This window comes from Oncorhynchus mykiss, chromosome 10 (genome assembly GCF_057628025.1).
Source record: "Oncorhynchus mykiss isolate SJ-2025 chromosome 10, ASM5762802v1, whole genome shotgun sequence".
Classification (NCBI taxonomy): Eukaryota; Metazoa; Chordata; class Actinopteri; order Salmoniformes; family Salmonidae; genus Oncorhynchus; species Oncorhynchus mykiss.
In genome coordinates, this window is record NC_143031.1 from 21,619,888 (window position 1) to 21,680,835 (window position 60,948).

General features: G+C 40.9%; 1 protein-coding gene across 6 annotated transcripts; it reads left to right on the forward strand.

Annotated features, from left to right (window-relative positions):
- The first annotated feature begins 15,652 nt into the window (after window positions 1-15,652).
- On the forward strand, window positions 15,653-59,981 carry LOC110533503 (HMG box transcription factor BBX). Of its 6 annotated transcripts, none has more exons than XM_021617770.3 (17): window positions 15,653-15,825; window positions 17,778-17,859; window positions 37,084-37,246; window positions 38,510-38,758; window positions 47,346-47,547; window positions 47,675-47,742; window positions 48,007-48,087; window positions 48,384-48,464; window positions 48,849-48,929; window positions 49,044-49,124; window positions 50,214-51,000; window positions 51,160-51,292; window positions 52,127-52,278; window positions 52,486-52,575; window positions 53,047-53,262; window positions 53,447-53,639; window positions 55,408-59,981. In XM_021617770.3, exons 3-17 carry the CDS (start codon window positions 37,097-37,099, stop codon window positions 55,484-55,486), a joined length of 2,643 nt encoding a protein of 880 aa, XP_021473445.2. In that variant the 5' UTR covers window positions 15,653-15,825; window positions 17,778-17,859; window positions 37,084-37,096; the 3' UTR covers window positions 55,487-59,981. The 6 variants fall into 6 exon arrangements, with proteins under 6 accessions (XP_021473445.2, XP_021473452.2, XP_090042265.1 ...); XM_021617777.3 differs by having other exon boundaries at window positions 49,047-49,124; XM_090186139.1 differs by lacking the exon at window positions 15,653-15,825 and adding an exon at window positions 15,907-16,398 and having other exon boundaries at window positions 49,047-49,124.
- The last annotated feature ends 967 nt before the right edge of the window (window positions 59,982-60,948 follow it).

The window sequence follows — 60,948 nt, forward strand, 5'->3', positions numbered from 1 at the left end:
GACAGTAAAATGTTCAGCCATGAAGGTCTATTCACAACATTTGTTTTCAATATAGAGATTTTAGTTTTTTTTTTTGTAGGTTTTGGTTTTAGTTTATTCCAAACTTTAGCTAGTAAGAGCAAAATGGAGAGCCAGCAACAATGTGTCTCTACAAGTGTTTTCATGTATGATTGTTGGAGATTGTGATTTTAGTCTGACAATCAGGGTGGGTGGGGTTCATGTTTTTTTTTTTTCTTCTTGTCACAATCTTCGTAATAACATTCGGACCAAAGCGCAGCGTGACATTGGTTCCACATGTTTTTCGAGTGAACCGCACAAAAACAATAAAGAACGAACGAAACGTGAAGAAAATGAAGTGCTCACAGGCAACTACACTTAAACAAGATCCCACAACACACAGTGGGGGAATGGCTTCCTAAATAGGATCCCCAATCAGAGACAACGAGACAACGATAAACAGCTACCTCTGATTGGGAACCATACCAGGCCAACATAGAAATAAACACCCTAGATTACCGACCCTAGTCACACCCCAACCTAACCAAAATAGAGAATAAAAAGGCTCTCTATGGTCAGGGCATGACAGTACCCCCCCCCCCCCCCCCCTCCACATTTTGGAACATTACAGCCTTATTCTAAAATTGAATTTTAACAAATATCCCTCATCAATCTACACACAATACCTCATAATGACTAAGCAACAACAGGTTAAAAAAATACATAAACGGAGTGTCACTGCACAGCTATTTTCAGGTCTCTTCAGAGATTTTCAATCAAGTTCAGGTCCGGCCTCTGGCTGGGCCACTCGATGACATTCAGAGACTTGTCCCAAAGCCACTCCTGCGTTGTCTTGGCTGTGTGCTTAGGGTCATTGTTCTGTTGGAAGTTGAACCTTCGCCCCAGTCTGAGGTCCTGAGCGCTCTGGAGCAGGTTTTCATTAAGGATCTCTCTGTACTTTCTCCGTTCATCTTTCCCTTGATCCTGATTAGTCTCCCAGTCCCTGCCCCTGAAAACCTCCCCACAGCATGATGCTGCCACCACCATGCTCACCTTAGGGATGGTTCCAGGTTTCCACCAGAAGTGATGCTTGGCATTCAGGCCAAAGAGTACAATCTTGGTTTCATCAGACCAGAGAATCTTGTTTCTCATGGTTTAATCAATTTTAGAATAAGGCTGTTATGTAACAAAATTTGGAAAAAGTTAAGGGGTTTGAATACTTTTCAAATGCACTGTACAGTAGGTCACTTCAGTGTCCAAACTAAAGTTGAAACATTAACTGACTATTTACATATGAGTAATTACCATTCGGTTATATATTTGAAACCGAACCCATGCTTAATCCACTAAAATATGTCACATTCAACATTAAAGGCCGTAACAGCCCGGTTCAGAGGAAAAGAGTCTATACATACCTTAAGAAATTAAAGGCTGACATTGTGTTCGTACCAGAAACACATCTTACAGCCAGTGAACACAATAAATTAAAGAGGGAATGGGTGGGAAAACTTTTTCCGTTGTCTTTGAACTCCAATGCAAGAGGAACTGCAATTTTGATAAATAGACACAACTCCTTTTTTATCAGCAACACCATATCTGATCCCTCAGGCAGGTTTGTTTGTTGGTGCAGGGGCATATGTATTCGGAGTCTTGGACCGTATTGAATATGTATGCTCCTAACTTCGATGTCCATACAGTATGTTTATTCATAATATCTTCCTTCAGGTTGCTCAGGCACCACCAGGATGGCTATTAGCTGTTTAGATACAGTTCTTGATCGGTTCTCTGATAAAATCTCCCCTCTTACCAAAGCCGCCAAGGTCACCATGTCATTCATGAAGGATCTCAATTTACTAGACGTCTGGAAACAGATGCACCCACAGGATAGAGACTACTCTTTTCATTAACACCCACACGGTGCTGAACTGAATGTCCTTGAATCTGAAATCTTTGAGCTAGAGAAAACTTACCAGAGGCTTTCTATCAAGCTGAGAGGGCCATTATTAGATCAAAACAGTGTTATTACAAACTTGGAGAGAAAGCACACAAAGTATTGGCATGGCAACTGAAAGCAGAGGAAAATAAGAGGATAATTAAGGCTATAGAAACTCTTACTTATGAGATATAGTTTGACTGTACTGAAATGAATGATGCTTTTAAGAAATACTATGAGGACCTCTAAACTTCCCAATCTAGCGATGATCTATCAGAGATCGACTCTTTTCTCTCCTCTCTCAACCTCTCATGCCTGTCAGAGGAAGACAGAGCACCGGAGCAACCAATTCTCAGTCCCTGAATTGTTGGAGGCCATTAAATCTTTACCTGCTAATAAATCTCCTGAGAAGGATGTCTTCCCCCCCAGAGTTCTATAAAGAATTTAAAGGACCTGTTGGTACCCTACCTTATGGAAGTACTTTAAAAAAGCTGGGGAGGACAACTGCTTTCCAGAGTATCTCTCAAAAGCTGTGATTACAGTAATTCACAAGAAAGGGAAGAACCTGCTAAAGTGCACCTCCTATAGACCACTCAATCTCCTTAATACAGACTGTAAACGGATCGCCATGATGCTATCTAAAAGACTGGAGTCATTGCTCCCTCTGCTGGTCAACCCAGATCAGACCAGCTTCACAACTAATAGGTTGTCCTCCAATAATCTTAAACGGTTCTTTGATATAATTCACCCTGTTAACAAAAATAAATTACCTAGTATCACAGTCTCCCTTGATGCTGAAAAGGCCTTTGATAGGGTCGAATGGCCATATCTCTTTCAAGTTTTGGAAAAGTTTGACACCGTATTTGTGAACTTGCGAAAATCACCCTTCAAATGTCCTAAAGCTAGGATTGCTACCAACAGGATTACTTACTCCTCTTTCCCTCTCTATAGGGGGAACAGACCGCATTGCCATATTAGCCCCCACCTCTTAGCCCTCGTCATCAAACCGTTGGCTGAGGCCATTAGAACGTGCCCTGACATACATGGCTTTCAGGTGGGCCCCCGGGATACTCCTAAATTATCACTTTTTGCAGATTACCTTATCTTATTTCTAATAAACCCAGAACATTCCCTCTCTCACTTACAGAACCTATTACAGCATTATAGTTATTTCTCTTGATATAAGGTCAATTTTGATAAAAGTGGGATCTTATCATACTCTGTCTTTGACCATCATACCATCAAGCATAAGTTTCCTTTTAGATGGTTGCCTATGGGCTTCACAGATTTGGGCATAATGGTGGATGGTAACCTGAAGAACCTTTATAAACTCAATCTGTCCGGTTTGTTGCAAAAGGTAGAGGGTGACCTGTGTAAATGAATGGACTTGCCTGTCACTCTACTGGGTCGGGGCATTCTTTTCCTCCCTCGACAAGCTGACCAGACAGTTTATCTGGCACGGCAAAACTCCTAGGGTAAGTTTGGACAAACTGGTCAAGGGGCCTAAACCTGGTTTGACAATGGTCCTTCCCCCTCATGGTTGAACATTGAAAAGTTTGAGGTATATGAGGAAACTGGGGCAGATTTGTTATACAAATGGGACATCTATAAAATCTATAAAAACCATCACAGACAACCCTTTAACTATACATTCTGTCCTGGCATGGTGCAAACTGCATGAGCTGTTCAGATGAGAGGGATTTATTTTCCCTAAAACCCCTTTATGGAACAATAGATTGATTCCTATGTTTTTCCAGAATGGTAACTTTAGACCATGGTCTGACAAGGGTATCACTCTTCTGGAAAAATTGATTTGAGGAGGGAATGCTGATGTCCGTTGAACAGCTGAAAAATAAATACCACTTTTCTAACAAGGACTTCCTTAGTTACCTTCAACTACGACATTTTATTAGGGTGAATCTCAATGGCCAATGAAACCTTCCTAAAATGTCACCTATTGAACAACTCTGCCATGCAGACCAACCACTAATCAAGACCATTTCTCATATTTATGATGCTCTTATGTCAGGATTACCACTGCCTGAGTTAATGGGGAAAAGATGTGGGTATTAGTCTTGATGAGGAACTATGGAGTGACCCAAAGTATCTTATTTATTTTTTACCTTTATTTAACTCGGCATGTCAGTTAAGAACACATTTTATTTTCAATGACAGCCTCAGAACAGTGGGTTAACTGCCTTGTTCAGGGGCAGAATGACAGATTTCTACCTTGTCAGCGCGGGGATTAAATCTTGCAACCTTTCAGTTACTGGTCCAACACTCTAACCACTAGGCTACCTGACACCCCAAATACAATGCTTTCAGTTTTAGAAATATTTAGGACTAACTTATTCCTTGCCACCCACTCTAAAACTAACTGCAACTCTTTGTTAAGTGTTGCAGTCATTTCAGTCACTGTAGTAGCTGAAATGTATAGTGTTGAGTCATCCACATACATAGACACTCTGGCTTTACTCAATGTCATTAGTAAAGATGGACAGGTTGTTCGACAAGTAACTCTTTATCCATAATATAGCAGGGGGTGTAAAGCAATAACACATAACTTTTTCCAGCATCAGACTATGATCGATAATGTCAAAAGCCACACTGAAGTCTAACAAAACAGCCCCCACAATCTTTTTATCATAAATTTCTCTCAGCCAATCATCAGTCATTTGTGTAAATGCTGTGCTTGTTGATGTCCTTCCCTATAAGCATGCTGAAAGTTTGTTGTCAATTTGTTTACTGTAATATAGCGTTGTATCTGGTCAAACACAATTTTTTCCAAAAGTTTGCTAAGTGTTGGTAACAGGCTGGTTGGTTGGCTATTTGAGCCAGTAAAGGGGACGTTTGCTTCCCTCCAAGCCTGGGGGCACACACATTCTAGTAGGCTTAAATTGAAAATATGGCAAATAAGAGTGTGTAACGGTCTTCTTGTGGTGAAGGAGAGGCGGACCAAAATGCAGCGTGGTGGTTATTCATGTTCTTTAATAAAGGAACTACACATGAATAAACTAACAAAAACAAGAAACGTGAAAACCTAAAACAGCCCTATCTGGTGCAAACACGGAGACACGAACAATCACCCACAAACACACAGTGAAACCCAGGCTACCTAAGTATGATTCTCAATCAGAGACAACTAATGACACTTGCCTCTGATTGAGAACCATACTAGGCCGAAACATAGAAATACCCAAAACCTAGAAAAACAAACATAGACTGCCCACCCAACTCACACCCTGACCATACTAAATAAATACAAAACAAAGGAAATAAAGGTCAGAACGTGACAGAGTGACAATATCATCCACAATTATCCTCAGTAATTTTCCATCCAAGTTATCAGACCCCGTTGGCTTGTCATTGTTGATAGACAACAATATTTTTTTCTTCCACACTCACTTTATGGAATTCAAAATTACAATGCTTGTCTTTCATAATTTGGTCAAATATACTTGGATGTGTAGTGTCAGCATTTGTTGCTGGCATGTCATGCCTAAATTTGCTAATCTTGCCAATGAAAAAATCATTAAAGTAGTTGGAAATATCAGTTGGTTTTGTGATGAATGAGCCATCTGATGTGGCTCAGATGAAGGAACATTCCTACATTCCACTTGGCAGTGTTCAAAACTACACCGTTTCTGGCAAGGAGTATGCAATACCATATCCTCAATTCATGGGGCTGCATTCCCTGTAGACCCGGAGGTCTGTCTACTGGGTAACTTTACTAATTCCAATCTTAGGCAAAGACAGACACACTATAAAGCTAACAGAAATGTTGCTAGCTAGCGATTTTAAAGAAATGTATTGCCTTGAAATGGAAATCCCCTGCCAATTGCCATGTGGCTATCTGAAGTTAATAGTTGTATCCCACTGGAGAAAATTACTTACTGCATGAGAAATAAGTGAGAGAAATTCTACAGAATTTGGCAACCCTTTATTGATTATATGGGGAATCTCCTCTCACATCATATTGATTGCATCTCTGTATAATCTTCATGTAATGTTTCGCACTTAATGTATAATATGTAGCCTACTGCAGGTGATCATATCATCCAATGTCTCTTATTATTACATTTTTTTGTATTTACATTTTTTGGGCCGCCACACACCACACTCATACAATACTCACAGTCAATAAACACATCTGTTGGATTCTGTTAATAATGGTTTGGGTTGGTGGGAAGAGAGCTCATGAGTGCAGGTGTGAGGCATTTAAAGGGATAGTCCTGCCTTTTTCTAGGTGGTTTTGATTTGGTTGATGGTGTTGACTGTGGTGTGTGGTTACCAATAAGGGGCAAGCTGGTCCATGGTGGGGAGGAAGTGTGGATTTTGAACAAGCTGTTATACATATAAATGATTACACTTGGCCATGGCCTAGCTAGCTTGCTAGCAGTAGCCTTGGTAGCAGATTTAATGGAAAAATCAAGATTACAATGTGCATAAGTAATTGTCAGCTACAGAGAAATGTATAACAAACACTGAACAATGCAGACTATTTTAATGGTCACCATATCCTCCTCCCTGAGTGTAACATGCTTGCTGCCTTTGAAAACTGTATGAAGGTCCATTGCATTAGCCCCGCGAGCCAGCCTGATCTTGTGTGCTAACATGAATGGTTTGTGGTAGTGAACCATTTATGTAAGTTCGCGAGATCAGGCTGGCTCGCGAGGCTACACTGTACAGGCTTACAGTATACAGGTATGGCAAAATGACACATTGAACCTAAATGTCCTGTTTCTCATCTTTCGTTTTACCACCCAGAGACGGATAACCAATGATAATTCTACCTGAAAACACGATAAATGAAGACAACTGAGACTTAGCTGCTTTTGAATGGCTTCTTTGTATGAGGAAGATAGTTCACAACCCCTTTTGTTGTAGCGCTGCGAATGTCTCCCCCTAGTGGTAGAGGTAAATATATGGTGCAGTCGGAAAGTATTCAGATGTCACCTATGGACGCTACTAGCACAGCTAACTAGCTTCCTCTTCCACATTGGCTACACAAATACTTTAATTCAAGAGAAGTAGACCAGTCCAGGCTACAACACATGAAAATATATAAATATTTATAGTAGCCTATATGGCTGTGTGCAGGGTTGGGGAGTAACAGATTACATGTAATCCATTACATGTAAGGGATTACAAAAACGTTAACTGTAATCCATTACGTTACCAGCTAAAGTATTGTATTCAGTCGACAGATACTTTTGAAAAACTAGATGATTACTTTGAGGATTACATTTAAATTCAGAAAGGATGTTTGCAAAGATTATCCAATTTGAATAAACGCTTGAGGTCAGGATGACAGCAGTGGTGTAGTCTATGGCGATATGAATATAACTTATTATTGATATCTACATAGCGCATTGATGTGAATAACACTGCTGCTCTCTCATTTAGTTATTTGCACCTTACGGATTGTTGGTTGTTGTGGTTGGCTGCTCACAAATCTAAATGTGTATTTCAACCCAATACTGGTTGAATTCAAGAAGTTTAAGCTGCCTATCAATCATTGTTTTTGAAACCTGTGAACATACAGTGAAAAATGCGCTCTTGCAATAGCTGCATAGTGCGGATCCCAGACTATGGAATAAAAGTGGGGCTTTAATTGCTCAATCTAATTCATGATGATAAAATAAAATCCATAAGCCTAATGGACACAAACTTGCACACTTTTGATAGACTTAAAAGGTGCAATCTCCAGTTGCTACATCAGTTTTTGGACTTATAAATGATATATATCTATATATATTGATTCTAGTTCAACTGTCACACTCCATGAGAACCCAAAATATGAACTTGTTTTACTCCAATGTTTTTTAAACATTGTAAATGTAAACAAACACAGCCTCATGACATGGTTAAAACAATCATTTTTATATCATGGATGGTCAGTCCTTGCATCCATTGCTCTGTCTATTAATCTGAGAGTGGTACATTTCTTCTGGCCCATCCCACAGCTTTTTACCAAAACAGAGGCAGGGTGTCCATTTTGTTATTGTTTCATCTGTGGATTTGGTTATCAAATCCACAGTTATCAAAGTGTCACCAACAAAAAAGGTCAATAATAGGCCTATAGCAAATGCAGCATATGGCATTCATTTTTCACATGTAAATAGGACTTTTCAGGAGTGCTCAAAGCATGCCATTCCATGAGAGCAGCATTTATTTTTCAAGTCGAATAAATGAGCCCAGTCAGTTTTCCATGACAACAAAATCATAAACAACAGTATAGGGCTCGCTAATAAGTCATTAGTTTTGTGGTCTTGCTCAGGTAAAACAATTTGGCTAATCTCTACTTGCATATTTCCAAGTCCTATTCTTGAAGACCAAGGTCTATAACATTTATTGCAATGTCTGGAATTCAGATAGACTTTGGTTTATAATGTAAAGATAGAATTGAATCATATTATTCAAAACCAAATCATATTGTATTGGTCAAATACACATGGTTAGCAGACGTTAATGCGAGTGTAGCGAAATGCTTGTGCTTCTAGTTCCGACAGTGCAGTATTATCTAACAAGTACTCAAACAATTCCGGCAACAACTACCTAATATACACAAATCTAAAGGGATGGAATAAGAATATATACATATAAATATATGGCTGAGCGATGACCGAGCGGCATAGGCAAGATGCAATAGATAATATAAAATATAGTATAGACATATGAGATGAGTATGTAAGATATGTAAACATTATTAAAGTGACTAGTGATCCATTTATTAAAGTGGCCAATGATTTCGAGTCTGTATGTAGTCAGCAGCCTCTCTGTGTTAGTGATGGCTGTTTGACAGTTTGATGGCCTTGAGATAGAAGCTGTTTTTCAGTCTCTCGGTCCCAGCTTTGATGCACCTGTACTGACCTTGCCTTCTGGATTGTAGCGGGGTGAACAGGCAATGGCTCGGTTGGTTTTTGTCCTTGATGGTCTTTTTGGCCTTCCTGTGACATCGGGTGCTGTAGATGTCCTGGAGGTCAGGTAGTTTGCCCCCGGTGATGCATTGTGCAGACCGCACCACCCTCTGGAGAGCCTTGTGGTTGTGGGCAGTGCAGTTGCCATACCAGGCGGTGATACAGCCCGACAGTATGCTCTCAATTGTGCATCTGTAAAAGTTTGTGAGGGTTTTAGGTGACAAGACAAATTTCTTCAGCCTCCTGAGGTTGAAGAGGTGCTGTTGCGCCTTCTTCACCACACTGTCTGTTTGGGTAGACCATTTCAGTTTGTCTGTGATGTGTACCCAGAGGAACTTAAAACTTTCCACCTTCTCCACTGCTGTCCCATCGATGCAGATAGGGGGATCATGAAGAACAAGGAACACACCAGGCAGGTCTGAGATACTGTTGTGAAGAAGTTTAAAGCTGGATTTGGATACAAAAAGATTTCCCAAGCTTTAAACATCCCAAGGAGCACTGTGCAAGCGATAATATTGAAATGGAAGGAGTATCAGACCACTGCAAATCTACCAAGACCTGGCCGTCCCTCTAAACTTTCAGCTCATACAAGGAGAAGACTGATCAGAGATGCAGTCAAGAGGCCCATGATCACTCTGGATGAACTGCAGAGATCTACAGCTGAGGTGGGAGACTCTGTCCATAGGACAACAATCAGTCGTATATTGCACAAATCTGGCCTTTATGGAAGAGTGGCAAGAAGAAAGCCATTTCTTAAAGATATCCATAAAAAGTGTTGTTTAAAGTTTGCCACAAGCCACCTGGGGCACACCAAACATGTGGAAGAAGGTGCTCTGGTCAGATGAAACCAAAATTGAACTTTTTGGCAACAATGCAAAACGTTATGTTTGGGTAAAAGCAACACAGCTGAACACACCATCCCCACCACCCAACATGGTGGTGGCAGCATCATGGTTTGGGCCTGCTTTTCTTCAGCAGGGACAGGGAAGATGGTTAAAATTGATGGGAAGATGGATGGAGCCAAATACAGGACCATTCTGGAAGAAAACCTGATGGAGTCTGCAAAAGACCTGAGACTGGGACGGAGATTTGTCTTCCAACAAGACAATGATCCAAAACATAAAGCAAAATCTACAATGGAATGGTTCAAAAATAAACATATCCAGGTGTTAGAATGGCCAAGTCAAAGTCAGACCTGAATCCAATCGAGAATCTGTGGAAAGAACTGAAAACTGCTGTTCACAAATGCTCTCCATCCAACCTCACTGAGCTCGAGCTGTTTTGCAAGGAGGAATGGGAAAAAATGTCAGTCTCTCGATGTGCAAAACTGATAGAGACATACCCCAAGCGACTTACAGCTGTAATCGCAGCAAAAGGTGGCACTACAAAGTATTAATTTAAGGGGGCTGAATAATTTTGCACGCCCAATTTTTCAGTTTTTGATTTGTTAAAAAAGTTTGAAATATCCAATAAATGTCGTTCCACTTCATGATTGTGTCCCACTTGTTGTTGATTCTTCACAAAAAACTACCGTTTTATATCTTTATGTTTGAAGCCTGAAATGTGGCAAAAGGTCGCAAAGTTCAAGGGGGCCGAATACTTTCGCAAGGCACTGTATATAGTAAAAAGCAATGGGTTAGAAGAAGCCTTCACAACCAACCAATAAAGTAAAATTTTACATCCATATATGGCTAGCTATGTAAACTTTAACATTGATTTATCCTGCAATAGGTGTCGTTCAATTGGTAACATGCATGTTTGTCTTCTTCTAATGCCTCTTAAACTTGTTATGGCTGGGGGCAGTATTGAGTAGCTTGGATGAATAAGGTGCCCAGAGTAGAACTGTCTGCTACTCAGGCCCAGTTGCTAATATACGCATATTATTAGTAGATTTGGATAGAAAACACACCGAAGTTTCTAAAACTGTTTGAATGATGTCTGTGAGTATAACATAACTCATATGGCAGGCAAAAACCTGAGAAGAAATCCAACCAGGAAGTGGGAAATCTAAGGTATGAGCTGACCACGCATATTCACGTGATAGTTAGCTTGCGTTCCATTGCAATTCTACAGACATAGGAATTCTCCGGTTGGAAAATTATTGAAGATTTATGTTAAAAACATCCTAAAGATTGATTCTATACATCGTTTGACATGTTTCTACGGACTGTAACGGAACTTTTTGACTTTTCGTCTGCACCTAGTGATCGAGTGTCATGAATTTGGATTACTGGACTAAACACAACATGGCAGATATCTGTTTGGGTTGTTTTGGTCTCTGAGCGCTGTACTCAGATTATTGCATGGGGTGCTTTTGGGGTAAAACTTTTTTGAAATCTCACACAGCGGTTGCATTAAGGAGAAGTGGATCTATAATTTCATGAATAACAGTTGTATCTTTCATCAATGTTTATTATGAGTATTTCTGTAAATTGATGTGGCTCTCTGCAAAATCACCGGATGTTTTGGAACTACTGAACATAACACGCCAATGTATACTGAGATTTATATATAAATATATAAATACGAACTTTATCGAACAAAACATACATGTATTGTGTAACATGAAGTCCTATGAGTGTCATCTGATGAAGATCATCAAAGGTTAGTGATTAGTTTATCTCTATTTCTGCTTTTTGTGACTCCTCTCTTTGGCTGGAAAAATGGCTGTGTTTTTCTGTGACGAGGCACTCACCTAACATAATCGTTTGATTTGCTTTCGTCGTAAAGCCTTTTTGAAATCAGACACTGTGGTGGGATTAACAAGAAGTGTGTCTTTAAAATAGTGTTAAATACTTGTTTGTTTGAGCAATTTCAATTTTGGGATTTCTGTTGTTTTGAATTTGGCACCCTGCACTTTCACTGGCTGTTGTCATATCGATCCCGTTAGCGGGATCTCAGCCCAAAGAGGTTTTAAGGAGAAAGTAATCTAAAAGTAACGGAATGTAATCAGATTACGTTACTGAGTTTGGGTAATCCAAAAGTTATGTTACTCATTACAATTTTGGACAGGTAATTGTAGTGGATTAGATTTCGAAAGTAACCTACCCAACCCTGGCTGTGTGTGAAAGTTAATGCAGCCCTTGTATTCCGATCATGGAATTCCAAATGCACCAGCGTGTATACACTTTTTTTATGTGCCAGTGAGCATTCTGGAAACCGTGGCAAAGCTAATATTACGATGACTCAAGAACTTATTGCAGTAGCTAACTACTGTAACTAGTTGGCTAACTAGTGTAGCTAGCCAGCAAGGCTGCTAGAAAAGCTAAATGCAATGGATTAGCAGAACCATCTGCATCCTTTTAACCCCCAAAAATGTTGTTCTTCAAAAATTAGCTGGCTAGCATTTTTGAGGCCATGCAAACACTTTCCTCACGTTAGGACGTATGTCTTTAACTCATGGAAAGGAGCCTCTCGCTCCCAAAGCACAGGTGGGTGGAATGGTGATGACGTCAGCCACTGTATATGCTTTTGGTAGCTACTATGTCATTTAAAAGCGAACTCTGTGCTCAGATGTCTCAGCACACGTAACTGTCAAGGGTAGATAGGGTCTATGAATCTCAGTGACCGTGTGGCTAGTGTCTGCCCTGAGATTGGAAGGTTGGGGGTTCAATCCCCAGTTGAGAAATACCAATGACTTCCTCTCTGCTTGGCTACTGCCAGAGTTTTTTGTAAAACAATTTGAGATTGAGACAATGGTTTTGGAAATAATTGTCCATTGGCCTTTGTGTGCATGCAACTCATCCAAAAAAGTTTACTATAGTTCAACTTTTGACAGACAATGATGAATATGTATCTGTTTTCATGAGTCTCTGTATTGCCACAGACTAATGCCCTGCGACAAGCTAGCATCCTGTCTAGGGTGTGTAATTGTACAACAAGCTGCCTCATACTACAGAAACAGGAGATCCTGCCCTATGGGCCATACTGGCTTGGACAAGGTTTAGTTAGGCCATACAAATGCAACAAAAAAAATGTATCTGAAAAGGTTTTACTGGAAAAATGTCACGATTATAGCAAAAATAATGTCCTTAGGTTTCCAGTAAAGAGATACACAACTTCCTCTATGCCTCTTTTAGCCTCCCGAGAGGCTAACATCTCTTGATTTGGTCGCTAGATGTTGAACTAAGGTTGCTACAGTATTTAAACAAAAGGGTCAACTATTTTATTTTTTATTTGCTTGCTTGCCTCACTTTCAAAAATTAAATCTGGGTCCGATTTATTTGTATATTCCATGGCCTGTGACCTAAAAAAAAAAAATCTGGATGGATTTTCCTCTGGGTTTTGCCTGCCGTATCGGATGGGGCCACATATCGAATGGGGCCACAGTGTCTCGTGACCCCTCCTGTCTCAGCCTCCAGTATTTATGCTGCAGTAGTTTATGTGTCGGGGGGCTAGGGTCAGTTTGTTATATCTGGAGTACTTCTCCTGTCCTATCCGGTGTCCTGTGTGAATTTAAGTATGCTCTCTCTAATTCTCTCTTTCTCTCTTTCTTTCTCTCTCTCGGAGGACCTAAGCCCTAGGACCATGCCTCAGGACTACCTGACATGATGACTCCTTGCTGTCCCCAGTCCACCTCCAGTTTCAACTGTTCTGACTGTGATTATTATTATTTGACCATGCTTGTCATTTATGAACATTTGAACATCTTGGCCATGTTCTGTTATAATCTCCACCTGGCACAGCCAGAAGAGGACTGGCCACCCCACATAGCCTGGTTCCTCTCTAGGTTTCTTCCTAGGTTTTGGCCTTTCTAGGGAGTTTTTCCTAGCCACTGTGCTTTTACACCTGCATTGCTTGCTGTTTGGGGTTTTAGGCTGGGTTTCTGTACAGCACTTTGAGATATCAGCTGATGTACGAAGGGCTATATAAATCAAATTGATTTGATTTGATATCTGTTCTGTTATACTCAAAGACATTATTTTAACAGTTTTAGAAACTTCAGAGTGTTTTCTATCCAATGCTATTATATACATATCCTAGCTTCTGGGCCTGAGTAACAGTCAGTTTACTTTGGGCACGTCAGTCATCTGAACTTTCGAACACTGTCCCCTAGCCTTAAGAGGTTTAAATAAAATATGTTTGGCCCTACATACATTATTGCCAAAATCAAATCAAATGTTATTTGTCACATGCACTGAATACAACGGGTGTAAACTTTACCATGCAATGCTTGCTAATGAGCCATTACAAGCAATACAGTATAAAAAAATAATAATAATAAGTAACAAGAGGAATAAAATACATATAATACACATAATAAATCATTTAACTATATACAGGGAGTACCAGTTCCAGATCAATGTGTATGAGCTATTTGAGGTAGATATGTACGTAAAGGCAGGGTAAAGTGACAAGGCATCAGGAAAGATAATAAGAGTAAGAATACAGAACAGTAGCAGCAACATATGATGAGTGTGAAAGTGTGCGCGCCTATGTCTGTGTTGTGTTGGTATGCGTGTATGTGAATGTGTGTGGGTTTTCTGTGAGTGTCAATGTAGTGTGTGTGAGTGAGTGAGTGGGTATATACAGTACAGTGCTGTGAGTATTTGCCCCTTCATGATTAACTCTATTTTTGCATATTTTGGACACTGAATGTTATCAGATCTTCAATTAAACCTAATTTTAGATAAAGGGAACCTGAGTGAACAAATAACACAACATATTGATACTTATTTAATTGATATAATTAACAATGTTATGCAACACAGAATGCCCCTGTGTGAAAAGGTTATTGCCCCCTTACACTCAATAACTGGTTTTGTATTTGTATTGGTGGTGGCTGCATCATGTTATGGGTATGCTTGTCATCGGCATGGACTAGGGATTTTTTTAGGATAAAAATAAACAGAATAGAGCAAAGCAAAGGCAAAATCCTCAAGGAAAACCTGTTTCAATATGCTTTCCAACAGACACTGAGTGAAAAATTCACCTTTTAGCAGGACAATAATCTAAAACATAAGGCCAAATATACACTGGAGTTGCCTACCAAGACAAAATGGAATGTTCCGAGTGGCCTTAGTTACAGTTTTTACTTAAATTGGCTTGAAAATCAAGACTTGAAAATGGCTGTCTAGCAATGATCAACAACCAACTTGACAGAGATTGAAGACTTTTCAAAAGAATAATTTGAAAATATCGTACAATCCAGGTGTGTAAAGCTCAGAGAGACTCACAGCTGTAATCGCTGCCAAAGGTCATTCTAACATGTATTGGCTCGGGGGTTGAATATTTATCTAATCAAGATATAGTGTTTTATTTTTCATTACTTTTCTACAAATTATAGAATTTTTCATCCACTTAGACATTACAGAGTATTTTGTGTAGATTTTTTACAAAAAAATAATTGAATCCATGTTAAGACCATCTTGTAATACAAAATGTGTAAAAAGTAAATGGGTGTGAATTCTTTCTGAAAGCACTGCATGGAGAATTCATGTCTGAAAGGGAAACTTGGACTTTTTTCATTAAATTAATGATTGCAAATAAACATGTGACTTGAAAGGCTTATTCCATGAAACACAATAGCTGCCTGTACTGTCAATTTGTATGTGCGGTTATTCATGCTTATACGGTGTACATTTAATTTAAAATCTGATTACATCTGCATTTAAAAGTATGGCCTTCTGTGCATTTTTTTTAAATCGCTCTACAGTACCTGGTTATGCAGTGTAACTGTACATGTCCTGAACATTATGAAGACGTTATATTAATCTTGCTGTCTCAGAACAATACACAACTGTAATGTTCTCTCTGTGTGGTTGTTTTGGGCTGTCGTTCAAACTATCGTCCAATCACGACCAGCCTTTCATGGTAAGGATATTTTCACTCTGCATGTACAGTACTGTGTGTTGCAAAAACTGTTCTGATCAAAGAAGCACACTAAGAGAGGGTGAATGAGGTGGACAACGGCTCAGTTGGAGCACCACCATTTACTTATTTAGCTTGCTTTACATTCTGGGTGGCCTGTTGCGGGTGAGTGCTGGCATACTTTTACTGTTACACTTTATTTTCCAAACACTCCGATCCCTACAGTAACGCAACACCCAGGAAGCTAATATTAAGTAGTCACACACGACTGAGACACAGGCATGGCTTTTTGCTTAAACAGTCATCAGTTTCTCTCCAGTCACATCTTTTCAGTGACCTGTTTCAAAAATGTTGCAAGAACAAAGTTTGTTTAAAATATGTGTGCTGTAAGGCCAGAATCTGAATAGTTTATGATGAAATGGCTAGGCCAGTCAGTACTGGCTATGAACATCATAGCCTACTGCACAAGGCTTCGCAAGAATACTTTGCGAACGGGGGAGGGTAGATTAGACACGAGTATACATTTGTCCGAGGAAAACGAAAGTACTGCGACCTAATGTAAATTATAATTTATCTTATTTGTTGTGTTGAGCCTCGCGCTGACTGTAGCGTTCATCCGGTGAAGTGTTCCTATTTGTGTTATTGTACAGCCAGTGCCGAACTGTTATGTGTCAATAAGTTTTAAGAAGGACGCTGATGGGGATGAGAGGGCCCTTGTATTCGAGCTGCGTATCAGAGGTATGTTTTAATATGTATATGCCGTCATGACAGAGAACGTGTTGGTATTTTATCCCTTATAAATATCCCTGTCGTTTTCCCCAAAATGACTCAGTCATCCAGTGTGAGATCTGTGCTGGTTATCGCTGCTCTGGAAGTGGTCAGCGTGGTGCTTTTTTTGTTTTTCGTGAATTGTTTGTCAAATAGGGGATTTAATTTATAAAGTTGTTGTTTTAATCGTGAATTCCATTCATCGAATGCGTTTGGTGTACATTTTAAGTCACTGTTCTGTAAAAAAAAAAATCGACTATGCAAAAGCCTGAGACAACATGTACGACATGGCTAAACTGGAGCACTTCCCCCATGAAATGCACAGCTACATTGTTACTAAGCGAATTATGGCAGTGTTCGAATGCGTGAAAACCATCAAATGAGTGAAGTTTGCTTACAATTCCATGGATGCTTGTCACTTAGTGGCTCGTGGGCTTTTGGACCCATTGCAGGTTTTGCATAATGACACATTCAGCGGACGGACTGGAGCCATTCGCGTTTGAGAGCTAGCAAGCTAACAAGCTACTTTTATTCCTAATAACTGGTAGGAAATGGGAGACCATGCACATCAAACGGTTTGCCGCAATTTTCTGGACGGAAAATCCATAGTTTAAGTAATGGAAGGTGACGATTTGTACATGTGGAATACCTTTTTCAATGAATGCATATGAGTTTGACAGGAGTGATATTTTCATTTTCACCAAAGCAAGATGGACTCTCATTCGCTTGTCTGTCATGTCAGACCTTAGATCGACATTTTGCACGAATATGCACATTTGAGTTTAATATAAAGAACGTTGGGCTAGATCAACAAAATATAATTAGTATAAACTGATGTTCATAGAATGTTTACCGTGGGTACACTTTTATTGATTCCGTGACAGCTTAATCTGGTTTGCAGGCAGCACCGGTTTTACCTGAAAACAAACGCTGCAATACTGTAGTATATAATCTCTACTGATCTATATCTACCAGATATTGCATATTTTATTGTGTACTGAACGTTAATTACTCCATAGTTGCTGGAAGTGCATTTATGTCCGATGGGTTGCACGAATTTAGGATCGACACTACTTCATCAACAACAAATAATGTCCCACCATAGTTTTATCACATATCGAAGACTTGAAGCTTTATCACATATCGAAGACTTTACTATATACACGTTAAGTTATTGTGATGATTAATACAGTGATGATTAATACGCATGTTTACTATGCCTGCTGAAGAATAAAACTAGAATAAAAACTAGAATAAAACTAAAACGCTAGCCTCTGTCGTTGTTTGGTGCATTAACCAAGCATTGCAAATGAATCGCTTGACTGAGAGAAGTGTCTTGTATTTTATAGGTCATCATCATCGCATGAAACAGCCTGACTGACAGATTCATCTTCATCTTTCAGATACAACATTTCCATAGTCTGTGCCTAAGTAAGTATGCCTGCAATCCATCCCATATTTTCAAAGTCAAGGATTATTGTCTTTTGTTGACCAATTTTTGTTATTAATGGCCCATGGTATTCACTCATTGATATGCCATGAAGCCCCATGTTATTATATCCTTACATTAACAAGCATAGCTATCATGATACACACATTACATAATTGATTGCCATCCCTGATTTGATAGCATCTAGCAAAAGCACAATAACAATGTATATGGTTTTATGTAGATATTTGTATCAGTGACTGAGATGTACCCTTTTAATTAAAATGATTAGGATACGTTTCAAAATGAATGAATTACTTTATTTGAGTGATTCCTAGTTGCATAACCTGTGCACACTAGCTAGCTGTTTCACGAACTGGGAAACTGTGACTCTGTGTCAGGTGTGTATGCATGCTATGCATGCCTTCCCCATAGCACACCCCTCATAGAGCTCTGAGTTTTTCTTGACAAAGTTAAAGATGGTACATGTCACATTTTCTGCCTGCAAATAGAGACAAATGTCAATTACAGTATAATGGGGGATAATATTGCACATTTAGACAATTTTGTCTGTCTGGCTTACTAGCGTGCAAATCATTTTTGTTAATGGCAAATGTCATTTATTTGTTTATTTTATCACCTTGTTACACCACTCGCATCACGGTCCATGATGTCCGAGAAATTAATCAAGGTGCTATCAAAGACCTGAGGGGTATACAACGACGCTAGCTAAATCTATGCAGGATTTTCTAAAGCTAGCCAGCTTTAGTTAGCTTCACATTCCAACTCAGGCTTCATCCATTTTAGGGAGGTGAATATTGATCCTGTACCTGCTGCTAACTCAAGCCAGGCTTGTAACTGTGTGCATAGGTGGATATCCCAGCGAACAACGAAATCTTCATTGAGTCAATGCTGAAACACCAATCCATTAAATTTTTTTGTCGAAATCAATGTGAAAGAAAGGTTATCCTGCAATTTCAGACTGGTGTCAATTAGGTTATTGGAAGTGCTTTCTTTTTCATTACTAGTATCGTTGTTTTATGTGTGAATTTTTTTCCACTCAAATCGCTAAAATAGTTGTAGTCATATGAACGTTTTACTGCACGTGAAGTTTCAAATGCATCCTGTCACTTCTAATGTGATAGGTATTTAAACATTACAATGTTTAACACAAGAACATGTGATTAATAAAATATGTAAGGGCGGTGAGAAAATACAGTATAAAAGAAGGAGTTGCATGTACAGTGCATTTGGAAACTATTCAGACCACTTCACTTTCTCCACATTTTGTTACATTAAATGTATTCTAAAATGTATTAAATAAAACATTTCTCATCAATCTACACACGATACCCCATAATTGCAAGGCGAAAATATGTTTTTAGAAATGTTTGCAAATGTATTAAAAGAGAGAAAAAAAGTATTCAGTCCCTTTGCTATGAGACTTGAAATTGAGCTCAGGTGCATTCTGTTTCCATTGATCATCCTTGATGTTTCTACAACTTGATTGGAGTCCACCTGTGGTAAATTCAATTGATTGAAAGTCACACACCTGTCTATATAAGGTCCCATAGTTGACCGTGCATATCAGCAAAAACCAAGCCATGAGGTCGAAGGAATTGTCCATAGAGCGCCAAGACAGGATTGTGTCGAGGTACAGATCTGGGGAAGGGTACCAAAACATTTCTGCAGCATTGAAGTTCCCCAAGAACACAGTGGCCTCCATCATTCTTAAATGGAAGAAGTGTGGAACCTTGAGCTAGCAGCCTGGCCAAACTGAGCAATCGGGGGAGAAGGGCCTTGGTCATGGAGGTGACCAAAAACCCGATGGTCACTCTGCCATAGCACCTGAGTTCCTCTGTGAAGATAGGAGAACTTTCCGGCAGGACAACAATCTCTACAGCACTCCATCAATCAGGACTTTGTGGCCAGATGAAAGCCACTCCTCAGTAAAAGGCACATGACAGCCTGCTTGAAATTTGCAAAAGGCACCTAAAGGACTCTCAGACCATGAGAAACAAGATTCTCTGGTCTGATGAAACCAAGATTGAACACTTAGGCCTGAATGCCAAGCGTCATGTCTGGAGGAAACCTGGCACCATCCCTATTGTAAAGCATGGTGGTGGCAGCATCATGCTGTGGGGATGTTTTTCAGTGGCAGGGACTGGGAGAAGATGAATCGAGGGAAAGATGAATGGAGAAAAGTACTGAGAGATCCTTGATGGTAACCTGCTCCAGAGCGCTCAGGACCTCGGACTGGGGCAAGATAATGCAGTAGTGGCTTCGGAACAAGTCTCTGAATGTCCTTGAGTGGCCCAGCCAGAGCCCGGACTTGAACATCTCTGGAAAGTCCTGTAAATATCTGTGCAGCGACCCTCGCCATCCAACCTGACAGCGCTTGAGAGGATCTACAGAGAAGAATGGGAGAAGCCTGTAGCGTCATACCCAAGAAGACTCAAGGCTGTAATCGCTGTAATCGCTGCAAAAGGTGCTTCAACAAAGTACTGAACAAAGGATCTGAATACTTATGTTAATGTAATCTTGATGTGATATCTGTTTTATATTCAATACATTTGCAAACTTAAAAAAAGAAAACTGTTCTTGCTTTATCATTCTGGTGGTATTGTGTGTAGATTGAGGGGGGGTAAAAAAAAAAAACAATTAAATACATTTTAGTATATGGCTGTAATATAACACTGTGGAAAAAGTGAAGGGGACTGAATACTTTCCGAAAGCACTTGATCTTTCAAATTTTAGAATTTTCTCAAACCGTTACAGGCCATGATATCGACAATTGGGGGATGCAAAAAGCCACCCTCCAGTTCGTAAGGCATGCCATTTTGATTCCCAGTTAAATTGTTTTTCAATTCTGTGCCAAATAGAAATTATGTGCGCAATATAGAACCAAAGCATTGTTTAAGGAATATAGTGAAGACTTTGGCTGCATTCCAAACACTTAACAGACACACCCTCTCCCCTCAGCCCTCAAATTAAGTGGACACTTCTGATGACGTCTGACGAGTATACACTTGCAGGGCGAGGGAGGAAGGAACGATTTTTAAATGGACTGCCGTTGGCTGGAAATTCGTCATCCCTCGATGATTGGGTTTTTACTCACCGTTAGCTTGTGGGTGCTTTATATGCTCTACAGTCAATTATGATTGCATGTCTACTTATATTAACTATATAATTATTAATATACGCCTACTGTATGATAGCTAGAAAATTAATTAGCTAACTAATGTTAGCCTGCCTAGCTGGAACTTCTGAAGAAGGAACGTGTTTTATTTCTTAGGAAAAATGTAGGGGAGTGGATCAGAAAACCAGACAGTATTTGGTGTGACCACAATTTGCATCATGCAGTGCAACACATCTCCTTCACAGAGTTGATCAGGCTGTTGATTGTGGCCTGTGGAATGCTGACCCACTCTTTTTCAATGGCTGTGCAAAGTTGTGGGAACTGGAACACGCTGTTGTATATGTCAATCCAGAGCATCTCAAACATGCACATTGTCTAGTGAGTATGCAGGCCACAGAAGACTTGGGACATTTTCAGCTTCCAGGAATTATGTACAGATCCTTGTGACAAGGGGGTGTGCATTATTTTGCTGAAACATAAGGTGATGGTGGGGGATGAATGGCACGACAATGGGCCTCAGCATCTCGTCACAGTATCTCTGTGCATTTAAATTTCCATTGATAAAATACAATTGTGTTCGTTGTCCGTAGCTTATGCCTGCCCATACCATAACCCCACCGCCACCATGGTGCGCTCTGTTCACAACGTTGACATCAGCAAGCCGCTTGTCCACACGGAGCCATACATGCTGTTTGCCATCTGCCCAGTACAGTTGAAACCGGGATTCGTCTGTGATGAGCACACTTCTCCAGCGTGCCAGTGGCCATCGAAGGTGAGCTCAGGTGAAGTCAGTTACGACGCCAAACTGCAGTCAGGTCAAGATCCTGGTTAGGATGATGAGCACGCAGATGAGCTTCCTTGAGACTGTCTGACAGTTTGAGAAAGAGATTCTTCAGTTGTGCAAACCCACAGTTTCATCAGCTGTCCAGGTGGCTGGTCTCAGACAATCCCGCAGGTGAAGAAGCTGGATTTGTAGGTCCTGGGCTGGCGTGGTTACACGTGGTCTGCGGTTGTGGTCTGGACATTCCTGCAGTCAGCATGACAATTGCACGCTCCCTCAACTTGAGACATCTTTGGCATTGTATTGTGTGACAAAACTGCACATTTGAGTGGACTTGTATTGTCCCCAGCAGAAGGTGTGCCTGTGTAATTGATCATGCAGTTTATTTATATAACTTTTCACTTTTTTTTCCTAAACCCAAAAATATACATTAGACAACAATATAACAAAGTGACATTAACCTTACAAGACAACAGACAAATTCAAATTAATTTAAAAAGATGAGACATTGGATAAGTGTGAAACATTACATGAGGATTATACAGAGATGCAATCAATGTGATGTGAGGGGAGATTCCCCATATAATCAATAAAGGGTTGCCAAATTCTGTAAAATGTCTCCTAAAGCAGTAAGTCATTTTCTCCAGTGGGATACAACTATTAACTTCAGCTATCCCCCTGCTAAATGCAATCTGATTTCCATTTCAAGGCAATCATTTTCTTGGCAATCGCTAGTAAAATTTCTGTAGGCTTTATAGCATTGATTTTGCCTAAGATTGGAATTAGTAAAGTTACCCAGTAGACAGACCTCCGGGGTCTACAGGGAATGCAGCCCCATAAATTGAAGATATGGTATCGGATACCCCTTCCCAGAAACGGTGTAGTTTTGAACACTGCCAAATGGAAATGAGGAAGGTTACTTCATCTGAGCCACATCTAAAACATAGGGAAGAGATACCAGGGTTGAACTTGTGTAAGGGCATGTTCTAATGGCTTCAGTCAATGGTTCGATGGCGAGGGTCTAAGAGGTAACAGGGCAACCCTGTCTGTTCCCCCTATAGAGAGGAGGAAGTAATCCTGTTGGTAGCAATCCTAGCTTCAGGACATTTTGCAGAGTGATTTTTATCAAGTTTACAAACATGGCTCCTATACCAAACTTTTCCAAAACGCGAAAGCGATGTGGCCATTCAACCCTATCAAATGCCTTTTTGGGATTGAGGGAGATGGCGACGTTAGGTATTTTGTTTTTGTTAGCAAGGTGAATTATATCGAAGAACCTTCTGAGATGAATTATGAAGCCAGTCTGATCTGGGTTGGCCAGCAGAGGGAGCAATGACTCCAGTCTTTTAGTTAGCTTCATGGTGATCAGTTTACAGTCTGTGTTAAGGAGAGAGAGTGGTCTATAGGAGGTGCACTTTAGCAGGTTTTTCCCTTTCTTGTGAATTACTGTAATCACAGCTTTTGAGAGATACTCTGGAAAGCAGTTGTCCTCCCCAGCTTTTTTTAAGTACTTCCATAAGGTAGGGTACCAACAGGTCCTTTAAATGTATAGAACTCTGAGGGGGGGGGGGGGGGGGGGGGGGGGGTTGTAGCAACGCTGTTTTGATTTAGTAATGACCCTCTCAGCTTTATACGTGTTCCAGGTATTATGTTTCAGTTTTTTTATTTACCAAGAGCCTGTGTGGAAGAATTTTTTTTAATAGTATTTTAAGATTCAAGGACATTTTAGTTCGGCCCCTTTTCTCCTCAACCCTTTAGTATAGGCAATGCTTTATCCCCTCAGATAGGCTTTCAATGCATCTCAAAGAACGAACCTGTCAGGAGCAGAGGGTTTGTTTGTCAAAGTAAGAATATTGATCTGCTCTTTGAATGTACAAAATTCAGGTTGTTTCAGGAGAGAAGAATTTAGTTTCCATCTACAGTGCCTTGCGAAAGTATTCGGCCCCCTTGAACTTTGCGACCTTTTGCCAAATTTCAGGCTTCAAACATAAAGATATAAAACTGTATTTTTTTGTGAAGAATCAACAACAAGTGGGACACAATCATGAAGTGGAACGACATTTATTGGATATTTCAAACTTTTTTAACAAATCAAAGACTGAAAAATTGGGCGTGCAAAATTATTCAGCCCCCTTAAGTTAATACTTTGTAGCGCCACCTTTTGCTGCGATTACAGCTGTAAGTCTCTGGGGGTATGTCTCTATCAGTTTTGCACATCGAGAGACTGAATTTTTTTCCCATTCCTCCTGTTCCCATTCCTCCTTGCAAAACAGCTCGAGCTCAGTGAGGTTGGATGGAGAGCATTTGTGAACAGCAGTTTTCAGTTCTTTCCACAGATTCTCGATTGGATTCAGGTCTGGACTTTGACTTGGCCATTCTAACACCTGGATATGTTTATTTTTGAACCATTCCATTGTAGATTTTGCTTTATGTTTTGGATCATTGTCTTGTTGGAAGACAAATCTCCGTCCCAGTCTCAGGTCTTTTGCAGACTCCATCAGGTTTTCTTCCAGAATGGTCCTGTATTTGGCTCCATCCATCTTCCCATCAATTTTAACCATCTTCCCTGTCCCTGCTGAAGAAAAGCAGGCCCAAACCATGATGCTGCCACCACCATGTTTGACAGTGGGCATGGTGTGTTCAGGGTGATGAGTTGTGTTGCTTTTACGCCAAACATAATGTTTTGCATTGTTGCCAAAAAGTTCAATTTTGGTTTAATCTGACCAGAGCACCTTCTTCCACATGTTTGGTGTGTCTCCCAGGTGGCTTGTGGCAAACTTTAACCGACACTTTTTATGGATATCTTTAAGAAATGGCTTTCTTTTTGCCACTCTTCCATAAAGGCCAGATTTGTGCAATATACAACTGATTGTTGTCCTATGGACAGAGTCTCCCACCTCAGCTGTAGATCTCTGCAGTTCATCCAGAGTGACCATGGGCCTCTTGGCTGCATCTCTGATCAGTCTTCTCCTTGTATGAGCTGAAAGTTTAGAGGGACGGCCAGGTCTTGGTAGATTTGCAGTGGTCTGATACTCCTTCCATTTCAATATTATCGCTTGCACAGTGCTCCTTGGGATGTTTAAAGCTTGGGAAATCTTTTTGTATCCAAATCCGGCTTTAAACTTCTTCACAACAGTATCTCGGACCTGCCTGGTGTGTTCCTTGTTCTTCATGATGCTCTCTGCGCTTTTAACGGACCTCTGAGACTATCACAGTGCAGGTGCATTTATACGGAGACTTGATTACACACAGGTGGATTGTATTTATCATCATTAGTCATTTAGATCAACATTGGATCATTCAGAGATCCTCACTGGACTTCTGGAGAGAGTTTGCTGCACTGAAAGTAAAGGGGCTGAATAATTTTGCACGCCCAATTTTTCAGTTTTTGATTTGATAAAAAAGTTTGAAATATCCAATAAATGTCGTTCCACTTCATGATTGTGTCCCACTTGTTGTTGATTCTTCACAAAAAAATACAGTTTTATATCTTTATGTTTGAAGCCTGAAATGTGGCAAAAGGTCGCAAAGTTCAAGGGGGCCGAATACTTTCGCAAGGCACTGTATATGCTCCATTTACCTTGGTAGGGATGGAGATTGATAATACCAGAGGAGAATGGTTACTAAGCAATCTGGGGAGGTAATTGGTATCTTTATGAAAAAGTGTTTGATTGCAAAAAAAGTTTATATGCATGTGTGGGTGTTAATGAAAAGAGTAGTCCCTATCCTGTGGGTGCATCTGTCTCCAGACGTCTAGTGAATTGAGATCCTTTATGAATGACAGGGTGAGCTTGGCGGCTTTGGTAGGAGAGGGGTTATCAGAGTACCTATCAAGAACTGTATCTAAACAAACATTTACATCTCCTTCAGCCACTAGCCAGCCTGGTGGTGCTTGAGCAATCTGAAGGAATACGTTCTGAATAAACATATGGTCATCGAAGTTAGGAGCATATATTCAATTGGGTCCAAGACTCCAAATATATATGCTCCTGCACCAAAACAAACCTGCTGATACAAAAGGATGTCTATTCATCAAAATTGAGAGGATGCAAAAAGTTGTCCCACCCATTTCCTCTTTAATTTCTAATGTTTACTTGCTATAAGTTGTGTTTCTTGTACGGAGCGGTGCACAATTGGCCCAGCGTTGACCAGGGTAGGCCGTCATTGTAAATAAGAATTTGTTCTTAAGTTCTTTAACTGACTTGCCTAGTTAAATAAAGGTTACACACACACACCACACTGACCAAAAAGTTATTTTGTTGGCATGTCCCCATTACTAGTAAAACATAATCAAAACCTATTTCTTTCACTTACTTACTGTGCTGTTTCGTCGTTCAGTCGTTTCATCCTCAACCAGGATTTCTCATACTATGGAACACTGTTTGGGTTTTTGCGCGTCAAATAACACTATTTGACGTGTCAAATAAGCTTGTTGACCAATCAGGACCTGAATATGACTGCATGTCACATAATTTAACATGTTCATATTTTTTTACGTAGTTATTAGACATTGATTACACTATCACTCGTATTTCATATGTCACAACGATTAATTGATACGTATGCTATGATGCTGGTAAAGTTGTCTCACCGTACCTACAGTGCTGGTCATTAAAAAAAGCAAGCTAGCTCATGGTTGTTCTTCCCCCAAAAACATAGCAGAATGACAATCTGTTTCAGAAGCTATAGTTAGCTAGCTAACTATATAGCTAGGTGTCATCATCTAAAATTACCCTAATTTATAAGACCGTTTTTATTTGATTAATGGTGGCCGGACCCATCTATGTGAAACTAGCCACAATAAGGATTAGTCACAATAGTGGACTTTGCGGTTAGCCTTCAAAATAAAAGTTTGTCGTTGACAGTGATGCAAATGAATACAAATAGTAGAATTATGCCATAATAGAATAGATCATTAATTTTCCAAAAATCTGTTGAAATCACACCGGATGTATTATACTTTAGAATTTCATTGGGGACATAATTATTTCACTGTACAGCCTTACCTATGGATTGTGGATCAATGACATGGGGTATCAGTCTACTCAGTGACACCCAGAGAACATTAGCATCGTAGCTCTTATTGCAAAACTCTGGAAAAACTGAATTAAGCTATATTTATTGTCAACCTATGTTTATTGAACACTATTCCCAAGGAAAAACAATACTACATGGATGTTTTCGAGTCTGATAACACTGAGGATATTGGGAAAAAATATCTTGGGTATTGAGTAAACTGATACCACATTGCATTGATCCCCAATCTTTAGGTAAAGCTGTACAAAGCAATATGAATGTCAATACATACAATAGGCTGACTAGGGAGGTGATTTCCCACCGTCACAGTCCCGCGATAAGAGCTACAATGCTAATATTTGCATAAACTCTAAACACTTGTGTTCTGTCTGTGTGTGTCACCGAGTAGACTGATACCCCATTTCACTTCACATTCCAACCTTGTTTAACATTATCTAGTCTAAATATGGCATGATTTCACCAACTGTAACCTTCTGCATCACTTTCAAAGAGGTACTTTTATTTTGAAGGCTAACCACAAATTCCACTATTGTGGCTAGCTTCATATAACAGCTTTGGGCAACAGGGTTAAGTAGCTGGCTAGCTATTTATTTTCATGAACTGAAGTTCAATTTCAATAGGCGAACAACAACTAGTAGTTACCTAGCTAATACACTGCTCAAAAAAATAAAGGGAACACTAAAATAACACATCCTAGATCTGAATGAATGAAATAATCTTATTAAATACTTTTTTCTTTACATAGTTGAATGTGCTGACAACAAAATCAGACAAATTATCAATGGAAATCAAATTTATCAACCCATGGAGGTCTGGATTTGGAGTCACACTCAAAATTAAAGTGGAAAAACACACTACAGGCTGATCCAACTTTGATGTAAGGTCCTTAAAACAAGTCAAAATGAGGCTCATTAGTGTGTGTGGCCTCCACGTGCCTGTATGACTTCCCTACAACGCCTGGGCATGCTCCTGATGAGGTGGCGGATGGTCTCCTGAGGGATCTACTCCCAGACCTGGACTAAAGCATCCGCCAACTCCTGGACAGTCTGTGGTGCAACGTGGCGTTGGTGGATGGAGCGAGACATGATGTCCCAGATGTGCTCAATTGGATTAAGGTCTGGGGAATGGGCGGGCCAGTCCAAAACATCAATGCCTTCCTCTTGCAGGAACTGCTGACACACTCCAGCCACATGAGGTCTAGCATTGTCTTGCATTAGGAGGAACCCAGGGCCAACCGCACCAGCATATGGTCTCACAAGGGGTCTGAGGATCTCATCTCGGTACCTAATGGCAGTCAGGCTACCTCTGGCGAGCACATGGAGGGCTGTGCGGCCCCCCAAAGAAATGCCAACCCACACCATGACTGACCCACCACCAAACAGGTCATGCTGGAGGATGTTGCAGGCAGCAGAATGTTCTCCACGGTGTCTCCAGACTGTCACGTCTGTCACATGTGCTCAGTGTGAGCCTGCTTTCATCTGTGAAGAGCACAGGGTGCCAGTGGCGAATTTGCCAATCTTGGTTTTCTCTGGCAAATGAAAAACGTCCTGCACGGTGTTGGGCTGTATGCACAACCCCCACCTTTGGACGTCAGGCCCTCATACCACCCTCATGGAGTCTGTTTCTGAACGTTTGAGCAGACACATGCACATTTGTGGCCTGCTGGAGGTCATTTTGCAGGGCTCTGGCAGTGCTCCTCCTGCTCCTCCTTACTCACAGACACTATTTTAAATAGTTTTGGAAACTTTAGAGTGTTTTCTATCCAAATCTACCAATTATATGCATATCCTATCTTCTGGGCCTGAGTAGAAGGCAGTTTAATTTGGGCACGCTTTTCATCCAAAATTCCAAATGCTGCCCCCTACCCTAGAGAAGTTAAACTAGACATCGGCCGATACCAATGCTGGCATTTTTAGCTAATATGGTCCGATTCTGATATGTTCACTGATATATCGTGCATCCCTAGTTTCAACTTTAGCTTGAACACTGAAGTGACCTTTGTCTCTTTAGGAAGGAAACTACATATAACATTGAAAAATGTACATAAACCCATTGCATCCCGATTGTTGGACTAAAACAACAATCCCAACAACCAAACATGAAAACACTTGTAGAGCTATATTGATGCTAGCTTTCCATATTGCTCTTGCTAGCTAAACTGTGGATTCAACTAAAACCAAAATCTATGAGTTCTCTGTTGAAAATTTTGTTGTGAAAACACATTTATGGCTGGAATTTGGATATGTTAAAATCACCTCTGGCAGTGATGATTACAGCCAAGGGCGTCATTGTGGGGGAAAACATGAATGATTCATGGGGCCCTATCCTGGTAGCGGCCCCTAAATGTTTAGAAAATGATTTATAATATAAAAAATGATTGACAAAAAAATCTGATGAAAATTAAAACATATAACCATAATCTGATCAGGCATCTCTACCCAACCATCCCGTTTGTCCCCCCCCACCCCCCATAAAATACATGTTTGGTCCATAAAAAATACAGCTGATCAGACAGTTGCTCCGGGATGTAGCCTAAGCATTCACAACAGATGACCACTATGCCCCCCTCAAAAACAAAATTGTGTTTCCAGAAAATTAAAGAAAGACCGATGCAGATGTCTTTCAGGAAAAACTATTTACACTACACTAAGTCAGAAAACGGAAGAGATGTTGCCAAGAGACTGCCTTATTTATATTAAGAGTGTAAAGGCATATTACTTTTCATGTATTCTTTTTTCTCATGAGCAAAGTAAACCATCACCCAGTTCTCCGAATATTAAGGATGGCTATAAGATATCATCAGTGAAATGGAGGAGAATGTATGGCAAACTACCAGAGCATGAACTGTTACTAGAAATTAAAACATCTGCAGCATACCATAACAACAGCTAGAGGTATAGACAGTCAGCTGCAGAAAGAAATGTAGTCAGAAAAGATGCAAACTATTACTCGGTTATATGTGATGCAACTCCAGACATTTCCCATACTGAGCAAAATATATTATTGGTGAGACATGTACACAAAGATAAAGTTCAGGGAACAGGTAAATGGAAAATAATTGAGCATTTTCTTGAATTTGAAGAATTTGCTAGAAAGACAGGCAGTGAAATTTCTGAAATGATTTTGAGTGCATTGGAAGGGCCTGGTATTGACAGCCTTGACCATGGCAATCTGCTATGATAATTGTGCAAATATGTCAGGGAAAGTGAAGGGAGTTCAAGCACACATACTGCAAAATAATCCACTGGCCACATACTCACCTTGTGCCTCCCATACTCTTATTCTTGTGGGTGTACATGCAGCTCAGTCGTGCCAAGAAGTATCAACTTTTGTGAATCATCTTCACAATCTGTTCAGTGCCAGACCAGAGTGATGGGCCATTCTCAAGGAAAGTACTGTCTGCTGTCTTAACCGCCTTTCAGATACGTAATGGAGTGTGCATATTGCTGTGGTCCAACTAGTGGCAACTCATTACTGTCGATCATCAAGGCCCTAGACATGCTTCTTGCTGCCTGACAAACGAAGCAAAAGGTCTGAAAAGCTACTTCATGTCTTTCAAGGCAATCTTCCTGCTCACTTTCTGGGTAAAAGTTTTGCAGTGTATTGAGAATAGAAGCCTAATTCTTCAGTCAGGAAATATTTCTCTGGACACTGAAGCAGCTCACATTAAGGCACTACAGGAAGAAATACAGGCTCTGCATAATCAATGGGACACTGTTCTGGCAGAAGCCTCCATGGTGGCAAATGAAATGGGTGGATCTACTCAGTTTCACAGTGAACAGAGGAACCACCAGAAAAAAATTACGTTTCCCTGATGAGACTGAAGATGACATAGCAAATGAACAGATGTCAGACACTGGATTTCGTAACACACTGTTTTATGTGGCTCTGGATAGTATAATCAGAAATTTGGACATGCGGCTCCACACGATTGCAGCTACATGCGAGGAGTTTCACCAATACTTACATTTAGGAAAATGTGTATCTTGCCACGAATTGAGAAACAAGTACTCCAAATATCTCACAGATGGATTTGAAAATGAAGTGTGACATCTAAAGACATTTATATGGTGCCACTTTTTCTGATGGTCTTTCTCCTGTAGAGCTCCTAAATGCCATCCACAAGATGCAGCTACAGAGCATTTTTTGGAGAAGTGTGCATTACACTGCAAATCTTCTGTACAATGCCTGTAACAGTTAATGGAGGTGAACGTGTCTTCAGTAAGCTGAAACTTATAAAGAACTATCTAAGATGTACAATGTGCCAAGACAAGTTGAACAGCCATGCCATCCTTTCAATTGAAAACCAGTTAGCTAGAAAATTAAACTTTAAAGACATTATAAATGAGTTTGCTCACAAGAAGACTCGACGCTGGGCTCTTGGTGCAGTGCAACCTCTGAGTTTTTTGTTTACAGGGAATAAACACAAGGACAAATGCCTGTTCTACCCAAGCCTGCCCGGGGATGGGCAAAAGACTGTTTCAGAGTATTATCTTCTATGGTTTATCTGCTGTTGAACTCAGGAATTCCCACATAATGTCTTGACACTACAGTTGCAGTTTCACAGATGCTTGTTCTCCGTAGGTACCACATTTATTCCTGCAGTCCACATAGTTCAGGATTTATTTTATTTTTCGTTATGTTATTTAGGCATATATTTAGGAATTATGCATAGTGCAGAAGAGGGTTAGCCTTGTTTAAGAATTGGTAATAAATGATTTAATCTGAAATATGGATCTCTGGTCATTTCTAAATTAAAACTGACAAGAATAACATATATTAAAAAATAAGTCACCAATTGTGTAGTTATTTATAATAAAGCATCATAAAAATCTCATGACACAGACAGCTTTTTGTTAACATTAGGAACCAAACAAGTTTGCAATACTGTTAGTATAGGCAAAGGATGAAGGTGGAAACTAGAATCTGCACAATTGTAGTATAGTGCAGCAGAAGCTTATAGTTAGTATATTTAATAACACATTGTTCAGTATGTTATTTTAATCTGAAACATTCTGATTTCTATGTTTCTGGGTAAATCTCTAAGAGCTTTGCACACCTGGATTGTACAATATTTGATAATTTATTCTTAAAAAAAAATCTTCCAACTCTGTCAAGGTGGTTGTTGATCATTGCTAGACAGCCATTTTCAAATCTTGCCATCGATTTTTCAAGTTTAATTAGGTCAAAACTGTAACTAGGCTACTGAGGAACATTCAGCGTCATCTTGGTAAGCAACTCCAGTGTATATTTGGCCTTGTGTTCTAGGTTATTGTCCTGCTGAAAGGTGAATTTGTCTTCCACTGTCTGTTGGAAAGCAGACTGAACCAGGTTTTCCTCTAGGATTTTCAGTTTATTTTTATCCTAAAAAACTCCCCAGTCCTTGCCGATGACAAGCATATCCATCATTGCATGATCCAGCCACCACCATGCTTGAAAATATGAAGTGATACTTAGTGATGTTTTATTTGCCACACAATGCTTTGTACGCTTTTTGCAGTTTTATCAACTACAATGTTGTTGATCCACCCTCCGTTATCTCCCATCACAGCCATTAAACTGTAACTGTTTTAATGTCACCATTGGCCTCATGGTGAAATCCCTGAGCGGTTTCCTTCCTCTCTGGCAATTGAGTTAGGAAGGACGCCTGTATATTTGTAGTGAATGGGTGTATTGATATAAAATGTCATTAATAATAACTTTACCATGCTCAAAAGGATATTCAATGTCTGCTTGCTTTTTTTCAACCCCCCCAAAAAAAGTATTATTTTTTTGTTGCAGGTTAATTAGGTAATATTATATAATTAATGTTTCCAACCTCTGAGCATGTAAACCAATCATTCAAAAACACTACTTTTTTTTTACTTATGAAGTTTGATCAATCTACTACTACAGACCTGCAGGAGGAATTGTTAAATATAGCACCTTCTAGTGAATACATTTTCATGCTTAGGTGAAGTTTTATTTCTACAGAATGTGAACCAAAATTAGATTCCCATGAGAATGCTACCGCAATTGCTATTAACCCATCCGCAACATATGTGATAAAGTGAAAATCGGAGGTCAGCACTTGACCCTAACCTGCAAATATAGACCATGCACTGTAGGCTACAGTCATAGATTGAATCATGTAGTAACCAAAAAAGTGTTTAACAAATCAACATATTTTAGATCCTTCAAAGTAGCCACCCTTCGCCTTGATGACAGCTTTGCACACTCTTGGCATTCTTTCAACCAGCTTCATGAGGTAGTCACCTGGATTGCTTTTCCAGCAGCCTTGAAGGACTTCCCACATATTCTGAGCACTTGCTGGCTGCTTTTCCTTCACTCTGCGGTCCAACTCATCCCAAACCATCCTCAATTGGGTTGAGGTTGGGTGATTGTGGAGGCCAGGTAATCTGATGCAGCACCCCATCGCTCTCCTTCTTGGTCAAATAGCCCCTACTCAGCCTGGAGGTATGTTTTGGGTCTTTGTCCTGTTGAAAAACAATTGATAGTCCCACTAACCGCAAACCAGATGGGATGGAGCATTGCTGCAGAATGCTGTGGTAGCCATGCTGCTGGTTGTGTGCCTTGAATTCTAAATAAATCACAGACATTGTCACCAGCAAAGCACCATCACTCCACCTCCTTCATTCTTCACGGTGGGAACAACACATGCGGAGATCACGCAGTCACGCAGTCTCCTCTGAACTGTTGATGTGTCTGTTACTTTAACTTTGTTAAGCATTTATTTGGGCTGCAATATGAGGTGCAGTTAATTGCCGATTTCTGAGGCTGGTAATTCTAATGAACTTATCCTCTGCAGCAGAGAACTCTGGGTCTTCCTTTCCTGTGGCGGTCCTCGTGAGAGCCAGTTTCGTCATAACGCTTGATGGGTTTTGCGACTACATTTGAAGAAACTCAAAGTTCTTGAAATGTTCCGGATTGACTAACCTTCATGTCTTAAAGTAATGATGGACTGTCGTTTCTCTTTGCTTATTTGAACACATTTAACGAAAGAAATTCCACAAATTAACTTTTAACAAGGCACACCTGTTAATTGAAATGCATTCCAGTTGACTCCCTTATGAAGCTGGTTGAGAGAATGCAAAGCTGTCATCAAGGCAAAGGGTGGCTACTATGAAGAATCTCAAATATAAAATATATTTCAATTTGTTGGTTACTACATGATTCCATGTGTTATTTCATAGTTTTGATGTCTTCACTATTATTCTACAATGGAAAAATGAATAGGTTGAGGTTGGTCCTGTATGTTTCTGCTTATTTCTGCTTATTTCCGACATTTTGGTAGGATATTTGTTTATCAATTTCCTATAATTAGATACATGCAGCTTCTTTTCTGTCATATGATGCTCTAGAAGAAGTCCCGTGTGGCTAAGTTGGTAGAGCATTTTAGTCATTTAGCACACTCTTATCCAGAGTGACTTGCAGTAGAGAGTGCATACATTTTCATAATTTGTTCATACATTTTCCAAATGACATCAGTTTGACCGGTTGTAAAGAAATAGAAAGCTGTGACCCAACATTCTGATAAGATGTCAGTTCGGCTTGCATGCATTGATGATGTGGTGGAAATAGGCTACTATCACTTTTTATGATGCTGACGCATTCACATTATCTCAAGATCCTGCAAGAGAACTCAAATCTCCACTCCTCTAGTCAAAATGTACATTTTGGTGTAGAATTTTACTGCAAGAAATGCTTAATTCTGCAGGAGTTAATATTAATACTGTGAGAGGTTATAGACCTACAGTCAGTGTCCAGATTTCAGTTTCCATTTAACCCATCTGAACAGTATGCAACAGTACCCTTGACATGCCATAGGCTTATTTGAAGTCATCGCCTGGTGACTGTCGAATTTGTATAGCACCTCACAATCACACAAAACATATGCACTGCCATCATCCTCTTTTGCCACCACCAACTCTTTCCCAAACATTACTTTTCTGGCTCTTTATTTTCAACTCTCCATTTCGCAGCTATTTTCTTATTGAATTAAAATCAGACATTGTCATTTTTCCTTAGTTGATCTATTTTTTTCTGCCCGTTCCCAAAAGTGTTTCGCGGTTATGGCGCGCGTAAAGTTTAGGCTTTACAGAAAGCTTTCGCACTAATGCCAGACAGCCTAAAAATAAAGAAAGAAAAACCTCAATGTTAGCCTATCAATATAAATTGCACAAGAATTTGTTTAAATGTATTGTTTTCCTCTTTATTTAACCTGCACAACCCGTGTATACAGTGAGGCAAAAAAGTATTTTGTCAGCCACCAATTGTGCAAGTTCTCCCACTTAAAAATATGAGAGAGGCCTGTCATTTTCTTCATAGGTACACTTCAACTATGACAGACGAAATGAGAAAACAAATCCAGAAAATCACATTGTAGGATTTTTGATGAATTTATTTGCAAATTATGGTGGAAAATAAGTATTTGGTCAATAACAAAAGTTTATCTCAATACTTTGTTATATACCCTTTGTTGGCAATGACAGAGGTCAAACGTTTTCTGTAAGTCTTCACAAGGTTTTCACACATTGTTGCTTGTATTTTGGCCCATTCCTCCATACATTTTGGCCCATTCCTCTAGAGCAGTGATGTTTTGGGGCTGTTGCTGGGCAACACGGACTTTCAACTCCCTCCAAAGATTTTCTATGGGGTTGAGATCTGGAGACTGGCTAGGCTACTCCAGGACCTTGAAATGCTTCTTACGAAGCCACTCCTTCGTTGCCCGGGCAGTGTGTTTGGGATCATTGTCATGCTGAAAGACCCAGCCACGTTTCATCTTCAATGCCCTTGCTGATGGAAGGAAGTTTTCACTCAATCTCACGATACATGGCCCCATTCATTCTTTCCTTTACACGGATCAGTCGTCCTGGTCCCTTTGCAGAAAAACAGCCCCAAAGCATGATGTTTCCACCCCCATGCTTCACAGTAGGTATGGTGTTCTTTGGATGCAACTCAGCATTCTTTGTCCTCCAAACACGACGAGTTGAGTTTTTACCAAAAAGTAATATTTTGTTTTCATCTGACCATATGACATTCTCCCAATCTTCTTCTGGATCATACAAATGCTCTCTAGCAAACTTCAGACGGACCTGGACATGTACTGGCTTAAGCAGGGGGACACGTCTGGCACTGCAGGATTTGAGTCCCTGGCGGCGTAGTGTGTTACTGGTGGTAGGCTTTGTTACTTTGGTCCCAGCTCTCTGCAGGTTATTCACTAGGTCCCCCCGTGTGGTTCTGGAATTTTTGCTCACCGTTCTTGTGATCATTTTGACCACATGGGGTGAGATCTTGCGTGGAGCCTAGCCTAGCCTAGCTTACCTATTGCAGATTCAGTCTTTCCAGCCTGGTGCAGGTCTACAATTTTGTTTCTGGTGTCCTTTGACAGCTCTTTGGTCTTGGCCATAGTGGAGTTTGGAGTGTGACTGTTTGAGGTTGTGGACAGGTGTCTTTTATACTCATATCTAGTTCAAGCAGGTGCCATTAATACAGGTAACGAGTGGAGGACAGAGGAGCCTCTTAAAGAAGAAGTTACAGGTCTGTGAGAGACAGAGATCTTACTTGTTTGTAGGTGACCAAATACTCATTTTCCACCATAATTTGCAAATAAATTAATAAAAAATCCTACAATGTGATTTTCTGGATTTTTTTCCTCATTTTGTCTGTCATAGTTGAAGTGTACCTATGATGAAAATTACAGGCTTCTCTCATCTTTTTAACTGGGAGATCTTGCACAATTGGTGGCTAAGTAAATACTTTTTTGCCCCACTGTATAACCACGTGGACTGTGGGTTATGGGTGTGCATCACTTGTGTGTTTGTCTGTAACAACTAGTAATTCTTAGGTTATTGCTGAAACAATATTTTCTTAGTAATTACCTTGTCATTTAAAAATAGTGCTACTAAGTTTTCAGTGCTACTAGGTATGCAACACTTCAGTGAGTCATCTGCTTCTGTAGAAGTACTTGAGGTTAGCTTCTATCTTGTATTCTAATCACTTTTCATGACCTTTAACCTTTACTCTCCGCTACCACTATCCCTACCACCAACAGTTGCTCAAGAGACTAAAGAATTCAGTCAGTAATCAATCCAATGTATTATCGTGCTGCTTACTTACAAAGTCATTGATCATAGTGCTCAACAAGACCTGAGAAGTTTCCTGTAGGTAAAGATCTAGGATCAGCTTACCCAATCCTATTAGTGGGGGAAAAGCAAAAAAGATCAGCGTCTAGATGTTTCTGAGTAAATATCTTTCTCCGCTCTCCAGGCTCGGCAGCGCCATGAAAGGTGGAGGAAGGGGTAAGGAGCCTCCGGTGGAGGTGAGCTGCAAGCGGCCCAAGCGCAAGTGTCTACAATGGCACCCGCTACTCTCCAAGAAGGCCCTGGACTTTTCGGAGGAGGAAGAGGAGGACGAAGAAGAACTAGAGAAGGTGACTCCTCTTTTGCAGGTGTTGCGTTCAGTATGTACGTTTTGAAATGAAAGAGCATTTCCTATTGGGCAAGTTCAGATGGATAGTTTCGGATCTACTGAACATAACTCTGGACACTCTTGCTGCATTCCCACTTGCCTATTGCCCCATGAAACATTTACGACAGTCTATTGTTAGTTCACTGTATATTATGCAGTGACCTCTCACTCCAGTATAGAACCACCAGCCAAGGGCACTTTACCCCCTCTATGAAGTATCTCTCCCTGCCTGGCTGTGGGGGCAGAAATACCATGTCGAAAATATGATTTGAACATTTGAATTTCTAAAACACACATCATTTTGATAACTAAGTATGTAGTCTAGAAGTATTCACTTTCATTTTCTATGATATAAAAAAATACACTGAACAAAAATATAAACACAACATGTAAAGTGTTGGTCCCATGTTTCATGAGCTGAAATAAAACCTCCAAGAAATGCTCCATATACACAAAAAGTTGTTTTTCTCAAATGTTGTGCACAAATGTGTTTACATCCCTGACAGGTATGGCATATCAAGAAGCTGATTAAACCGCATGCTTATTACACAGGTGCACCTTGTGGTGGGGACAATGCACTATAAATGTGGAGTATGCCACACACACAATGCCACAGATGTCTCAAGTTTTGAGGGAGCGTGCAATTGGCATGCTGACTGCAGAAATGTCCACCAGAGCTGTTGCCAGAGAATTTAATGTTAATGTTTCTCTACCATAAGCTGCCTCCAATGTGGTTTTAGAGTATTTGGCAGTACACCTAACCGGCCTAGCAACCGCAGACCACATGTAACCATGCCAGCCCAGGACCTCCACATCCGACTTGTTCACCTGTGGGATCGTCTGAGGGGGGGTTGGGGGGATGCTGAGGAGTATTTCTGTCTGTAATGATGCCCTTTTGTGGGGAAAAAAACTAATTCCGATTGGCTGGGCCTGGCTCCCCAGTGGGTGGGCCTATGCCCAGCTATGGCTGCACCCCTGCCCAGTCATGTGAAATCCATATGCCTTAATCTAATTGACTGACATACTAATATGAACTGTAGCTCAGTAAAATGAAAAATGTTTTATATTTTTGTTCAGTATAAAACACATTTCTGAATTACTTCCAAATTGATATCAATTGAATCAGCACTATAAAATAGAGCCTATCCATTGTTATGATAATAATGGTGGTGGGGGTAGTGATGATGAAGATTAAAACATCTATCACTGATGCGTCTGTCCACAGGAGCCATTGTTGGTTAGGGAGACCCGGGGGCCGAAGGTGCCATGCACCCCGGAGGGGGAAGAGGACTCTTCAGAGCAGCGGGCCCGCCGGCCCATGAATGCCTTCCTGCTTTTCTGCAAGCGCCACCGATCGCTGGTGAGGCAGGAACACCCTCGACTGGACAACCGCGGTGCCACCAAGATCTTGGCTGATTGGTGGGCTGTGCTGGAGCCCAAAGAGAAACAGAAGTACACTGACATGGCCAAGGAGGTGAGCATCACCAAAATCCCATTCTGGAATTGTCAAATGCCTCTTATTCTCCTAGGGGTGAATTCTAACCAATTCAGTAAAATGCTCAGTTAGTCTCCCCGTGATATCAATGCATGATGACTAAGTGAAAATTTTCTTAAGATGCATGCTGACCAGACCGCTCGCTCACCATTGCGCATATGTTGATTTTGTCCACCCACACCAGATGCGATCAGGACACACAACTATATTAATGTTGGAGACAAGTCGAAAAGCATCAAACATTTATGCCGATTTAGCTAGCTAGCTAGCTTGCTGTTGCTAGCTAGTTTTTCCTGGGATTTAAACATTGGGTTGTTATTTTACATGAAATAAACAAGGTCCTCCACTCTGACAATTAATCCACAGATAAAAGGGTAAACAGAGTTTGTTTCTAGATATATCTCCTTCAGGCTTCTTCTTCTTTGGACTTTATATGACGGTTGGCAACCAATAAAAAAAAAAAAAAGATGTATTTTTCACCCCTTTTTTACTCCCCAATTTTGTGGTGTCCAATTGGTAGTAGTTACAGTCTTGTTTCATCGCTGCAACTCCTGTACGGACTCGGGAGAGGCGAAGGTCGAGAGCCACGCGTCCTCCGAAACACAACCCAACCAAGCCGCGCTGCTTCTTGACACAATTCCCATCCAACCCAGAATCAAGCCGCACCAATGTGTCACACCTGGCGACCGTGTCAGCGTGCACTATGCACGGCCCGCCACAGGAGTCGCTAGTGCGCGATGAGACAAGGGTATCTCCGTAACCTGGACGACGCTGGGCCAATTGTGCGCCGCCCCATGGGCCTCCCGGTCGCGGCCGGCTGCGACAGAGCCTGGACTCGAACCCAGAATCTCTAGTGGCACAGCTAGAGCACTGCGCCACTCGGGAAGCCCTGCAACCAACTTTTGGGTGCATTACCACCACCAACTGAACTGGAGTGTGGACCTCAGTTCATCTTTCAATCACCCACGTGGGTATATGGTCCTAAAAACCAATGAGGAGAAGGGAGAGGCGGGACTTGCAGCTTGTGAAGGGTCACAAATAGAACCAAGTTCTATTTTAGCGCCTGTCTACGCAGACGCTCAGTGATGTGCGCAAGCATTGTGGGTGCAATGATTGTACGTGTAAGCATATGTGTACATTTATTTTGCTGCGCACATGACACGAGCGGTGTGGTCAGCATGTTAGAGTTCACCCCTTACTGTTTCTCTAAGAAAACAATATCATTTGATTTAGAATTCAGATAGAATTAACCCTGAAGCTGATCAAGAGTTACAACACAGGATCACAAACTCATTTGAAACTGGAGTGTCGTAGCCATACTAAGACATGTAAGACATGCATTATCTATCTTTCTAGTACCTTTTATAGGTCATGAAACTAAAGCGACAATGTATGCACACTACTGAATGAGTCTCCTGTAGCTTGTTTTGGATTGTCTCTATGCAAATGAAGTCCAGCCAAATATGAAAGTTCTGTTATGTAACACTTCTTCAGCAGTGGCGGTCGGTAACTTTTAAGATTAGGGAGGACGATTGTTTTTTTTTTTTTTATGAGCATGATCTTATTTCTATTACAGCATATTGGATGACTGGCATTTATATTCCATTCACCCAGCTCAATGTAGCATTAATAGGTTTAGGCTACTACATGATACTCAAATTTGCCCTATACCCATCATGAGGTTGCTACAAACTAGCCTACAAAGGAACATTTATAACATGTACACAAGTCGAGAGAAAAATTGAGAGTAATTAACGTGACAGACAGTGACACATTTAATATCACCTTTCATACTCTTGGCTGATCTGGGGTGTAATCGTTAGTACAACCAGTTACGTTTTGGAACTAAAACAAATTCAGGTAGGTCCCTCCACGTTTCATTCCATTTGCTTCCATATTTTTCAACAGAATCGTTAGAATGAATACACCACTGATCACCTCCACACACAGTTCACTTTCATAGCAGCCACATACAGCATCATCACTTAGCTCATTGCATAGATGCGAAAAGAGATGATACACTCTTCTCTTACCTTTTCCCATTGCTTGTGGACTTCAGTGCACAACACAACAGCTGTCTGTGACCAGTCACAAAAACTTCCCCAAGCCAAACCTTCATACCATAACCGCTACACAGCCTACATTTTTGTCACCATAATGTTATAGTCAACAAAGTTTAACTATCGTGTTAGTAAACATCCAATCCATGTGCACAATCACACAGTACAGTGAGTGTACATTTAGTAGTTACACCGGCGGGCCCGGTGGCAATAAATGTATAAAACCAAAGCTTACATTGACTTGGAAGAGTTGCTGTGTTGGACAGTCTAAGCCAACTAGCTAACATAAATATAATTTCTCTCTGTGTGAGTCAGGTTGTTGAGTAACATTAGGCTAAATTAGCTGCTTTAACTCAGTAAATGAAAGGTAAAATATGAAGAAGAAAAATACAATGAAATTTAGCTAGCTCTCTCTCAGCTGCTTCAAATTTTTTTGAAGGAAGGGATATATTCAAAACTTTTCAATTATTATCTTTCTCTCTCTTTGAGTCCACTACCGAACCACCACATTTAGTCACGGCAATATGACTGGGAACATGGACGTGTACAGAGCAGCTATGACCTCTGTAAGGCAATCAAAGAGGCAAGACGACAATACAGGGTTGTCTCTATGCAAAAATTGAGTTGCTATTCAAATGCTCAGACAAGAGACATACAGTGGGGCAAAAAAGTATTTAGTCAGCCACCAATTGTGCAAGTTCTCCCAGTTAAAAATATGAGAGAGCCCTGTAATTTTCATCATAGGTACACTACAACTATGACAGAAAAAAATCAAAAAAATCACATTGTAGGATTTTTAATGAATTTATTTGCAAATTATGGTGGAAAATAAGTATTTGGTCACCTACAAACAAGCAATATTTCTGGCTCTCACAGACCTGTAACTTCTTCTTTAAGAGGCTCCTCTGTCCTCCACTGTATTAATGGCACCTGTTTGAACTTGTTATCAGTATAAAAGACACCTGTCCACAACCTCAAACAGTCACACTCCAAACTCCACTATGGCCAAGACCAAAGAGCTGTCAAAGGACACCAGAAACAAAATTGTAGGCCTGCACCAGGCTGGGAAGACTGAATCTGCAATCTGTAAGCAGCTTGGTTTGAAGAAATCAACTGTGGGAGCAATTATTAGGAAATGGAAGACATACAAGACCACTGATAATCTCCCTTGATCTGGGGCTCCACGCAAGATCTCACCCCGTGTGGTCAAAATGATCACAAGAACGGTGAGCAAAAATCCCAGAACCACACGGGGGGACCTAGTGAATAACCTGCAGAGAGCTGGGACCAAAGTAACAAAGCCTACCACCAGTAACACACTATGCCTCCAGGGACTCAAATCCTGCAGTGCCAGATGTGTCCCCCTGCTTAAGCCAGTACATGTCCAGGCCCGTCTGAAGTGCTGAAATGCTAGAGTGCATTTGGATGATCCAGAAGAAGATTGGAGAATGTCATATGGTCAGATGAAACCAAAATATAACTTTTTGGTAAAAACTTTTTTTGAGTGAAAACCTCCTTCCATCAGCAAGGGCATTGCAGATGAAACGTGGCTGGGTCTTCCAGCATGACAATGATCCCAAACACACCGCCCGGGCAACAAAGGAGTGGCTTCGTAAGAAGCATTTCAAGGTCCTGGAGTGGCCTAGCCAGTCTCCAGATCTCAACCCCATAGAAAATCTTTGGAGGGAGTTGAAAGTCCGTGTTGCCCAGCAACTGCCCCAAAATATCACTGCTCTAGAGGAGATCTGCATGGAGGAATGGACCAAAATACAAGCAACAGTGTGTGAAAACCTTGTGAAGACTTACAGAAAACGTTTGACCTCTGTCATTGCCAACAAAGGGTATATAACAAAGTATTGAGATAAACTTTTGTTATTGACCAAATACTTATTTTCCACCATAATTTGCAAATAAATTCATTAAAAATCCTACAATGTGATTTTTGCCCCACTGCGTGCGTGTGTGCGTATGTGTGTGTGTGTGTGTGTGTGTGTAATATATCTATATACACACACACACGCACACATTTTTACTATTTTCTATATTGCATAATAATAGTGAAGACATCAAAACTATGAAATAACACATGGAATCATGTAGGAACCAAAAAAGTGTTAAACGATTCTTCAAAGTTATTTATTTATTTATTTTTATTTCACCTTTTATTTAACCAGGTAGGCAGGTTGAGAACAAGTTCTCATTTACATTTGCGACCTGGCCAAGATAAAGCAAAGCAGTTCGACACATACAACAACACAGAGTTACACATGGAGTAAAACAAACATGCAGTCAATAATACAATAGAAAAATAAGTCTATTTACAATGTGAGCAAGTGAGGTAAGATAAGGGAGGTAAAGGCAACAAAAAAAAGGCCATGTTGGCGAAGTAAATACAATATAGCAAGTAACACACTGGAATGGTCGATTTGCAGTGGAAGAATGCAAAGTAGAAATAATGGGGTGCAAAGGAGAAAAATAAAAATACAGTAGGGGAAGAGGTAGTTGTTTGGGCTAAATTATAGATGGGCTATGTACAGGTGCAGTAATCTGTGAGCTGCACTGACAGCTGGTGCTTAAAGCTAGTGAGGGAGATAAGTGTTTCCAGTTTCAGAGATTTTTGTAGTTCGATCCAGTCATTGGCAGCAGAGAACTGGAAGGAGAGGCGCCAAAGGAGGAATTGGTTTTGGGGGTGACCAGAGAGATATACCTGCTGGAGCGTGTGCTACAGGTGGGTGCTGCTATGGTGACCAGCGAGCTGAGATAAGGGGGGACTTTACCTAGCAGAGTCTTGTAGATGACCTGGAGCCGGTGGGTTTGGCGACGAGTGTGAAGCGAGGGCCAGCCAACGAGAGCGTACAGGTCGCAGTGGTAGGTAGTATATGGGGCTTTGGTGACAAAACGGATGGCACTGTGATAGACTGCATCCAAATTATTGAGTAGGGTATTGGAGGCTATTATGTAAATGACATCGCCGAAGTCGAGGATCGATAGGATGGTCAGTTTTAACGAGGGTATGTTTGGAAGCATGAGTGAAGGATGCTTTGTTGCGAAATAGGAAGCCAATTCTAGATTTCACTTTGGATTGGAGATGTTTGATGTGAGTCTGGAAGGAGAGTTTAGTCTAACCAGACACCTAGGTATTTGTAGTTGTCCACATATTCTAAGTCTGAACCGCCCAGAGTAGTGATGCTGGACGGGCGGGCAGGTGCAGGCAGTGATCGCTTGCAAAGCATGCATTTAGTTTTATTTGTATTTAAGAGCAGTTGGAGGCCACGGATGGAGAGTTGTAGGGCATTGAAGCTTGCCTGGAGGGTTATAAACACAGTGTCCTAAGACGGGCCAGAAGTATACAGAATGGTGTCGTCTGCGTAGAGGTGGATCAGATACTCACCAGTAGCAAGAGCAACATCATTGATGTATACGGAGAAGAGAGTCTGCCCAAGAATTGAACCCTGTGGCACCCCCATAGAGACTGCCAGAGGCCCAGACAATAGGCCCTCCGATTTGACACACTGAACTCTATCAGAGAAGTAGTTGGTGAACCAGGTGAGGCAACCATTTGAGAAACCAAGGCTATCGAGTCTGCCGATGAGGATGTGGTGATTGACAGAGTCAAAAGCCTTGGCCAGGTCAATGAATACGGTTGCACAGTAATGTCTCTTATCGATGGCGGTTAGGATGTCGTTTAGGACCTTGAGCGTGGCTGTGGTGCACCCATGACCAGCTCTGAAACCAGATTGCATAGCGGAGAAGGTACGGTGGGATTCAAAATGGTGGGTAATCTGTTTGTTAACTTGGCTTTCAAATACTTTAGAAAGACAGGGTAGGGTAGATATAGGTCTGTAGCAGTTTGGGTCTAGAGTGTCACCCCCTTTGAAGAGGGGAATGACTGCGGCAGCTTTCCAATCTTTCGGAATCTCAGACAACACAAAAGAGGTTGAACAGGCTAGTAATAGGGGTTGCAACTTTTTCTGCAGATAATTTTTGAAAGAAAGGGTCCAGATTGTCTAGCCCGGCTGATTTGTAGGGGTCCAGATTTTGCAGCTCTTTCAAAACATCAGCTGACTGGATTTGGGAGAAGGAGAAATGGGGAAGGCTTGGGCGAGTTGCTGTGGGGGGTGTAGTGCTGTTGACCGGGGTAGGGGTAGCCAGGTGGAAAGCATGGCCAGCCGTAGAAAAATGCTCATTGAAATTCTCAATTATAGTGGATTTATCGGTGGTGACCTATCCTCAGTGCAGTGGGCAGCTGGGAGGAGGTGTTCTTATTCTCCATGGACTTTTTTGAGTTTGTGTTGCAGGAAGCAAATTTCTGCTTGAAAAAGCTAGCCTTGGCTTTTCTAACTGCCTGTGTATATTGGTTTCTAACTTCCCTGAAAAGTTGCATATCATGGGGGCTGTTTGATGCTAATGCAGAACGCCATAGGATGTTTTTGTGTTGGTTAACCACTCTAGGGCATGTGGGACGCTGGCAGAGTGCCAAATTCAAATACAGAAATACTCATTGTAAAAATTCATAAAACAAAACATATTTTACATAGGTTTAAAGATTAACTTCCTGTGAATCCAACCACGGTGTCAGATTTAAAAAATGCTTTACGGCGAAAGCATACCTTACGATTATTTGAGAACATAACCCAGCAGACAAGTCATTACAAACAGTAACCAGCCAAGTAAAAGAGTTACACAAGTCAGAAATAGAGAGAAAATTAATTCCTTACCTTTGATGATCTTCATAAGGTGGCACTCAGAAGACATTAATTTACTCAATAAATGTTCCTTTTGTTCGATAAAGTCTCTTTATATCCAAAAACCTCCTTTTTGTTTGCGCGTTTTCTTCAGCAATCCACAGGCTCAAACGCAGTCAAAACAGGCAGACAAAAAATCCAAATTGTATCTGTGAAGTTCATAGAAACATGTCAAACGATGTTTATATTCAATCCTCAGGTTGTTTTTAGACTAAATAATCGATAATATTTCAACCGGACAATAACGTCGTCAATATAAAAGGTAAACAAGAAAGGCACTGTCTCGGTCGCGCGCATGAAAAAGCTCTTTGACACGGCAGGGTCCACTTATTCCGACTGCTCTTACTCCCTCATTTTTCAGAATACAAGACTGAAACAATTTCTAAAGACTGTTGACATCTAGTGGAAAGCATAGGAACTGCAATTTGAGTCCAAAGTCAATGGATACTGTAATGGCATTGAATTAAAAAATACAAAACCAAAAATAAACCTACTTTTGCCTGCCACATCAGTTCTGTTATACTCACAGACACTATTTTAACAGTTTTGGAAACTTTAGTGTTTTCTATCCAAATCTATCAATTATATGCATATCATATCTTCTGGGCTCGAGTAGAAGGCAGTTTAATATGGGCATGCTTTTCATCCAAAATTCCGAATGCTGCCCCTTACCCTAGAGAAGTTAAGGGCAGTCAGGTCTGGAGAGAAACAAGGGCTATATCTGTTTGTGGTTCTAAATGTATTTAAGATGGTGAGGAAGGCATTTAAAAAAAAATAACCAGGCATTCTCTACTGACGGGATGAGGTCAATATCTTTCCAGGATACCCGGGCCAGGTCGATTAGAAAGGCCTGCTCACTGAAGTGTTTCAGGGAGCGTTTGACAGTGATGAGTGGAGGTCGTTTGACCGCTGACCCATTACGGATGCAGTAGATTGCAACACCGCCCCCTTTGGTCGTTCTATCTTGTCTGAAAATGTTGTAGATAGGGATGGAGATTTCAGAGTTTTTGGTGGTCTTCCTAAGCCATGATTCAGACATGGCTAGGACATCCGAGTTGGCAGAGTGCGCTAAAGCAGTGAATAAAACAAACTTAGGGAGGAGGCTTCTAATGTTAATATGCATGAAACCAAGGCTATTACGGTTACAGAAGTCATCAAAAGAGAGCACCTGGGGAATAGGAGTGGAGCTAGTCACTGCAGGGCCTGGATTCACCTCTACATCACCAGAGGAACAGAGGACGAGTAGGATAAGGGTACAGCTAAAAGCTATGAGAATTGGTCATCTAGGACGTCTGGAACAGAGTAGTCACCCTTTGCCTTGATGACAGCTTTGCACACTCTTGGAATTCTCTCAACCAGCTTCATGAGGAATGTAAGTCTATGGGAGGGGGTGAGAACCATGAGCCTCCTAGGTTTTGTATTGGATTCAATGTACCCAGATGAGGTTGGAAAATCCCCTCCGGCTACCCTAGAAGGTGCTGTTAAGGCTACTGTAGACCTTCATTGCAAAACAGTGTTTTTTTTCATTGATTATTTGGTGACGTGTATACATGTATGTATGTGTGATGTATAATATTATTTCATATTTATTATTATAGTTTAATCTATGTTTCACTATTTTTATCAAATTCACTGTGTAGGAAGGTCCTCCCCATCCTCCTCTGAGCCTCCACTGTGTTTTTCAGTAAATGCTGCATTTTGCTATAGTATTATTTCCTGTGTGCTTTTGCTGATAACCTTTCTGGCGTTGTCGTTTTCCAGTACAAGGATGCCTTCATGAAGGCTAACCCGGGCTACAAGTGGTGCCCTGCCACCAACAAGCCAGTCAAGAGCCCCTGCCACACTGTCAGCAACACCCGCAATAAAGTGTGGTCCTTCCCTTCCAACTCCCCTAAGGGCTGTGCCACTGCCAAGAAACTGCCCAAGACTGACAGCACACCACAGCTTAATTTCGCCATGGCAGGTGCGTCAAGTTTCCATTTCTGGTAAAAAGGCTAATTAAACATGTAATGTCTCGGCATAGCTGCCACTAAAGAATGTCAAATTTGTAAAAATATATTCTAACTAGCTTTTATTTTGTGTCTTCCCAGATCCCACAAAGATGGGTGGCCTAAGTATGCTACTGTTGGCTGGGGAGCATGCCCTTACTGCCAGAGAGGTATGTCATGTCATATCCACTATATCCTGGACTGTAGTGCAAAAATTAACAACCGGAGGACTTCAGAGGGTTATCTAAGGGTCTTTGAGACAATTTATGAAAAGGCCCAGTCTAGTGAGTTTATCCTTGTTGTTGTAGCACAATTTTAATCTAGAAATCATAGTTTTAGTGGAAATATATCTGAGGCACTTAAGTAATTCTCACATGTGTTGTAAAAGCACTGTGAGATACAAATTTGAAGATGTATGAATTGAACCTCCACAGATTTCCTCCAGCTCATCACAATCTGGAGCCACAGATGTCACTAAGTACCCTGATAAATCCTCCCTATTCCAACTTGCTGAGGTAAAACCACCTGAAATGGGAATGTTTTCTCTTTAACCTCTTGTAACTATTACATAGGGCTGTTACGGCAAATACGCTCTGATACAACAGTTTATAGATTTGCCTATATGCGCATGTGTATCGAAAATAGCCTAAATTAGATGCATTGTCTATTTGCATATAAATGGTTTGGTTTGCTCTTACAATACCCAACACATCACATAACATTATACCATTCCCTAAAATGGTGGCACAAGGAAGTGAGGCTCATTCCTGTTTAAATGGGTCAGCCAACCCTCAATTGTGTCCCTTTTCAGATCTCTTCCAGCACGCGTCAGCCGAGTTTAATGGACACAGCTGGCAAAGGGAAGCCCTTGAGTTGGGAGGACCAGGCTGAAGTGGGTATTCTTAGGGAAAGGCTTGTCTACATATGATTTAGCTCAATGTTATTGGCCTGTAACATTTTTATAGGCGATCTGCCAACTGCTAAGCATACTTGCATATGTATGGACTTCAATCATTCTACATGCTATTGAAATGCACTCTTAAGTAGTTTGTTTTTAAACTGAGTGGGATATCTTCCTGCTTACTGAAATCCACAACAACAAAATTCAAATACTGACACTATTGGCTATTACCAGTGCGGGTATGCCTTAAGGGAGGGCACAAATGAAAGCATTTACTCTCTAATAACCATACTATACTGTTTAGTACAAAGTCACAAATATGAACATGCATAAGCCCAGGATCTTATCCATTTTCTCATTCACCTTTTTCCTCAGATGTGGTCTGGAACCTCACAGCAGGGAAAGCCTGACGTACCCACTGCCAATGTCAAGTCCCCTCTTTTTCAACTGGCAGAGGTATAGTCATTACACTGTCTCAAGTCTGCCACTCCACACTACTACATACTCTATAATGCTGTTGTATTGTCTTTTATGATGTATTGTCAAATTCTCCTCTGTTGTGTATCAAAGCAGATCTCCTCTGATTCGAGCCAGTCGACTGCACCAGAGGGAAAGCAGTGTGGCCAGTCCGCTCTCTTCCAGCTTGCTGAGGTACTGCAGGCCCTCCCTCATTATGGTTCCATTTAAGTCCATTTTGATACTATTGAACTCTTGAAATACCCTACAGTCGAAATGATTCATAGTTAGCTCCAGCACTTTCACATCGATATGACTACTGAAATGTTAGTTTCATATCAAATTGTATTAGTCACATGTGCCGAATACAATGCGGCGAATTTCACCTTACAGTGAAATGCTTACTTACGAGCCCCTAACCAACAATGCAGTTTTAAAAAATATGGATAAGAATAATAAATAAAAGTAACAAGTAATTAAAAAGCAGCAGTAAAATAACATTAGCAATACTATATCTATATACAGGGGTGTACTGATACAGAATCAATGTGCGAGGGCACCGGTTATTTGAGGTAGTATGTACATGTAGGTAGGGTTATTAAAGTGACTATGCATAGATGACAACAGAGTAGCAGTGGTGTAAAGGGGGGGGGCACTGCAAATAGTCTGTGTAGCCATTTGACTAGATGTTCAGGAGTCTTATGGCTTGGGGGTAGAAGACGTTTAGAAGCCTCTTGTTATTTTCCCTCTGGTTGCACATTTAACATGCTGATAGAAATGTGGTAAAACTTATTTAACGTTAAACGTATTTCCCTGTATTAAAGTCCCTGGCTACTAGGAGCGCCGCCTGGATGAGCGTTTTCTTATTTGCTTATGGCGGAATACAGCTCATTCAAATCTGTCTTAGTGCCAGCCTCTGACTGTGGTGATATGTAAAGAGCTACAAAGAATACAGATGAAAACTCTCTCGGTAGGTAGTGTCGTCTACAGCTTATCATGAGATACTCTACCTCAGGCGAGCAATAGCTCTAGAATTCCTTAGATATTATGCACCAGCTGTTGTATACAAAAATACATAGACTGCCGCCCCTTGTCTTACCAGACACCGCTGTTCTATCCTGCCGGTACATCATATAACCAGCCAGCTGTATGCTGTCGTCGTTCAGTCACGACTCTGAAGCATAAGATGTTTGTTTTTAATGTCCCGTTGGTAGTTTAATCTTCCACGCAACTCGTCGATTTTATTGTCCAAAGATTGCATGTGAACTGTTTTGTTTTGTGTAGATGTGCTTGGCCTCCGAGGCAGGGAAGATGGAGACACAGGACGATACCTGCACCCCACACATCAAAACTGAGACTGTGGTAGAGGAGGCTGGGGACAACACCCCTGATCTTCCTCTCTCCTTTCCCCCGTCTTCCTCCATGCCGACCGATGCTAGTCTCCTGCTGCTCAGAGGCCAAGCAGCCATAATCAAAAGGAAGAAAGACGGCAGCACCAGAGAGGCGCCCAAAGTGGTGGACAAAGACAAGAGCCCTGGTCCCGGCTCACCCAAAAAGACCCTCAAGAAGCGACCTTCATCCGAGTCAGAGTTGGAGAGCCTCTTCTACACTATCGAAGCCGTGGCTAAAGGGGCATGGGGCGATGCCGAGGAGGATATGCCCAAGAAGAAGGCTCGCACTGCCGCCGTTACCATTCTGGTAGAGTCCAGCTCACCCAAAAAGAGGGCCAAGCCCAAAGCCAAGAGGCCCCTGAAGGCTAAGGAAGATGAGAGAAATGTGAAGGACAAAGAGGACGACGGACGCACAGAGCTTCCATTGACAGTGGAGACAGTGGTGAATCCAGCAAGCCCCAAGATAGAGGCTAAGGAGGCCAATATTAGCAGCAGCACGGAGGAGCCCACCTCCCCTCCCAGCCCCCCGCAGATTAAGCACAAAGTCGGGGAGAGGGAACTGGAGGCCAACGCAGAGGGGTGTGGCTCCAGAAAGTCTGAGAGAAGCTGCAAGGGGGCGCTGTACAAGACCCTGGTGTCGGAAGGGATGCTGACCTCACTGAGGGCCAACGTGGACAGAGGTACGCATTAGTAACCCCCCCTACCCTGTCTCCACAATTACTATCTTAATATGCTGCTGATTTATGCCCATTCCGAGCAAGACCCAGGGTTTTAACTTAATTGTACTGGTGGCTACTCTAAAGTAAGTAAGTGTGTGTATGTGTGTGCGTGTTAATTAGGCAAAAGAGGTTCTTTTCGAAGTGCATCTGATGAAGGAGGCTGGATTGACGAGACCTGGGCTTTCTCACAGATGGGACCCAGTAATTTCAAGAAGCTTAAGAAGTCCAAATCCAAAGACGAGACCGCGCCAGGGTGAGTTGTCTGTCCAAGACCAATTTACCCTTATCACTGAAAGATCACTAATGGGAGCAGAATATAGTGAACAGACAATAATCCCATTTCTCAAGGGGCACATTCGTCATGCAAGGATTCACGTTTGTTGTTATTGAAGTGAGTGACGGAAGATTGGCTATGTGCACTCGTGGCTTGTTGCTCTTTGAATTTACGCTGCAAGTCTGTTCTATTAGTGAATTGTTGGATGATGACAAATACTGAAATAAAAATATGTCTATTTCATCACTAGCTCCACTTTCTTTGTGGTGTGATGGAGTCCTCTGTGTCCAAGTTAACATCTTCCTGTGAGGAACCCCTGAAGAGAGAGCAAATAGCCGCTCAGTTTAAGTTATGGGCACCCCATAAGTGTTTGATATTTTTCATTTTGGCACCTCTATAAGCATTAAGAATATTAAGATTGGTTCAGCCCATTAATAGTTTTAGGGGTTCCCAAAAGTGAATGTTTAATTCAAGCCCTTCTTGGATAATGAGCCAGTTCTTAGGCTGATGAACCAATCTTCGGTTTTTGTTTCCTCTTCGGTTTAAGAAAAGTAGACAAACCAAAAACAAAGTTCCCACCACTCAGTAATTAAAATATAGCAACAGTGGAGCTTACTTATCTGATCAAAGCACTCTTGAAACACGCAAGAGGGAACTTGGAAAAAAGCTATTATTGTGTTGGCATTTCTATAGAAATATAAAAATCAACGGGGACAAACAAATGGCACTGTGTTTCCGCATGATGAAGGCCTGGAAAATGGCTGTGGGCATGTTCCTCCTGTATCTAATCAACAACATGTATCACCTTTGCAGTTTGGGGAAACTAGAGGAGGAGTTTGAGAAGAAGTTCAACAGCCTGCCGCAGTACAGCCCTCTGACATTCGACAAAAAGAGCACCGTCGTCACCAAGAAGAAAACTGACATTAGCACCGCACCGGAGGAACAACCTCCGAAACCTGCCAAGGGTGAGCAGAAAATGTCACCGGAATGTTCACCAAAGGTTTCAATATGTTTTAACTCCCCATTCCCATCCATACCCCATACCGCTCATTTTGCTCCTCACTTTCAGAAACCTGACCACTCAATCATGACAACAAAAAAAAAGACCTTGTTACCATTTAACATTGCATGCCATTCTCTGGTCTCTTTTTGTTTCTTTTTTGTTATATCAGGTCAATCTCCATCTCAGAAAAATACTTTATTCCACAAGATTGTTAGCAATTACAAGGAGAAAAAGAAGAAGCCCAATACTTTGGATAAAGGTGAATTAGAGCATCATGTAATGTAATATGTGTGTGCACTATTTAATCCAGTTGTGAATGTTCTTGGCATGATATTTACAAATAGTTGGAGACAATGGATACATTACTCAATGTAAAAATGGACCATGTAAGTACCATACGCTTATATTGCATTATGACCCCTGCTACCATATGCTTACCTCATACCAAAGCCATTATTTTTAAAAGATCACTTGACACAGTAAATCTAGACACTTTGATTTTTAGATACATTTAAAACATTCTCTCTTTAGTTGTTAGCGTAAATGAAAAAGTCATATCCTATGCATGCCATCTAGCAGAACAGGGTTTCGGACAAAACCATTTTTTCAGTCAATTCATGATTTACTTTGATGTTTGGTGCCCAGATCTCAAGTTAGAATTTGAGTGGAAGAATTCTAAAATGGCTCTTTAAAAAAAGATTTGTGCCCCATGTTTCCCCTCTCTTCTCAGACATAGCGATGCGTAGTGACTCCCCCATGTTAGACTCGGCTGCCAAGGCCACCAAGGCAAAGCCGAGCCCAGCCCCCTGTGCCACTGCCATGCTAAACCCAGAAGCCATGGGAACTAGCCCTAGTGTGCCAGTGGGCAGCCAGAAAAGGAAGGCCAGGAAGAGCAAGATCACCCACTTGGTGCGCTCGGCCGACGGCAGGGTATCCCCAGCCGAAGGTGAATGGTCTTTCCTAATAGTTTATTCTGCACATTATCAAATACATTGGATTTAAGTAAATATGTGAGCTAGAAAATGCCAAATGTTTTTTTTAACCATTACAAATTACAGAAACCAGGTAGCAACGAGCGTTGTTCTGTCCATACCATTTTGAATTATCTTCTTTGGTCCATTTTAACACAGAGGACAAAGCCAGGGACCTGACCCCGGAGCAGGATGACAAGCCATTATCCCAAGATACTTTATGCAATGAAACAGGGTGTTACAACGCATCCAAGCAAGAGGAAGCGGACAGGAGCAGTGCACCTGAAGACCTGCCTGCCTTCTTTAGCCTGGCTGCCCTTGCAGAGGTGGCAGCCATGGAGAACATTCACAGGTAGGCAGACTTAAATATATGACATGGGATGCACCTTTGCTTCAAGGTTCTTATGCTTTTAAACTTTTTGAAACCCCCTGTGTTTAAAATTTCTCTGTACACTTTGAATGTGCCATGTTTTATTAGGGCTCCCAAGTAGCGCAGCATCTCAGTGCTAGAGGCATCACTACAGACGCTGGTTCGATTCCAGGCTGTAGCACAACCGGCCGTGATTGGGAGTCCCATAGGGCTGCTCACAATTGGCCCAGCGTCGTTAGGGTTTGGCCGGGGTAGGCCATCATTGTAAATAAGAATTTGTTCTTAACTGACGTGCCTAGTTAAATAAAGGTTAAATAAATACAATTATTACCTTTCAATTTGTGTGCAATTGTAACCAAGATAATCAGGTGCAGAGTTCCTAACTAATTAATTACCTTAATTTACCAATCAAGTACAACGGAGGAGCCAAAGCCTGAAGACACACGGGCCTCCAGGAATTGAGTTTGACATGTCTTCACTAACCAGACAACAAACCATTGGCCCAACACAAATGCCACACCACAAGTCTTTTCCAAGAACAAAAAGTACAGACCTTGATTTGTTAAAACGTCTTATGGCTGGGGGGCAGTATTGAGTAGCTTGGATGTTATATTGCACTTCCTAAGGCTTCCACTAGATGTCAACAGTCTTTAGAACCTTGTTTCAGGCTTCTACTATGAAGGAGGAGGGAATGAGAGCTCTTTCAACCAGGTGTCTGGCATGAGCTGATCACGCACACTCCCGTGTGAGCGACCTACGTTCCATTGCATTTCTGAAGATAAAGGAATTCTCCAGTTGGAACATTATTGAAGATTTATGTTAAAAACATCCCAAAGATTGATTCTATACATCATTTGACATGTTTCTACGGACTGTAACGGAACTTTTTGCATTTTCGTCTGGACCTAGTGATCGCGCCTCATGAATTTGGATTTGTGAACTAAATGCATGAACAACAAAAAGGTATTTGGACATACATTATGGACTTTATCAAACAAAACAAACATTTATTGTGGCACTGGGATTCCTGGGAGTGCATTCTGATGAAGATCATCAAAGGTAAGTGAATATTTATAATGCTATTTCTGACTTCTGTTGACTCCACAACATGGCGGATATTTGTATGGCTTGTTTTTGTGTCTGAGCGCTGTACTCACATTATTGCATGGTTAGCTTTTTCCGTAAACATTTTTTAAAATCTGACACAGCGGTTGCATTAAGGAGAAGTGGATCTATAATTCCATGATTAACACTTTTATCTTTTATTAATGTTTATTATGAGTATTTCTGTAAATTGATGTGGCTCTCTGCAAAATCACCGGATGTAAATATGAACTTTATTCGAACAAAACATACATGTATTGTGTAACATGAAGTCCTATGAGTATCATCTGATGAAGATCATCAAAGGTTAGTGATTCATTTTCTCTATTTCTGCTTTTCTCTCTTTGGCTGGAAAAATGGCTTTGTTTTTCTGTGACTAGGCACTCACCTAACATAATCGTTTGGTGTGCTTTCGTCGTAAAGCCTTTTTGAAATCGGACACTGCGGTGGGATTAACAACAAGTTTATCTTTTAAAATGGTGTAAAATACTTGTATGCTTGATACATGTATGTTTGAGGAATCAGAGATTTCTGTTTGAATTTGGCACCCTGCACTTTCACTGGCTGTTGTCATATCGATCCCGGTAGCGATATCTAAGCCATAAGAAGTTTTAACCTTTACCTTATTCTCTTCCTCCTATCTCAGAGGCCAGCATGTGATTGGTGACAGCCAGAAGAAAGACATGGCCAAGACCCCTTTGCTCATCTCCTGCGCTGACCAATGAAGTGGAGGAGCCTCTTGCCTCCGGCAAAACAAAATAGATGCTCGCTTGTTCGTTTAAACTTTTTAACCTCCAACTCCTCATCCTGTCCTGGAAGGAAGGAAAGAGACAGAATGTGACTCGTTGATGGACCCCTATGTGGTGAAACTAGCTCTAGAGCTCTGGTCTGAGGGGGAAAGAGTGGGTGAACTGACCTTCTCAGTGTTCTCCTGAACCCTTCTCTTGGCAGTAGGAGGTCATATCGCCCCTCATTCCTAGACACTCCTGCCTAGAGGACCCTGTGGAAGAGGAAGACCAGTCCCTGAGAGCATGGCTTCCTTCTCCGTTAGAGGTAGTTGTGTTAACGTGTAACCTTTGTCTGATATTACGCAATTTTAAAGGTCAAGTTTTGCTAACAAAAATTGCATTTAAAAAAAGAAAGGAAATTTACACACGTACGATAACATCTTCCATTTCAACCACACTGTTTCGCAAAGATTCCACCTAGCATACCTCGACGTAGGATGAGTCAGATATTGTGTTTTCCCGCACGCCTTCATGCTTGAACTTAAACTAACACAGCCTGAGTAGATAGTCCTCGTGACTGAAAGGGTTCCAAGATACACAGACCTTACTTGTGTACCTTTAATTTTAATTTGACTATTTAGTGTGGTCTATAGATACAGCAGACCTCTTAACCTTCCAGACCATTAGCTTTTAAGCCATGTAGCAGACACTCTTATCCAGAGCAATTGGGATTAAGTGCCTTGCTCAAGGGCACATCGATTTTTCACCTAGTCGGCTTGGGGATTTGAACCAGCAACCTTTCGGTTACTGGCCCAAAGCTCTTAACCCCTAGGCTACATGCCGCCCATGCACGTTGTAACCACTGTCAACCATTAAGATGCCATCGTCATGTATTCAAAACTGATCTATCCCTAGCCTTCACGCCAGCTTAGCAACTGCTACTACGGTGGTCAGTTTGAACTCAACAGATTGAGGCTCTTGCATTTAAACTTAAGCTTGCGTTTAAGTTTAGATGGGAGGCCTTTGGTTAGCATATTTTCAGTCTTAATCTGCCTGTTTACCTGGTGTTCAACCCTCTACAGTGGGGCTCAATGTGATGACAAGCAAAGTTACTAATAGAATGAATGGTTCTCCATGGCCTTAACTCTCTCATCGCGACCCTAACCGTACCACAACCTCTGCTCTTTATTTCTGACGACCATCCCATCCACTACGCAACCATTCACACAATTCTTACATCCGTTTGAATATACTTGAATGATGAAAATGCATTTTGTGTCAATACTTGATCTTATTGCAGTCTGCGTAGCATCTTCAAGGCTAATCCAAATGTGTGCTACTAGTTTCCTAAGAGTTTTTTAACAGACGCTGCACAAATTTTAGGAGTAGGAGACGCTTTTAAGATGTAACTTTTTCTTAGTAGGGTGATGTGTTTTCCCTCGTTTTGTTTTTCCTATTGGCCTTTTGATATTTTCTTATGCCAAGTAATGGTCCACTCTTAGGCAATCAGAATAATCAAGGTTTTGCTTTTGAACGTATTTCAATAACAAGACAATGGTCATTGCTTTTAACGCATTGTTTAAAAAAAATAAAAATAAAAAGTTTTATTGCATGTTCTAACCGAGGTAGAACAGGCTAGCATCCATTCCATATCCAGATAGCAGATCCTTGTGTCCGTTCTTCTGTTTACAGTGTGTGAGCTGTAGTGGGGGACTCTTGACGTATGCTCTGGGTGTAAGCTAATCAGATGGAGAAAGTAGTGTATGACAAACTCACATTGCAAGTCCCCACCGACATGTCCTCCATGAAGTTACCATATTATTATTACTCTTTTGTTTCCAAGTTGACCAATGCTCCTTTTCTTAGGTTGTGCAGTAAATCACACTTCTCTCCTTGTCTTTTTCTTTTCGAGTTTCTCTTATTACATTGGAGCCTTCTCCTTCACTTAAGAGTTGTGTGCATTATGATGCTGTTGAACTAGATTTTGTATTTCTCCTTTATCTTGTGTTCCCAACCTCAGTGGTCTTTCCTGAGGCCTAGTTAACTGGATTAAGACTGTTGTGAAAAATCTCATACACAAAGTGATGCATCCATGCTTACTGTACCCGTTAAACAAATGTGCACTGAGATGAGGTGCGCTACTTCTAGAAAGGTAGTTTTCACCTTTTTGAGGTAGTATTCTTAAAGCAACTGCATTGCCATTTCTGGGCTATGTCTGAATGATGTGTTCTGTCGGCACAGCATGAACTTTAGAGGCTCTACCCTCTTATTGTCAATGGAGGTATTTCGTCTTGGCTAAGAGATGATAATGCCACAAAGTAGAATAAATGTAAAATATATGGAATAAATCCCTCCAGGATTGGGCTGACTTGTAGAGGGATATGCGCAATGCTGACTCTCTTCGCTGTATTTATTAATTCATCCCTAAAAGCTGACAAACGGACTGTGAACGAGCAGACCTAAAACATGACTTTTGAGCTCAAAAGAAACTTCAACAAACTTTGAAAAATAAATGTAAGACTTTTCAGTTTTGAGAGAATAAATTCAAGGCTGACTAAAACCGTCCAAGCAGTAAACTACACATAGTTATTCCACTGATGGACATCAGTGGTGTTATTTCCCCAAAAAGAGCAGAGATGTACATGCTTATAACAAGTGGTTTTCAGACATTTGCCAAAGAAAGGGGAAAGTTGTATTTTAATGACAATTCTATTGAAAACTAAGGTTAGCATTGCAGTTGCACTGCATTTTCATGGTGTATAGATTTTCAGGTAACAAATATATTATATCAGCACAACTAATCCTATATATCTCATGGGTTTCCTAAGACTTAAACCCCACGTGGGAATGATGTACACTGTACTGATACCTTTCAATGCCTCTTTTTAATAGACAATATTTGCACCTTATGACCCAAACCAAAATGATATCATGATGATCTTAAGATTTTAATTTATCCCCCATTTTCACATAATTCTCCTTTTTAAGAGTGTTTAGCCTTCCTCCATATCATGAGGTAAATGTAAACGATTACACAGGTATTCATGTCTATCTTATGAAATTATGCAGTGAAGTATTCTTTAACTAAGTTGAAAACAAACCCCTTCAAAATCAGCCATTATGTATCACCCTCAGCCTTTTCTAACTAGTATTTAGTATTTTATTATGATTCCCATTAGCTACTGCTAAAGCAGCACCTACTCTTCCCTGGGGTCCACATCTAGAAGATGCCTCTATAAAATTCCTATATGATTAGTTATCAAAATAAATATAGACGATACCCCTTTGTGCTGGTACTGTCTCCTGAATGTAATCGATTTTGTACCTGTATTTTTATAATTCCAATTCAAGTCTTGACTCTACTGTGTATGTATGCGATGGTGGACTGTTTTCACAGGTGAATAGTTTGTTTCAACCTATGGGCCTCATGACGAGTCAGCTGCTGTGCTGTGAACTCTGTGGAGGTGTAATCAACCATGTATATAAACCCTGGATTGTTGATGTTATGGATTGGCCAATGAGAGGTTTTGAAGCCACCAGTCAGCCATATTGGCACTCCTCAGAAAAGCAGTACTCCATAGGAATGAATGGAATTCTACAATATTTAAAGGACACAATTACATGGCCTTTTGTTGTAGTGGGAACAGTAACATTAATACTTTCAAAGAATTGTACTTTAAGGATGTTTCTCACAATTTAATTTAAAAGTATGCATTCATGTGTCTGAATAGAATGAACGTGTCAAACGAATGTAGACATTAAATGCATTTCATTAGCTTCCAAAATATTTTTTACAATGGTGAGGGAGTGCCATGATGGAGGCGCAGTGGCTTCAAAACAGTTCCCTGTGTCAATCAGATTATATATACATCATTGGTTGTAAGTAATTATGACTTACCTGCAAATGTCTTTTAGTAATATGAGAGAGTTTGTTTTTATAATTGTGAGGGACAGTGTCACCCCAGATGGTTTTGTTTCTTCTCTGCAGTTCAATTAGGCTCTCACTTCAGGAAAGGGTGAAACCAGGGACACTCACGCAATTACAAAGAACAATTGCCAAATCCTCTGTATTCAAGTTTATTTATTACAATTTCCTTTTTATAGTTGTTCCTTTAGTTACAAAAATAGAAAAACTGAATATGCACCCAGATAAAAAAGACTATATAAATGTTCTCCCTTTACAGGAATGTAGATCACAGCTTCCCTTTTGTTCTTGTGAAGAGGTGACATCAGATCTAAAGTATGTTTCCTCTGATAGTTTGTACAATGTGTGCTCGATCTTATTTATGTCAATAGTACTGTATCATGACATGTATGGACTTGATTGTTACAGCCCAGTTGTTCAATGCAGCCTTGCCTTACTGAAGCACCTGCTTAGTGAGGGATCCCTTAGCCATCGCCCTCAGCCCCTTCCACTGAGTCGTATGTCATAACACTGTCTGCTGACGCAACTATTATTCCTTGAACACCTATTAAAGTAACCTGTATTAAACCTTTTGTACATCAGCAGTCTCTTCAACATCAAAATGTGATTTCTGGATTCTGTTGAACAATTCCTAAAGTAACCATAAGCATTCTATTGCAGCACGGCATCATCTATTTGAAAAAGCTTTGGACCCTATAGCACAGGCAACCCTGGTTCTGGTGTGCAGCAGGCACATGACCAGGTGTGTTGAATTTAAGCAATCACTGAACTGATCAATTGGCTAAGTAGCTCAGTGTGGTGCATAGTTGGGACAAAATCCAATAGTAGCTGTGACACTCCAGGAACAGGGTTGCCTACCCCTGCTATAGCGTAATCTCTAACCTCAGTGCCATAAGTATTTGCCCCCTTTCTGATTCTCTATTTTTGCATATTTCTGACTCTGAATGTTCTCAGATCAAAACCTAATATTAGATAAAGGGAACATAACACAATGTTGATAATTCTTCATTTAATTGACAAAGTTATACAACGCACAATGCTCCTGTGTGAAAAAGTTATTTCCCCCTTACACTCAATGACTGCAACCAAACACTTCCTGTGTGTTAGTCTCTCACATCCCTGTGGAGGAATTTTGGCCCACTTTCATGTAGAACTGCTTTAACTCAGCGATCACCATGCTTGACCGTTGGTATGAGGTGTTTGGTTTTCGCCAGACATATCGGGACCCAATTCATCTAAAAAGTTGACTCAAGTTTGCCAAAAAGCAGCTGGATGATCATCAAGACTCTTGGAAGAATGTTCTATGGACAGATGAGTCAAAAGGGGAACTTTTCGGAAGACATGGGTCCTATTAGGTCTGATGAAAACCAAACTCTGCATTCCACAGTAAGAACCTCAAACCAACAGTCAAGCATGTTGGTGGTAGTGTGATGGTTTGGGGATGCTTTGCTGCCTCAAGACTTGGACCACTTGCCATAATTTTTATTTTTTATTTCACCTTTATTTAACCAGGTAGGCAAGTTGAGAACAAGTT

What these genes read in the sequence shown, in the direction of transcription:
- LOC110533503 (XM_021617770.3), top strand. Translation starts at nt 37,097, where the DNA reads ATGAAAGGTGGAGGAAGGGGTAAGGAGCCTCCGGTGGAGGTGAGCTGC. An exon ending in CTCTCTTCCAGCTTGCTGAG is followed by an intron (nt 49,125 to 50,213) that starts GTACTGCAGGCC and finishes TGTTTTGTGTAG; the next exon opens with ATGTGCTTGGCCTCCGAGGC. An exon ending in GAGGGCCAACGTGGACAGAG is followed by an intron (nt 51,001 to 51,159) that starts GTACGCATTAGT and finishes CGTGTTAATTAG; the next exon opens with GCAAAAGAGGTTCTTTTCGA.